The 72089-nt window shown below is 44.7% G+C and overlaps 1 protein-coding gene and 2 non-coding genes across 3 annotated transcripts; 1 reads left to right on the forward strand and 2 right to left on the reverse strand.

Moving 5' to 3' along the window:
• Window positions 1-42300: 42300 nt before the first annotated feature.
• On the reverse strand, window positions 42301-42373 carry TRNAK-CUU (transfer RNA lysine (anticodon CUU)). Its single transcript has one exon. It is a non-coding gene; the product is annotated as a tRNA-Lys (tRNA).
• Window positions 42374-42568: 195 nt separating this feature from the next.
• On the reverse strand, window positions 42569-47046 carry LOC123103535 (protein SAWADEE HOMEODOMAIN HOMOLOG 2). Its single transcript, XM_044525151.1, has 9 exons — window positions 46902-47046; window positions 44994-45082; window positions 44766-44811; window positions 44495-44699; window positions 44339-44408; window positions 43695-43746; window positions 43384-43527; window positions 43127-43246; window positions 42569-42943 (listed from the first exon to the last, which is right to left on the reverse strand). The coding sequence occupies exons 1-9, from the start codon at window positions 46938-46940 to the stop codon at window positions 42896-42898; spliced, it is 813 nt and encodes a 270-aa protein (XP_044381086.1). The 5' UTR covers window positions 46941-47046; the 3' UTR covers window positions 42569-42895.
• Window positions 47047-71672: 24626 nt separating this feature from the next.
• Window positions 71673-71745, forward strand: TRNAF-GAA (transfer RNA phenylalanine (anticodon GAA)). The gene has a single exon. It is a non-coding gene; the product is annotated as a tRNA-Phe (tRNA).
• The last annotated feature ends 344 nt before the right edge of the window (window positions 71746-72089 follow it).

A 72089-nucleotide genomic window follows, 5' to 3' on the forward strand; every position in this document is an offset into this window, starting at 1 on the left:
AGGGCACCATCTAAATCTGTTGAGACGGCACCATATGAACTATGGTTTAGTAAGAAACCTAAGCTGTCGTTTCTTAAAGTTTGGGATTGCAATGCTTATGTGAAAAAGTTTCATCTTGATAAGCTCAAATCCAAGTCGGAGAAGTGCGTCTTCATAGGATACCCAAAAGTAACTGTTGGGTACACCTTCTATCACAGGTCCGAAGGCAAGATATTTGTTGCTGAGAATGGATCCTTTCTAGAGAAGGAGTTTCTCTCGAAAGAAGTGAGTGGGAGGAAAGTAGAACTTGATGAGGTAACTGTACCTGCTCCCTTATTGAAAAGTAGTTCACCACAGAAATCTGTTTCTGTGACTCCTACACCAATTAGTGAGGAAGCTAATGATGATGATCATGTAACTTCAGATCAAGTTACTACCGAACCTCGTAGTTCAACCAGAGTGAGATCCGCACCAGAGTGGTACGGTAATCCTGTTCTGGAGGTCATGTTAATTGACCATGACGAACCTACAAACTATGAGGAAGCGATGATGAGCCCAGATTCCGCAAAATGGTTTGAGGCCATGAAATCTGAGATGGGATCCATGTATGAGAACAAAGTGTGGACTTTGGTTGACTTGCCCGATGATCGGCAAGCCATGGAAAATAAATGGATCTTCAAGATGAAGACGGACGTTGATAGTAGTGTTACTATCTACAAAGCTAGACTTGTCGAAAAAGTTTTTGACAAAGTTCAAGATGTTGACTACGATGAGATTTTCTCACTCGTAGCAATGCTTAAGTTTGTCCGAATCATGTTAGCAAATGCCACATTTTATGAAATCTGGCAAATGGATGTCAAAACTACATTCCTTAATGGATTTCTTAAAGAAGAGTTGTATATGATGCAACCAGAAGGTTTTGTCAATCCTAAAGGTGCTAACAAAATGTGCAAGCTCTAGCGATCCATCTATGGACTGGTGCAAGCATCTCAGAGTTGGAATATACGCTTTGATGAGTTGATAAAAGCATATAGTTTTATACAGACTTGTGGTGAAGCCTGTATTTACAAGAAAGTGAGTGGGAGCACTACAACATTTCTGATAAATATATGTGAATGACATATTGTTGATCAGAAATAATGTAGAATTTTCTGGAAAGCATAAAGGAGTATTTGAAAGGAGTTTTTCAAATAAAGACCTCGGTGAAGCTACTTACATATTGAGCATCAAGATCTATAGAGATAGATCAAGACGCTTGATAAGTTTTTTTCAATGAGTACATACCTTGACAAGATTTTGAAGTGGTTCAAAATGGAATAGTCAAAGAAAGAGTTCTTACCTGTGTTACAAGGTGTGAAATTGAGTAAGACTCAAAGCCCGACCACGGCAAAAGATAGAAAGAGAATGAAAGTTATTCCCTATGCCTCAGCCATAGTTTCTATAAAGTAAGCCATGCTGTGTACCAGATCTATTGTATACCCTACACTGAGTTTAGCAAGGGAGTACAATAGTGATCTAGGAGTAGATCATTGGACATCAGTCAAAATTTACCTTAGTGGAATAAGGATATGTTTCTTGATTATGGAGGTGACAAAAGGTTCATCGTAAAGGGTTACGTCGATACAAATTTTGACACTGATCCAGATGACTCTAAGTCTCAATCTGGATATATTTTGAAAGTGGGAGCAATTAGCTAGAGTAGCTCCGTGCAGAGCATTGTTGACATAGAAATTTGCAAAATAATACGAATCTGAATGTGGCAGACCCGTAGACTAAACTTCTCTCACAAGCAAAACATGATCACACCTTAGTACTCTTTGGGTGTTAATCACATAGCGATGTGAACTAGATTATTGACTCTAGTAAACCCTTTGGGTGTTAATCACATGGTGATGTGAACTATTGGTGTTAAATCATGCCCTAGAGGCAATAAAAAGTTATTATTTATTTCCTTATTCCATGATAAATGTTTATTATTCGTGTTAGAATTGTATTAACCGGAAATATAATACATGTGTGAATACATAGACAAACATAGTGTCACTAGTATGCCTCTACTTGACTAGCTCATTAATCAAAGATGGTTAAGTTTCCTAACCATAGACATGAGTTGTCATTTGATTCACAGGATCACATCATTAGGAGAATGATGTGATTGACTTGACCCATTCCGTTAGCTTAGCACTTGATCGTTTAGTATGTTGCTATTGCTTTCTTCATGACTTATACATGTTCCTATGACTATGAGATTATGCAAATCCCATTTACCGGAGGAACACTTTGTGTGCTACCAAACGTCACAACGTAACTGGGTGATTATAAAGGTGCTCTGCACGTGTCTCCAAAGGTACTTTCTGAGTTGGCGTATTTTGAGATTAGGATTTGTCACTCCGATTGTCAGAGAGGTATCTCTGGGCCCTCTCGGTAATGCACATCACTATAAGCCTTGCAAGCAATGTGACTAATGAGTTAGTTGCGGGATGATACATTACGGAACGAGTAAAGATACTTGCCATTAACGAGATTGAACTAGGCATTGAGATACCGACAATCAAATCTCAGGCAAGTAGCATACCGATGACAAAGGGAACAACGTATGTTGTTATGCGGTTTGACCGATAAAGATCTTCGTAGAATATGTAGGAGCCAATATGAGCATCCAGGTTCTGCTATTGGTTATTGACCGGAGACATGTCTCGGTCATGTATACATAGTTCTCGAACCTGTAGGGTCCGCACAATTAAAGTTCTGTGACGAACGGTTTTATGAGTTTATATGTTTTGATGTACTGAAGGTAGTTAGGAGTCCAGGATATGATCACGGACATGACGAGGAGTCTCGAAATGGTAGAGACATAAAGATTGATATATTGGAAGCCTACATTTGGACATCGGAAGAGTTTCGGGTAAAATCAGGATTTTACCGGAGTACCGGAGGGGTTACCGAAACCCCCCGGGGGCTAATGGGCCTTGTTGGGCCATAAGGGAAAGAGAGAGGGGCCGGCCTAGGGCAGGCAGCGCGCCCCCTCCCTCTGGTCCGAATTGGATTAGGAGAGGGGGGGCATGCCCCCCTTTTCCTTCTCTTTCTTCCCCTTCCTTTCCCCCTCCTAGTAGGAGTAGGAAAGGGAGGAATCCTACTCCTACTAGGAGGAGGATTCCTCCTCCTAGCGCACCAACAAGGGTCGGCCGGCCTCCCCCTTGCTCCTTTATATACAGGGGTAGGGGGCACCTCTAGACACACAAGTTGATCACAAAGATCTCTCCCAGCCGTGTGCGGTGCCCCCCTCCACCATCATCCACCTCGGTCATACTGTAGTGGTGTTTAGGCGAAGCCCTGCTGCGGTAGCTTCATCAACATTGTCACCACGCCGTCGTGCTGACGAAACTCTTCACCAAGCTCTACTGGATCGTGAGTTCGCAGGACGTCACCGAGCTGAACGTGTGCTGAACGCGGAGGTGCCGTACGTTCGGTGCTGAGGATCGGTCGATCGTGAAGACGTACGACTACATCAATCGTGTTGTCATAACGCTTCCTCTTAATGGTCTATGAGGGTACATGGATGACACTCTCCCCTCTCGTTGCTATGCATCACCATGATCTTGCGTGTGCGTAGGATTTTTTTTGAAATTACTACGTTCCCCAACATTACGATCGAAGCAATGGCAATGCGAGATAGTTTAAATTTGGCGAACTTCTAGGGTTTTAACAGGGTAGAAGCAGAGTCAGATTCTTTGAGTGTTATCAACTCTTGCTGAGGACAAGACCAGTGTTGGGATGCAGCAGTGACTGTCTTTGTTGAGTGCATAGATAAGGCTACTTCTATAGGAAAGGTCATCTTTACTCATTGTTTTCGTGAAGCAAACTCGGTTGCTCATGAGCTAGCAAAGTTTAGTTTCTGTAACAAAGTTGAGGCCAGTTGGACTAATGAACCTCCTGAGTTCTTAGCTAGCCAATTGGTGAACTATGTAATTATTATTTGAGTTTAATAAAGCTAGCCATGATGGCCTTTCCTAAACAAACATCTCTGCACTTTTCTAGGATACAAGGGAAGTACTCCCTTTCTAAACCCATCTTATCTTTGGGTCAATTTTACATTGAAAGTCCACAATGTTAATTACCTTGTTTTCTTAATAGCATCTATTTCGCTAATTTTGAGATGGTTCTAGAAAAAACAATTGTGAATCACTTTATCATTATATATTGTTACTTGCTACGGTGGACAAGCGGGGTTACAACTTTTGTAAATTAAATATCACTGCGGATGTTGACTCTATTTTCCTACTTTCTTATGTCATCAGTCATTTATCTCATCTAATATACTGATTTCTAATTTCTCTGCTATTAGATATTGTTACTTACTACGATGGACACATGTGGCTACAACTATTGTGAATTATATGTTACACAACAACTTGACTCCCTTGCAGGGGAACATATAGTGCTCGCATAGCTCTAGCATGCCTCCAGACTATGGTACTACAATATTAATGATACGTCTTCGCCGTATCTACTTTTCCAAATACTTTTGCCCTTGTTTTGGACTCTAACTTGCATGATTTGAATGGAACTAGCCCAGACTGACGCTGTCTTCAGCAGAATTACCATGGTGTTATTTATGTGCAGAAACAAATGTTCTCGGAATGACCTGAAACTTCACGGAGCAACTTTTTGGAAAATATAAAAAATACCTACAAAAGATGAAGGCTAGGGGGACCACCACCTGTCCACGAGGGTGGGGGCGCGCCCCCCTACCTCGTGGGCCCCCTGGAGCTCCTCTGACTCCAACTCCAACTCTATATATTGTGTTTCGGGGAGAAAAAAATAAGAGAGAAGAATTCATCGCGTTTTATGATACGGAGCCGCCGCCAAGCCCTAAAACCTCTCGGGAGGGCTGATCCGGAGTCCGTTCGGGGCTCCGGAGAGGGGAATCCGTCGCCATCGTCATCATCAACCATCCTCCATCACCAATTTCGTGATGCTCACCGCTGTGTGTGAGTAATTCCATCATAGGCTTGCTGGACGGTGATGGGTTGGATGGATCTATCATGTAATCGAGTTAGTTTTGTTAGGGTTTGATCCCTAGTATCCACTATGTTCTGAGATTGATGTTGCTATGACTTTGCTATGCTTAATGCTTGTCACTAGGGCACGAGTGCCATGATTTCAGATCCGAACCTATTATGTTTTCATCAATATATGAGAGTTCTTGATCCTATCTTGCAAGTCTATAGTCACCTATTATGTTTTATGATTCGTTAACCCCGAAGTGACAATAATCGATATACTTACCGGTGATGACCGTAGTTTGAGGAGTTCATGTATTCACTATGTGTTAATGCTTTGTTTCGGTACTCTATTAAAAGGAGGCCTTAATATCCCTTAGTTTCCATAAGGACCCCGCTGCCACGGGAGGGTAGGACAAAAGATGTCATGCAAGTTCTTTTCCATAAGCACGTATGACTATATTCGGAATACATGCCTACATTACATTGATGAACTGGAGCTAGTTCTATGTCACCCTAGGTTATGACTGTTACATGATGAACCGCATCCGGCATAATTCTCCATCACCGATCCATTGCCTACGAGCTTTCCATATATTGTTCTTCGCTTATTTACTTTTTCGTTGCTATTGCTATCATCACTACAAAATACCAAAATCATTACTTTTGTTACTGTTACCTTTTGCTACCGTTACCACTACTATCATATTACTTTGCTACTAAATAATTTGCTGCCGATACTAAGTTTCCAGGTGTGGTTGAATTGACAACTCAGGTGCTAATACTTGAGAATATTCTTTGGCTCCCCTTGTGTCGAATCAATAAATTTGGGTTGAATACTTTACCCTCAAAAACTGTTGCGATCCCGTATACTTGTGGGTTATCAATTAACATCTTCAAAATTTTAAATTTGTTGGAGTTCATTGGGACAATGTGTGATGAGGACATACCACCACGGTTACATACAAACCCCGGCGCTACACATGTTTGATAACCCACAAGTATAGGGGATCACAACAGTTTTCGAGGGTAGAGTATTCCCCAAATTTATTGATTCGACACAAGGGGAGCCAAAGAATATTCTCAAGTATTAGCAGCTAAGTTGTCAATTCAACCACACCTGGAAACTTAATATCTGCAGCAAGGTATTTAGTAGCAAAGTAATATGATCGTAATGGTAACGGTAGCAGTTTTGGTTTTGTAGTAATTGTAACAGTGGCAACGGAAAAGTAAATAAGCGAAGATCAATGTATGAAAAGCTCATAGGCAATGGATCAGTGATTCACCTTCTGTTTTAAGTAAGCTTGCGACACCTAAACCTGCTTCTGTTATTCGTTCTGATATGTCGCATGTTATTGATGATGCCACTTCTGCTATGCATGATACTTATGATGAAACTACTTCTATGCTTGATACTACTGTGCCACTTGGTGAATTTCTTGATGAACAACTTGCTAGGGCTAGAGAGATTGAAAATATTGAATCTGATAATACTAATGAAATTGATGATGAAGATTTGCATGTTATTCATGAGGGTTATGTTTTTGATAAAGAAGCTTCTTTAGCTATTTTAGCTTGCAACGATAGATACGAACTTAAGAGGTTATTAGCTAAATGGAACAAGCAATCTCTAAATGCTAGAATGAAACCTGACCCTGCTTTTGCTACTTCACCTATCTGTGTTACCGATAAGGATTATGAATTCTCTATTGATCCTGATATAATTACTTTGGTTGAATCTGATCCTTTTCATGGCTATGAATCTGAAACTGTTGTGGCACATCTTACTAAATTAAATGATATAGCAACACTATTCACTACTGATGAGAGAACTCGCTACTTTTATATCCTTAAAATATTTCTGTTCTCACTAAAGGGTGATGCTAAGATATGGTTTAATTCTCTTGATCCTGGTTGTGTGCATAGTCCCCAGGATATGATTTATTACTTCTCTGCTAAATATTTCCCTGCTCATAAGAAACAAGCTGCTTTAAGGGATATATATATATATAATTTTGTGCAAATTGAAGAAGAGAGTCTCCCACAAGCTTGGGGGAGGCTTCTCCAATTACTTAATGCTTTGCCTGATCATCCTCTTAAGAAAAATGAAATACTTGATATCTTTTATAATGGACTAACTGATGCCTCCAGAGATTACCTGGATAGTTGTGCTGGTTCTGTTTTCAGGGAAAGAACACCGGATGAAGATGAAATTCTATTGAATAATATGTTGACAAATGAAAATAATTGGACACCTCCGGAGCCAATTCCTGAGCCTATTCTTAAACCCACTCTGAAGAAGAGGGGTATTCTATTTCTCAGTCCTAAAGATATGCAAGAGGCAAAGAAATCTATGAAAGAAAAAGGTATTAAAGCCGAAGATATTAAGAATTTACCTCCCATTGAAGAAATACATGGTCTTAATCTACCGCATGTTGAAGAAACATATGATCTTAATCCTTTACCTATTGAAGAAACTCATGGTCTTGATAACCCGACATAGGTAGTAAAGGTAAATTCTCTCTATAGATATGATAAAGCTGAAATCCCATTTACTAAGTTTGCTAGCCCATGCTTAGATGAGTTTGATAAATTTATGGTTAAGCAAGAAGATTTTAATACTTATTTTGGTAGACAATTGAAATACAATTCAAATATGCTTGAACACTTGGGTGATTATATGGCTAATGTCAAAGGTGAACTTAAACTTATTAGTAAACATTCTTCTATGGTTACCACTCAAGTAGAACAAGTACTTAAAGCTCAAAATGATTTGCTCAATGAATTTAATAGTAAGAATAATGATAATGTTGTTATAGTGGCTACTAGGACTGGCAGAATGACTCAGGAACCTTTGTATCCTGAAGGCCACCCTAAGAGAATTGAGCAAGATTCTCAGAGAAATAATGTAGATGCACCTAGTCCTTCTAAAAGGAAGAAAAAGAAAAATGATAGGACTTTGCATGCTTCTAGTGAACCTATTACGGAAACACCTGAGAATCCAAATGATATTTCTATTTCTGATGCTGAAACTCAATCTGGTAATGAACCTGAAACTAGTGATAATGTTAATGATAATGTTCATGATGATGCTCAACCTAGTAATGATAATGATATAGAAATTGAACCTGCTGTTGATCTTGATAACCCACAATCAAAGAATCAACGTTATGATAAGAAAGACTTTGTTGCTAGGAAACATGGTAAAGAAAGAGAACCATGGGTTCAGAAACCCATGCCTTTTCCTCCCAAACCATCCAAGAAAAAGGATGATGAGGATTTTGAGCGCTTTGCTGAAATGATTAGACCTATCTTTTTGCGTATGCGATTAACTGATATTCTCAAAATGAATCCTTATGCTAAGTATATGAAAGAAATTGTTACAAATAAAAGAAAGATACCGGAAGCTGAAATTTCCACCATGCTTGCTAATTATACCTTTAAGGGTGGAATACCAAAGAAACTTGGAGATCCAGGAGTACCAACTATACCATGCTCCATTAAAAGAAACTATGTTAAAACTGCTTTATGTGATCTTGGAGCCGGTGTTAGTGTTATGCCTCTCTCTTTATATCGTAGACTTGATTTGAATAAGTTGACGCCTACTGAAATATCTTTGCAAATGGCTGATAAATCAACTGCTATACCTGTCGGTATTTGTGAGGATGTGCTTGTTGTAGTTGCAAACGTTACTATTTTAACGGACTTTGATATTCCTGAGGATGATAGTATGTCTATTATTCTTGGAAGACCCTTTTTGAATACTGTAGGAGCTGTTATTGATTGCACTAAAGGAAATGTCACTTTTCATGTTAATGGTAATGAGCATACGGTACACTTTTCGAGGAAACAACCTCAAGTTCATAGTATCAACTCTATTGGAAAAATCCCATCGATTATATTTGGAGGTTTTGAATTTCCTCTTCCTACTGTCAAGAAGAAATATGATATTCTTATTATTGGGGACATGCATATCCCTGTTGAGGTAACATAGTGTTATTCGAAATTTCTCCGGTTCCATGTTATTCGGAATGAGTTCGTTAAGAAGACTTGATCAACCTTGTTAGTGGATTCCTTTTGATGAGCATGAGATGGATGAAACTGGAAGGCACAACCTTATGTACCCTCCTTTTACTTTCTTTTATTTATATTAAATAATATAAAATAGTATTTTTCTGTCTGTTATCTGATTATCCGTGCAATATAAAAATACCCTGAATAAAAGTTCTCCAAATGCCCTGAAATTTAAATATGAATTTTTCTAGAATATTTGAGAATATTTGGCACTGAGAACACATCATGGGGGGTCAACCACCTGCCCACGAGGGTGGAGGGCGCGCCCTACCCCCCTGGGCACGCCCCCTGCCTCATGGGCCCACAGTGGCCCTCCTCCACTTATCCTTTCACCCACACACTCCTTCTTCCTCCCCCAAACATGAATAACCAGCTCAAACCTGAGTCCAAGCTCATTTTGCTGCCATTTTCGATCTCATTGCTCAAAGCACCTCTCACAAAACTGCTTGGGGAGATTGTTCCTTGGTATGTGACTCCTCCATTGGTCCAATTAGTTTTTGTTCTAGTGCTTTATTCATTGCAAATTTTGGCTGCCTAGGTGACCATGTTCTTGAGCTTGCATGTCAAATTTGTATGGTTCCAAGTAGTTTTGATGCATGATATAGGCCCTAGGCACTTGTAGGAGTAGTTGCTATCAATATTATTGAGTTTGGTTTACTTTTATTTTGAAGTTACTAAAAATTTACAAAAATTTTCAGAGGAAGAAAAATTCTTAGTAAAATGTTCCAAGGTGGTTCCTCAAGGAAGCAAGGACCCAGGCTTGCAATGCGTGATGCTGATGAAGAGCCACCAAGAGACGCTCCAGTGCGTCCTTCTGAATGGCCTTCTGAAAATTTTATGGATCGAGCAGGAATTAAAGAAGAATTCAACGCATATTTGCGTAACGCCGATCTTGTCAGCTTTGAGGAAGAGAAGTGCAGCCAGTATCACAATCTCACTAGTACCTTTGTGAGGAGGTTTGAATTTTCATCTTCACGTAATTCTCCAACTGTCCTGTTTGATCTTTATAAAAATTCTTATACTATGGACTTAGAAGATTTTACCACTGCTTGCAAACTTCCACAATGGGGTAGTATAAGGGATCCTCGCAAATCTGAATTTAGAGATTTTTTTGCTAGCATAACTGTGGGAGAATCTAGAGATATAACACAAGCTACCATGGGGAGCATTCACTTTCCTGCTATACATTATTTTGCTCCTTCATAGGTAGATGCATTAATGGTAAAGATGAGGCATGTCACATGTGTGTCCCTGACCTCAATATTCTTAGGAGTGCTGTGTTAGGAGACAAATCTTATAATTTGGGAGCCATTGTTGCACGTAGGTTGCATCTTAATAGATTTAATGGAGATTTCTTTGGAGGAATTTATGCAACCCGTATAGCTAATTTTCTTGGTGTAGCCATACGCGAAGATGATATTGAATTACCACCTGCTTACCTAGACTTTAATGCTATGGTTCACCACCAGTTTGTCGAGAGAAATGAATCACCTCTCCAGTATCGACTAATCTTTGACAGACGCCGTCTTGTCCATATTACTCTCCCTGCTCCTGCCTTCTTTGATCATTAGGCAAAAGGCAAATACGTTATTACCAGAGAGGAGGCAGATGAGTACGAGAGGAGAGAGGAGGCCGCTCGTCGCCACGCTGCAGCTCAGGAGGTGATAGTCACTGCATCTCAGTACGACCCCAACTACTATTATGGATATCCGCCAGGCCAGCCGTGGCCATAGACCAACTTAGGCCAAAAGCCTAAGCTTGGGGGAGTACGTATTTCTCACCGACATTACATTTATGTTCACACACTTATTCAAGATGTCGGTGCTCATACTTTTTCATTGTATCATCCATGCTAGTTTAATTTCCTTTTTATGCTTTCTTCTTGTGTGTTTGATAAACCTTAAGAAAAACCAAAAAAATAGTTGTAGCTTTTAATTAGTTTACTTTCCATGCCTGTAGTAGTAATTAAAAAGAAAACCCAAAAAGATTTACTGTTCTTCTTTTACTTGTTGGGAGCTCTCCCGTGTAAATAGTTTTATTTCTTTTCTTTTCTTTGGGGGTCGATAGGAGAAGACCATAATTAAATTGTTGAAGTGGCTCTTGTATGCATACTTGTTGATCTGACAAAGGAGCCCATATTGCCTTGTCTTCTCCTGTTTATTGAATGCTTGCAGATTCCAGCTTAGTCCAATGCACATGCACTATTATTATTATTCACATCGTTCGGTCGTGCAAGTGAAAGGCAATTATGATGATATATGATGGACTGACTGACATAAGAAAGGCTGGTATGAACTCGACCTCTTTTGTTTTTGTAAATATGATTAGTTCATCGTTCTTGATTCAGCCTATTATGAATAAACCTGTTTTCAATGACAACTAGAGATCATAGTTTCTTGTGCCATGCTTGATTAGCTATGAGTTATAATGGTTTACCTTGCGTGCCAACATGCTATTAAAATGGTTATGATGTGGTATGATAGGGTGGTATCCTCCTCTGAATGATTTAAGTGACTTGACTTGGCGCATGTTCACGCATGTAGTTGAAACAAAATCAACATAGCCTTCACGATATTTATGTTCATGGTGGATTATATCCTACTCATGATTGCATTCAGTGTTGATTAATTTTAATGCATGTTCATGACTGTTGTCACTCTCTAGCTGGTCGCTTCCCAGTCTTTTGCTAGCCTTCATCTGTACTAAGAGGGAATATTGCTTGTGCATCCAATCCCTTAAACCCCAAAGTTATTCCACATGAGTCCACTATACCTACCTATATATGGTATCTACCTACCGTTCCAAGTAAATTTGTATGTGCGAAACTCTAAACCTTCAAATAAATATCATGTTTTGTATGCTTGAATAGCTGATGTATCAACTAGGGTTGTCCGTATCTTCCATGTTAGGCGGGTTATTCTCAAGAGGAGTGGACTCCGCTCCTCACTCACGAGAAAGTGGCTGGTCACCGGGATGCCCAGTCCCATGCTTTATGCAAACTAAATCAAAATAATTGCAAACAAAACACCCCCTAGGACTCTTGTTAGTTCGAGGCACTCATTGTTTCGAGCAAGCCATGGATTGATGCTTGTTGGTGGAAGGAGGAGTATAAACTTTACCATTCTGTTTGGGAACCGCCTATAATGTGTGTAGCATGGAAGATATTGCCATCTCTTGGTTGTTATGTTGATAATGAAAGTATACCGCTCAAAATATTATTCATATCTATTTCAAAACCGAGCTCTGGCACCTCTACAAATCCCTGCTTCCCTCTGCGAAGGGCCTATCTATTTACTTTTATGTTGAGTCATCATCCTCTTATTAAAAAGCACCAGTTGGAGAGCACCGCTGTCATTTGCATGTATTATTGTTAGTTTACATTGAGTATGACTTGACTGGATCTCTTTTACCATGAATTGCAATGTCTAGCCAGTCCTTGATCATACCACATCACAACCATTTTAATAGCATGTTGGCACACAAGGTAAACCATTATAAACTCCTAGCAAATTAAGCATGGCATAAGCAACTATAATCTCTAATTGTCATTGCAAACATGTTTCATTCATAATAGGCTGAATCAGGAACGATGGACTAATCATATTTATAAAAATAAGAGAGGTCGAGTTCATACCAGCTTTTCTCATCTCAATCAGTTCATCATATATCGTCATTATTGCCTTTCACTTGCACGACCGAACGGTGTGGATAATAATAATATTGCACATGCATTGGACTAAGCTGGAATCTGCAAGCATTCAATTCAAGGGAGAAGACAAGGTAATATGGGCTCTTTGTTAGATCAACAATAATGCATAAGAGAGTCACTCAACATTTTCATCGTGGTCTTCTCCTCTCGACCCCCAAAGAAAATAAAAGAAACAAAACTATTTACACGGGAAAGCTCCCAACAAGCAAAAGAAGAATGAGAAATCTTTTTGAGTTTTGTTTTTAATTACTACTACTATAGGCATGGAAAGTAAACTAGCTAAAAGCTACAACTACTTTTTATTTTTCTTAAGGTTTTTCAAACACACAAGAGGAAAGCTTAAAAAACTAGCATGGATGATACAATGAAAAAGTATGAGCACCGACAACTGGCATGAGTGTGTGAACATGAATGTAACATCGGTGAGAAATACATACTCCCCCAAGTTTAGGCTTTTGGCCTAAGTTGGTCTATGCCCATGGATGGCCGAGTGGATATCTGTAACACCCACGATGCGGCTGTATCTCCCACGTGTCGGGGCACGACTTAGAGGCATAACCGCATAGTAGGCATGTTGCAAGAGGGGTAATCTTTACACATCCCATGTACTGGATAAGAAGGGATAAAGAGTTGGCTTACAATCGCCACTTCACACAATACATAAATATAGCATTACATCATCCAGATACAATCAAGGTCTGACTACGGAACCACATAAAGAAGGACAACTCCTAATGCAAAAGATCCCCGATCGCCCCAACTGGTCTCCACTACTAATCGAAAGGAAAACGAAACAACACAACGAACACGATCTTCATCGAGCTCCCATATGAGCTGGGTTGCGTCATCTGCACTGGTATCAACGGCACCTGCAACTGGTTTTGGAAGTAATCTGTGAGTCACGGGGACTCAGCAATCTCACACCCTCGCGATCAAGACTATTTAAGCTTATGGGTCGGAAAAGGTAGTGAGGTGGAGCTGTAGCAAGCACTAGCATATATGGTGGCTAACTTACGTAAATGAGAGCGAGAAGAGGAGCAAAGCACGGTCGTGAACTAGAAGTGATCAAGAAGTGATCCTGAAACTACTTACGTTCAAGCATAACACGAGACCGTGTTCTCCTCCCGGACTCCGCCGAAAAGAGACCATCACGGCTACACATGCGGTTGATTCATTTTAAATTAAATTGTCAGGTTTTCTACAACCGGATATTAACAAATTCCCATCTACCCATAACTGCAGGCACGGCTTTCGAAAGTTCAAAACCCTGCAGGGGTATCCCAACTTAGCCCATCACAAGCTCTCACAGTCAACGAAGGATATTCCTTCTCCCAGGAAGAACCGGTCAGACTCGGAATCCCAGTTACAAGACATTTCGACAATGGTAAAACAAGACCAGCAAAGCCGCCCGAATGTGCCGACAAATCCCGATAGGAGCTGCACATATATCGTTCTCACGGCACACCAGATGAGCAAGACGTCGGGTTGGCATAGACCCTGGTTGCCCAGGGGGCGTCGGACATCGCTCAGGTTGGACCAACACTTAGAGAAGCACTGGCCCGAAGGGGTTAAAATAAAGATGACCTTTGAGTCTGCAGAACCCAAGGGAAGGTGATAGGTTGTTAGTGCAAATGTAAAACCAAGGTTGGGCCTTGCTGGAGGAGTTTTATTCAAAGCGAACTGTCAAGGGGTTCCCATTATAACCCAACCACGTAAGGAACGCAAAATCAAGGAACATAACACCGGTATGACGGAAACTAGGGCGGCAAGAGTGGAACAAAACACCAGGCATAAGGCCGAGCCTTCCACCCTTTACCAAGTATATAGATGCATTAAAGTAAACAAGATATAATAATGATATCCCAACAATAATCATGTTCCAACAAGGAACAAACTTCATCTTCACCTGCAACTAGCAACTCTATAAGAGGGGCTGAGCAAAGCGGTAACATAGCCAAACAACTGTTTGCTAGGAAAGGTGGGTTAGAGGCTTGGCATGGCAATATGGGAGGCATGATAAAGCATGTGGTAGGTATCGCGGCATAGCAATAGAGCGAACAACTAGCAAGCAAAGATAGAAGTGATTTCAAGGGTATGGTCATCTTGCCTGAGATCCCGCAAGGAAGCAGAACGAGTCCATGAAGAAGATAAACGGACGAAGTCGAACGAATCCTCACAAACGCGACGTTATCGGAACTAACCCGAAGAAGTAACACCGGAAAGAAGCAAACAACATAGTAAACAACCACGACATAATCATGGCATGATGCACAACCAAGTATGATGCATGTCCGGTTTAAAGAGGCATGGCATGGCAAAGTGCTCAAACAAAACTACAAGTTAAGTGGAGCTCAATATGCAACGAGTTCATATTGCCGGAGCACCACATCAATTATTTAGTTCTCTCCGGTTTAAGTACTCAACAAAATTAAATGTTGGTTAGCATGGCAAGAGGTGAAGCATATGAAAACTACCTATCTAGGCAAGTTTAAATGAGGCCGGAACAACAAAACAACAAGTCCGGAAACTCCTCATGTGCATATTTTAGGTTTGGCACTGATCTGCCTTAAACACAATTTTTAGAGTTGTTAAACATGCAAAGCAAGTACACCATGTTAAACTAGGCAATTTTCTACCCCATTTACATATAAAGATTAATTAAATCTGAGCTACGGTTAATTAGTTCTAAATTAAAACATTTTAGCATGTTATTTAAGCAAATTAAAGAAAACATCATTTTAAACATGTCAAACATGATTGAAAGTTGGATATTGTGGAACTAGATGAAAAACTAAGCATTTTTCATATATAATGTTTTTACAAAAGATGCATGGTTGGTGAGTTATGATATGCATGGAGCTTAGGGGTTTTTCTGCAAATCTGTAATTCCTGGGAAAAGAACAAATTCACTGATAGAGAAAAAATAAAGCAAGCCGAATCTGCTGGACTGGGCCAACAAAGGAGGAGCTGCAGGGAGCTCACCCATGGGCCAAGGCCCAGTCGCTGGAGCTGCCTGCAGGCTGCGAGAGCGCCAGGTCGAAGGAGAGGAGAAGATGGGCCGGCTTGGTTCGGTGCAGGTTGTAGCTGGGCTTGCAAGCTGCTGGCCCATGCGCTCAACGAGACCATGACGAGGAGAGGCACGGTCAACGCGCACATCGCGCGGGCATTCGTCGACGAGCAGGAGGCGGACGAGGCAGGGATTCGCGGGGAGATTGGCCGGATCTCGTCGTGGGCGCTGAGAAGAACCAGATCCGGCGAGGGGGATCTCAGATCCGGCCGGTGGCGTAGCGAAATGAGGCCGGCGGCGACGAGAACTCCTGCGGCGACGGCGGCGAGCTCCTGGAGACAAAAGGAGACGAGAGCTCGTGAGGCCAGGGAAGAAGAGGGGAAACGGGGCAAGCAGTGACGACGAAGGCGACCTGGCGACAGAGGCGGCCTGGTGAAGGTGCTCACCGGCGGGGAGGCAGCTCCGGCGAGGCAGGGCAGGACCCTCCGTTCCCTCGATCCAGCGGGGTGGAGGAGAGAGCGGCTCGGGCATGCGGGGAGCCTGCGGGCATGGGAGGAGTTCGTCTGGGCCCAGATGGGCTCGGGCGGGCCGCGGATGGGCCTGGCGTGGCAGAGGAAAGGACCGGGGCGACGTGGAGGCTTGGTGCTGGCCACGGTCGGCGCTGGGTGGCGGCGCAGCCAATGGCTACGTGCCAAGTGGCAGGGACGAGGTGGAGTGCGCCGGAAAACAAGGAGGATGGCGGCGGCGGCTGGTTAGGATGGCACGGGAAACGAGGAAGGAGAGGGATGACCAGATTTGGAAGGGGGGTGGTTTAAATAGGCAGGTTTAGGGTTAGGGGGATTAGCTCCGTTTCGGATCCGTTCGATCACCATCGGACGGTACGAAGCGGAGGGGTAGGTAGGTAGGCAGGCTAGATAACGGGTTGTGCAGGAAGCCTTGGGCTGAGAGAAGAGAAGAGAAGGCAGCCCGACAACGGTTTCGGGAGACCGAAAACGTCTAACGAAAAGACCGGCTATACTGTCGCTATAGTTTAACGGTTGGGCTATCAAACGGACTCCGAACGCGATGAAATTTGACAGGCGGTCTTCCTACACTAAAATAAGGCCGCACGCCAACTTTCATCCCAATCCGAGAACATTTTCCGGCCACTTATAAAATACCATTTCGGACGTGCCACGGGCGCGTGCAAGTGTGTCTGGGCTCAGAACGGACAATGGAAGGAACGAGGATACCGGGATGGATGCAAGTTTTGAAAACATGATGATGCAATGCGGATGATGACATGGCAAGATGCAACACACAAGCAAATGACAAGGCAACAACAACGAATAACTGGAAGACACCTGGCGCATCGGTCTCGGGGCGTTACAATATTCGAAGTTGAACCTGGTGTCGTACTGAGATGCGTCTACTACTGCCTGAAGGGCTGCAGCTTGGAGGCGGGCTGCCTCCGTCCTCCTCTCGTACTCGTTCGCCTCCTTCCTGGTTATAACATATCTCCCTTTTGCCTGAAAGTCAAAGAAAGCAGGAGCAGGGAGAGCAACGTGGAAGGTGCGCCGTCTGTCAAAGATTAGTCGGTACTGGAGGAATTGATCGTTCCTCTCAACAAACTGATGACGAACCATAGCATTATAATCTAGATAAGAATGAGCCAATTCAATATCATCCCCACGTATGGGTATACCAAGAAAATCAGCTAAACGGGTTGCATAAATTCCACCGAAGAAATCTCCATTAATACTATTGTTATGCAACCTACGTGCAACAATGGCCCCCAAGTTATATTGTCTACCTCCTAATATAGCACTCTTGAGAACACTAAGATCTGGAACGCATGTGTGATAAGCCTCATCCTTACCATTAATGCATCTACCTATAAAGAGAGCAAAATATTGTATGACAGGAAAATGAATGCTCCCTATAGTAGCTTGTGTTATTTATCTAGATTCCCCCATAGTGATACTAGCAAGAAATTCTTTAAATTCAGATTTGCGAGGTTCACTAGCACTACCCCACTACGGGAGTTTACAAGCAGTATTAAAATCTTCTAAGTCCATAGTATAAGATTTATCATAAAGATCAAATAGGACAGTGTGAGGATTGCGCGAGGATGTAAATTTAAACCTTCTCACAAATTAATCAATTAAGTAGAGGTGTCGGCACTTATCTGCCTCGAAGCTCTCCAGATCAGCGTTACGCACATATGCATCAAATTCTTCCTTGATGCCTGCCCGAACCATGAAATCCTCTGACGGCCATTCACAAGGCCGCACTTGAGCCTCCCTTGGTAGGTCATTGTCCGGCTCGCGTATTGCAGGCCTTGGGACTTGCTTCCTTGAGGAACCACCTTGGTACATTTTCTTAAACATATTTCTTCCTCTGAAAAATTTCTGAAATTTTTAGTGACTCAAAATAAAAATGAACCAAACTCAACAAAATTGATAGCAACTACTCCTACAAGTGCCTAGAGGCTATATCATGCATTAAAACTACTTTTGACCACATAAATTTGACATGCAAGCCCAAGAACAGGGTCACCTAAGCAGCAAAAATTTGCAATAAATAAAGCACTAGAACAAAAACTAATTGGACCATTGGAGGAGTCACATACCGAAGAACAATCCCCCAAAGAAGTTTTGTGAATGAAGCTTTGAGCAAGGAGATCGAAAATGGCAGCAAGATGAGCAAGAACTCGGGTTCGAGCTGGTGGATGATTTTTTTTTGGAGCAAGACGAAGTGTGTGGGTGCAAGGATAAGTGGAGGGGACCCAAGTGGGGTCCACGAGGCAGGGGGCGTGCCCAGGGGGTGGGCGCGCCCTCCACCCTCGTGGGCACATGGTGGGTTCCCCTGGTGTGTTCTCATGCCAATAATTTTTAAATATTCTAGAAAAAATCATATTTCATTTTCAGGGCATTTGGAGAACTTTTATTTTTTGGGGTATTTTTTTATTACAAGGATAATTCAGAAAACGGAGAGAAAAATACTATTTTTACTTTATTTAATATAAATATCAAAAAGTAAAAGGAGGGTATAGAAAGTTGTGCTTTCTAACTTCATCCATCTCATGCTCATCAAAAGGTATCCACTAACAAGGTTGATCAGGTCTTGTTAACAAACTCATTTCGAATAACATGAAACCAGAGAAATTTCAAATAACACTAGGTTACCTCAACGGGGATATGCACATCCCCAACAATAAGAATATCATATTTCTTCTTGACAGTAGGAAGAGGAAATTCAAAACCTCCAATAGTGATTGTTGAAAATTTTCAAATAGAATTGATACTATGGACTTGAGGTTGTTTCCTCGGAAAGTGTATCGTATGCTCATTACCATTAAAATGAAAAGTTACATTGCCTTTGTTGCAATCAATAACAGCCCCTGCAGTATTAAAAAGGGTCTACCAAGGATAATCAACATACTATCGTCCTCGGGAATATCAAGAATAATAAAGTCTGTTAAAATAGTAACGTTTGCAGCCACAACAGGCACATCCTCACAAATACCGACAAGTATAGAAGTTAATTTATCAGTCATTTGCAAAGATATTTCAGTAGGTGTCAACTTATTCAAATCAAGTCTACGATATAAAGAGAGAGGCATAACACTAACACCGACTCCAAGATCACGTAAAGCAGTTTTAACATAGTTTCTTTTAATGGAGCATGGTATAGTTGGTACCCCTGGATCTCCAAGTTTCTTTGGTATTCCATCCTTAAAAGTGTAATTAGCAAGCATGGTGGAAATTTCAGCTTCCAGTATCTTTCTTTTATTAGTAACAATATCTTTCATATACTTAGCATAAGGATTCATTTTAAGCATATCAGTCAAACGCATACGCAAAAAGATAGGTCTAATCATTTTAGCAAAGCGCTCAAAATCCTCATCATCCTTTTTCTTGGATGGTTTAGGAGGAAAAGGCATGGGTTTCTGAACCCATGGTTCTCTTTCTTTACCGTGCTTCCTAGCAACAAAATCTCTCTTATCATAATGTTGATTCTTTGATTGTGGGTTATCAAGATCAATAGCATATTCAATCTCTACATCATTATCATTGCTAGGTTGAGCATCAACATGAACATCATCATTAACATTATCACTAGGTTCATGTTCATTACCAGATTGTGTTGCAGCATCAGAAATAGAAATATCATTGGGATTCTCTGGTGTGTCAACAACGGGTTCACTAGAAGCATGCAAAGTCCTATCATTTTTCTTCCTCTTCTTCTTCTTAGAAGAACTAGGTGCATCAATATTAGTTCTCTGAGAATCTTGCTCAATTCTCTTAGGGTAGCCCTCGGGATACAAAGGTTCCTGAGTCATTTTACCCCCTCTAGTCATAACTCTAACAACATTATCATTTTTCTTATTGTTTAATTCATTGAGCAAATCATTCTGAGCCTTAAGTACTTGTTATACTTGAGTGGTAACCATAGAAGCATGTTTACTAATAAGTTTAAGTTCACCTTTAACACTAGCCATATAATCACTCAAGTGTTCAAGCATATAAGCATTATGTTTCAATTGTGTACCAACATAAGCATTGAAGTCTTCTTGTTTAACCATAAAGTCATCAAACTCATCTAAGCATGGGCTAGCAAACTTAGTAAATGGGATTTCACATTTATCAAATCTATAGAGAGAATTTTCCTCTACTACCTGTGTCGGGTTATCAAGACCATGTATCTCTTCAATAGGTGGTAAATTCTTAACATCTTCAGCTTTAATACCTTTTTTCTTTCATAGATTTCTTTGCCTCTTGCATATCATCAGGACTGAGAAATAGAATACCCCTTTTCTTTGGAGTTGGCTTAGGAGTTGGTTTAGGAAGTGTCCAATCATTTTCATTACTCAACATATTATTCAATAGCAATTCAGCATGATCAACAGTTCTTTCCCTGAAAACACAACCAGCACAACTATCCAGGTGGTCTCTGGAAGCATCGGTTAGTCCATTATAAAAGATATCAAGTATTTCATTTTTCTTGAGAGGATGATCAGGCAAAGCATTAAGTAACTGGAGAAGCCTCCCCCAAGCTTGTGGGAGACTCTCTTCTTCAATTTGCACAAAATTATATATTTCCCTTAAGGCAGCTTGTTTCTTATAAGCGGGGAAATATTTAGCAGAGAAGTAATAAATCATATCTCGGGGACTACGCACACAACCAGGATCAAGAGAATTAAACCATGTCTTAGCATCACCCTTTAATGAGAATGGAAACAACTTAAGGATAAAGTAATAGCGAGTTTTCTCATCATGAGTAAACATGGTGGCTATATCATTTAGTTTAGTAAGATGTGCCACAACAGTTTCAGATTCATAGCCATAAAAAGGATCAGATTCAACCAAAGTAATTAACTCAGGATCGACAGAGAAATCATAATCCTTATCAGTAATAAAGATAGGTGAAGTAGCAAAAGCGGGGTCATATTTCATTCTAGCATTCAAGGATTTTTCTTTAAGCTTAGCTAATAATTTCTTAAGATCAGATCTATCATTGCAAGCTAAGAAGTCTCTAGCAATTTTTTCATCCATAACATAACCCTCAGGAACAACAGGCAATTCATATCTAGGGGAGAATCTTCATCATCACTTTCATCAATATTATCAGTTTCAATAATTTCATTCTCTCTAACCCTAGCAAGTTGTTCATCAAGAAATTCACCTAGTGGCATTGTATTATCAAGCATAGAAGTAGTTTCATCATAAGTATCATGTAAAGCAGAAGTGGCAACATCAATAACATGCGACCTATCAGAATCAATAGCATGTGTAGGTGTTGCAAGTTTACTCAAAACAGAAGGTGAATCAAGTGCATAGCTAGATTTGTCACTCCATATGACGGAGAGGTATCTCTGGGCCCACTCGGTAATGCATCATCATAATGAGCTCAAAGTGACCAAGTGTCTGGTCACGGGATCATGCATTACGGTACGAGTAAAGTGACTTGCCGGTAACGAGATTGAACGAGGTATTGGGATACCGACGATCGAATCCCGGGCAAGTAACGTACCGATTGACAAAGGGAATTGTATACGGGGTTGCTTGAATCCTCGACATCGTGGTTCATCCGATGAGATCATTGAGGAGCATGTGGGAGCCAACATGGGTATCCAGATCCCATTGTTGGTTATTGACCGGAGAGTCATCTCGGTCATGTCTACATGTCTCCCGAACCCGTAGGGTCTACACACTTAAGGTTCGGTGATGCTAGGGTTGTAGAGATATGAGTATGCAGTAACCCGAAAGTTGTTCGAAGTCCCGGATGAGATCCCGGACATCACGAGGAGTTCTGGAATGGTCCGGAGGTGAAGAATTATATATAGGAAGTGCAGTTTTGGCCATCGGGAGAGTTTCGGGGGTCAACAGTATTGTACCGGGACCACCGGAAGGGTCCCGGGGGTCCATCGGGTGGGGCCACCCATCCCGGAGGGCCCCATGGGCTGAAGTGGGGAGGGAACCAGCCCATAGTGGGCTGGTGCGCCCCCCCCCCTTGGGCGCCCCATGCGCCTAGGGTTGGGAACCCTAGGGGAGGGGGCGCCTCCACTTGCCTTGGGGGGCACTCCACCCCCTTGGCCGCCCCCCCCTAGGAGATCCCATCTCCTAGGGCCGGCGCACCCCCTAGGGGGGCTATATAAAGGGGGGAGGGAGGGCAGCCGCACCCCTGAAGCCTTGGCGCCTCCCTCTCCCCTGCTACACCTCTCCCTCTCGTAGAAGCTCGGCGAAGCCCTGCTGCGGTGACTGCTGCATCCACCACCACGCCATCGTGCTGCTGGATCTTCATCAACTTCTCCTTTCCCCTTGCTGGATCAAGAAGGAGGAGACGTCACGCTGACCGTACGTGTGTTGAACGCGGAGGTGCCGTCCGTTCGGCGCTAGGATCTCCGGTGAATTGGATCACGACGAGTACGACTCCCTCATCCCCGTTCTTTGAACGCTTCCGCTCGCGATCTACAAAGGTATGTAGATGCATTCGATCACTCATTGCTAGATGAACTCATAGATGGATCTTGGTGAAAACGTAGGAATTTTTTTTGTTTTCTGCAACGTTCCCCAACAATGGCATCATGAGCTAGGTCTATGCGTAGTTCTCTTTGCACGAGTAGAACACAATTTGTTGTGGGCGTAGATGTTGTCAACTTTCTTGCCGCTACTAGTCTTATTTTCCTTCAGCGGTATTGTGGGATGAAGCGGCCCGGACCAACCTTACACGTACGCTTACGTGAGACCGGTTCCACCGACTAACATGCACTAGTTGCATAAGGTGGCTGGCGGGAGTCTGTCTCTCCCACTTCAGTTGGAGCGGATTCGACGAAAAGGGTCCTTATGAAGGGTAAATAGAAGTTGACAAATCACGTTGTGGCTTTAACGTAGGTAAGAAAACGTTCTTGCTAGAACCCTCTTGCAGCCATGAAAAACTTGCAACAACAATTAGAGGACGTCTAACTTGTTTTTGCAGCAAGTGTTTTGTGATGTGATATGGCCAAAGGTGTGATGAATGATGAATGATATATGTGATGTATGAGATCATGTTCTTGTAATAGGAATCACGACTTGCATGTCGATGAGTATGACAACCGGCAGGAGCCATAGGAGTTGTCTTTATTTTTGTATGACCTGCGTGTCATTGAGAAACGCCATGTAAATTACTTTGCTTTATTGCTAAACGTGTTAGCCATAGTAGTAGAAGTAATAGTTGGCGAGAAACTTCATGGAGACACGATGATGGAGATCATGATGATGGAGATCATGGTGTCATGCTGGTGACAAGATGATCATGGAGCCCCAAGATGGAGATCAAAGGAAGCTATATGATACTGGCCATATCATGTCACTATTATTTGATTGCATGTGATGTTTATCATGTTTTTGCATCTTGTTTACTTAGAACTATGGTAGTAAATAAGATGATCCCTCATAATAATTTCAAGAAAGTCTTCCCCCCTAACTGTGCACCATTGCGACAGTTTGTTGTTTTGAAGCACCACGTGATGATCGGGCATGATAGATTCCAACGTTCACATACAACGGGTGTAAGACAGATTTACACATGCAAACACTTAGGTTGACTTGACGAGCCTAGCATGTACAGACATGGCCTCGGAACACAGAAGACCGAAAGGTCGAGCATGAGTCGTATAGAAGATACGATCAACAGTAAGATGTTCACCGATGTTGACTAGTCCGTCTCATGTGATGATCGGACACGGCCTAGTTAACTCGGATCATGTTATACTTAGATGACTGGAGGGATGTCTATCTGAGTGGGAGTTCATTGAATAATTTGATTAGATGAACTTAATTATCATGAACTTAGTCTAAAATCTTTACAACATGTCTTGTAGATCAAATGGCCAACGTTGTCCTCAACTTCAACGCGTTCCTAGAGAAAACCAAGCTGAAAGACGATGGCAGCAACTATACGGACTGGATCCGGAACCTGAGGATCATCCTCATAGCTGCCAAGAAAGATTATGTCCTACAAGCACCGCTAGGTGAAGCACCTGCTCTCCCTGCAGAACAAGACGTTATGAACGCTTGGCAGACACGTGATGATTACTCCCCCGTTCAGTGTGGCATGCTTTACAGCTTAGAACCGAGGCTCCAAAAGCGTTTTGAGAGACACGGAGCATATGAGATGTTCGAAGAGCTGAAAATGGTTTTTCAAGCTCATGCCCGGGTCGAGAGATATGAAGTCTCCGACAAGTTCTTCAGCTGTAAGATGGAGGAAAACAGTTCTGTCAGTGAGCACATACTCACTATTTCTGGGTTACATAACCGCTTGACTCAGCTGGGAGTTAATCCCCGGATGACGCGGTCATTGACAGAATCCTTCAGTCGCTTCCACCGAGCTACAAGAGCTTTCTGATGAACTTCAATATGCAGGGGATGGAAAAGACCATTCCTGAAGTATTTGCAATGCTGAAATCAGCAGAGGTAGAAGTCAAAAAGGAACATCAAGTGTTGATGGTGAATAAAACCACTAAGTTCAAGAAAAGCAAGGGTAAGAAGAACTTCAAGAAGGACGGCAAGGGAGTTGCCGCGCCCGATAAGCAAGCTGCTGGGAAGAAGCCAAAGAATGGACCCAAGCCCGAGACTGAGTGTTTTTATTGCAAGGGAAGTGGTCACTGGAAGCGGAACTGCCCCAAATACTTAGCGGACAAGAAGGACGGCATCACGAAAGGTATATATGATATACATGTAATTGATGTGTACCTTACCAGTACTCGTAATAGCTCCTGGGTATTTGATACCGGTGCGGTTGCTCACATTTGTAACTCAAAGCAGGTTCTGCGGAATAAGCGGAGACTGGCGAAGGACGAGGTGACGATGCGCGTCGGGAATGGTTCCAAGGTTGATGTGATCGCCGTCGGCACGCTACCTCTACATTTACCTACGAGATTAGTTTTAAACCTCAATAATTGTTATTTAGTGCCAGCTTTGAGCATGAACATTGTATCAGGATCTCGTTTAATACGAGATTGCTACTCATTTAAATCTGAGAATAATGGTTGTTCTATTTATATGAGAGATATGTTTTATGGTCATGCTCCGATGGTGAATGGTTTATTCTTAATGAATCTCGAGCGTAATGCTACACATATTCATAGTGTGAATACCAAAAGATGTAGGGTTGATAATGATAGTGCCACATACTTGTGGCACTGCCGCCTTGGTCACATAGGTGTCAAACGCATGAAGAAGCTCCATGCAGACGGACTTTTAGAGTCTCTTGATTACGAATCATTTGACACATGCGAATCATGCCTCATGGGTAAAATGACCAAGACTCCGTTCTCAGGAACAATGGAGCGAGCAACCAACTTGTTGGAAATCATACATACTGATGTGTGAGGTCCAATGAGTGTTGAGGCTCGTGGTGGCTATCGTTATGTTCTCACCCTCACTGATGACTTGAGTAGATATGGGTATATCTATTTAATGAAACACAAGTCTGAGACCTTTGAAAAGTTCAAGGAATTTCAAAGTGAGGTAGAGAATCAACGTGACAGGAAAATCAAGTTCTTGCGATCCAATCGTGGGGGAGAATATTTGAGTCACGAATTTGGCACACACTTAAGAAAATGTGGAATAGTTTCACAACTCACGCCGCCTGGAACACCTCAGCGTAATGGTGTGTCTGAACGTCGTAATCGCACTCTATTAGATATCGTGCGATCTATGATGTCTCTTTCCGATTTACCGCCATCATTTTGGGGCTATGCTTTAGAGACTGCCGCATTCACTTTAAATAAGGCTCCGTCGAAATCCATTGAGACGACACCGTATGAATTATGGTTTGGGAAGAAACCTAAGCTGTCATTTCTAAAAGTTTGGGGATGCGATGCTTATGTCAAGAAACTTCAACCTGAAAAGCTCGAACCCAAGTCGGAAAAATGCGTCTTCATAGGATACCCTAAAGAAATTGTTGGGTATACCTTCTACCTCAGATCCAAAGGCAAGATCTTTGTTGCCAAGAATGGATCCTTTCTAGAGAAAGAGTTTCTCTCGAAAGAAGTAAGTGGGAGGAAAGTAGAACTTGATGAAGTATTACCTCTTGAACCGGAAAGTGGCGCAACTCAAGAAAATGTGCCTGAGGTGCCTGCACCGACTAGAGAGGAAGTTAATGATGATGATCATGAAACTTCAGATCAAGTTGCTACTGAACTTCATAGATCCACAAGGACACGTTCCGCACCGGAGTGGTATGGCAACCCTGTCTTGAAAATCATGTTGTTAGACAACGGTGAACCTTCGAACTATGAAGAAGCGATGGCGGGCCCGGATTCCGACAAATGGCTGGAAGCCATGAAATCCGAGATAGGATCCATGTATGAAAACGAAGTATGGACTTTGACTGACTTGCCCGATGATTGGCGAGCCATAGAAAATAAATGGATCTTTAAGAAGAAGACAAACGCGGATGGTAATGTGACCATCTATAAAGCTCGGCTTGTCGCCAAGGGTTATCGACAAGTTCAAGGGGTTGACTACGATGAGACTTTCTCACCTGTAGCGAAGCTGAAGTCCGTCCGAATCATGTTAGCAATTGCCGCATTCTATGATTATGAGATATGGCAAATGGACGTCAAAACGGCATTCCTTAATGGTTTCCTTAAGGAAGAATTGTATATGATGTAGCCAGAAGGTTTTGTCGATCCTAAGAATGCTGACAAGGTGTGCAAGCTCCAACGCTCGATTTATGGGCTGGTGCAAGCATCTCGGAGTTGGAACATTCACTTTGATGAGATGATCAAAGCGTTTGGGTTTATGCAGACTTATGGAGAAGCCTGCGTTTACAAGAAAGTGAGTGGGAGCTCTGTAGCATTTCTCATATTATATGTAGATGACATACTTTTGATGGGAAATGATATAGAACTTTTGGACAGCATTAAGGCCTACTTGAATAAAAGTTTTTCAATGAAGGACCTTGGAGAAGCTACTTATATATTAGGCATCAAGATCTATAGAGATAGATCAAGACGCCTCATAGGTCTTTCACAAAGCACATACCTTGATAAGATATTGAAGAAGTTCAATATGGATCAGTCTAAGAAGGGGTTCTTGCCTGTGTTGCAAGGTGTGAAATTGAGCTCAGCTTAATGTCCGACCACGGCAGAAGATATAGAAGAGATGAGTGTCATCCTCTATGCCTCAGCCATAGGGTCTATTATGTATGCCATGATGTGTACCAGGCCTGATGTAAACCTTGCCGTAAACCTTGCCGTAAGTTTGGTAGGAAGGTACCAAAGTAATCCCGGCAAGGAACACTGGACAGCGGTCAAGAATATCCTGAAGTACCTGAAAAGGACTAAGGACATGTTTCTCGTTTATGGAGGTGACGAAGAGCTCGTCGTAAAGGGTTACGTCGATGCTAGCTATGACACAGATCTGGATGACTCTAAGTCACAAACCGGATACGTGTATATGTTGAATGGTGGAGCAGTAAGCTGGTGCAGCTGCAAGCAGAGCGTTGTGGCGGGATCTACATGTGAAGCGGAGTACATGGCAGCCTCAGAGGCAGCGCATGAAGCAATTTGGGTGAAGGAGTTCATCACCGACCTAGGAGTCATACCCAATGCGTCGGGGCCGATCAAACTCTTCTATGACAACACTGGAGCTATTGCACTTGCCAAGGAGCCCAGGTTTCACAAGAAGACCAGGCACATCAAGCGTCGCTTCAACTCCATTCGTGAAAATGTTCAAGATGGAGACATAGATATTTGTAAAGTACATATGGATCTGAATGTCGCAGATCCGTTGACTAAACCTCTCCCTAGGGCAAAACATGATCAACACCAGAACTCTATGGGTGCTCGATTCATCACAATGTAACTAGATTATTGACTCTAGTGCAAGTGGGAGACTATTGGAAATATGCCCTAGAGGCAATAATAAAAGGATTATTATTATATTTCCTTGTTCATGATAATTGTCTTTTATTCATGCTATAATTGTGTTATCCAGAAATCGTAATACATGTGTGAATGCATAGACACCAACATGTCCCTAGTAAGCCTCTAGTTGACTAGCTCGTTGATCAACAGATAGTCAGGGTTTCCTGACTATGGACATTGGATGTCATTGATAACGAGATCACATCATTAGGAGAATGATGTGATGGACAAGACCCAATCCTAAACATAGCACAAGATCGTATAGTTCGTTTGCTAGAGTTTTTCCAATGTCAAGTGTCTTTTCCTTAGACCATGAGATCGTGTAACTCCCGGATACCGTAGGAGTGCTTTGGGTGTACCAAACGTCACAACGTAACTGGGTGACTATAAAGGTATACTACGGGTATCTCCGAAAGTGTCTGTTGGGTTGACACGGATCAAGACTGGGATTTGTCACTCCATATGACAGAGAGGTATCTCTGGGCCCACTCGGTAATGCATCATCATAATGAGCTCAAAGTGATCAAGTGTCTGGTCACGGGATCATGCATTACGGTACGAGTAAAGTGACTTGCCGGTAACGAGATTGAACCAGGTATTGGGATACCGATGATCGAATCTCGGGCAAGTAACATACTGACTGACAAAGGGAATAGTATACGGGGTTGCTTGAATCCTCGACATCATGGTTCATCCGATGAGATCATCGAGGAGCATGTGGGATCCAACATGGGTATCCAGATCCCGCTGTTGGTTATTGACCGGAGAGTCGTCTCGGTCATGTCTACATGTCTCCCGAACCCGTAGGGTCTACACACTTAAGGTTCGGTGACGCTAGGGTTGTAGAGATATGAGTATGCAGTAACCCGAAAGTTGTTCGGAGTTCCGGATGAGATCCTGGACGTCACGAGGAGTTCCGGAATGCTCCGGAGGTGAATAATTATATATAGGAAGTGCAGTTTCGGCCATCGGGAGAGTTTCGGGGGTCAACGGTATTTTACCGGGACCACTAGAAGGGTCCCGGGGGTCCACCGGGTGGGGCCACCCATCCCGGAGGGCCCCATGGGCTGAAGTGGGGAGGGAACCAGCCCATAGTGGGCTGGTGCGCCCCCCCTTGGGCCCCCCATGCGCCCAGGGTTGGGAACCCTAGGGGAGGGGGCGCCTCCACTTGCCTTGGGGGGCACTCCACCCCCTTGGCCGCCGCCCCTCCCCTAGGAGATCCCATCTCCTAGGGCCGGCGCACCCCCTAGGGGGCCTATATAAAGGGGGGGAGGGAGGGCAGCCACACCCCTGAAGCCTTGGCGCCTCCCTCTCCCCTGCTACACCTTGTTGGGGAACGTAGCAATAATTCAAAAAAATTCCTACGTGTCACCAAGATCAATCTATGGAGTCATCTAGCAACAAGGGAGGAGTGGATCTACATACCCTTGTAGATCGCATGCGGAAGCATTCAAGAGAACGGGGTTGATGGAGTCGTACTCGTCGTGATCCAAATCACCGATGATCCTAGCGCCGAACGGACGGCACCTCCGCGTTCAACACATGTACGGAGCAGCGACGTCTCCTCCTTATTGATCCAGCAAGGGGGGAGGAGAGGTTGAGGAAGATGGCTCCAGCAGCAGCACGACGGCGTGGTGGTGATGGAGCTGCAGTACTCCGGCAGGGCTTCGCTAAGCTCTATGGAGGAGGAGGAGGTGTTGGAGAGGGAGAGGGAGGCACCAAGGCGTAGTCTGAGAGGCCCTCCTTCCCCCACTATATATAGGGAGCCTAGGGAGGGGGCGCCGGCCCTAGGAGATGCAATCTCCTAGGGGGGCGGCGGCCAAGGGAGGAGTCCCTCCTCCCCAAGGCACCTAGGGGGTGCCTTCCCCCTTTGGGACTCTTCCCCTAGGGTTTTCCCACCCTAGGCGCATGGGCCCTAGAGGGAAGTGGCGCCCAGCCAACTTTGGGCTGGATCCCTTCCCACTTCAGCCCATGGGGCCCTCCGGGATAGGTGGCCCCACCCGGTGGACCCCCGGGACCCTTCCGGTGGTCCCGGTACAATACCGGTGACCCCGAAACTTGTCCCGATGGCCGAAATAGCACTTCCTATATATAATTCTTTACCTTCGGACCATTCCGGAACTCCTCGTGACGTCCAGGATCTCATCCGGGACTCTGAACAACATTCGGGTTACTGCATATACATATCCCTACAACCCTAGCGTCACTGAACCTTAAGTGTGTAGACCCTATGGGTTCGGGAGACATGCAGACATGACCGAGATGACTCTTCGGTCAATAACCAACAGCGGGATCTGGATACCCATGTTGGCTCCCACATGTTCCACGATGATCTCATCGGATGAACCACGATGTCAAGGACTTAATCAATCCCGTATACAATTCCCTTTGTCTAGCGGTACGATACTTGCCCGAGATTCGATCGTCGGTATCCCGATACCTTGTTCAATCTCGTTACCGGCAAGTCTCTTTACTCGTTCCGTAACACATCATCCCGTGATCAACTCCTTGATCACATTGTGCACATTATGATGATGTCCTACCGAGTGGGCCCAGAGATACCTCTCCGTTTACACGGAGTGACAAATCCCAGTCTCGATTCGTGCCAACCCAACAGACACTTTCGGAGATACCTGTAGTGTACCTTTATAGCCACCCAGTTACGTTGTGACGTTTGGCACACCCAAAGCATTCCTACGGTATCCGGGAGTTGCACAATCTCATGGTCTAAGGAAATGATACTTGACATTAGAAAAGCTTTAGCATACGAACTACATGATCTTGTGCTAGGCTTAGGATTGGGTCTTGTCCATCACATCATTCTCCTAATGATGTGATCCCGTTATCAACGACATCCAATGTCCATGGTCAGGAAACCGTAACCATCTATTGATCAACGAGCTAGTCAACTAGAGGCTTACTAGGGACATGGTGTTGTCAATGTATCGACACATGTATCTGAGTTTCCTATCAATACAATTCTAGCATGGATAATAAACGATTATCATGAACAAGGAAATATAATAATAACTAATTTATTATTGCCTCTAGGGCATATTTCCAACAGTCTCCCACTTGCACTAGAGTCAATAATCCAGTTCACATCGCTATGTGACTAACACTCAAGGTCACATCCCCATGTGACTAACACCCAAAGAGTTTACTAGAGTCAATAATCTAGTTCACATTACCATGTGATTAACACTCGATGAGTTCTGGGTTTGATCATGTTATGCTTGTGAGAGATGTTATAGTCAACGGGTCTGAATCTTTCAGATCCGTATGTACTTCGCAAATTTCTATCTCATCTTGTAGATGCAACTACTACGCTACATTTGGAGCTATTCCAAATAACTGTTCTACTATACGAATCCAGTTTACTACTCAGAATAATCTGGATTAGTGTCAAAGTTTGCATCGGCGTAACCCTTTACGACGAACTCTTTTACCACCTCCATAATCGAGAAAATTCCTTAGTCCACTAGTTACTAAGGATAACTTTGACCGCTGTCTGGTGATCTACTCCTAGATTACCTTTGTACCCTCTTGCCAGATATGTGGCAAGGCACACATCAGGTGCGGTACTCAGCATGGCATACCGTATAGAGCCTATGACAAAAGCATAGGGGACGACCTTCATCCTTCCTCTTTCTTCTGCCGTGGTCGAGCTTTAAGTCTTAACTTCATACCTTACAACTCAGGCAAGAACTCCTTCTTTGACTGATCTATCTTGAACACCTTCGAGATCATGTCAAGGTATGTGCTCATTTGAAAGTACCATTAAGCGTTTTGATCTATCCTTATAGATCTTGATGCTCAATGTTCAAGTAGCTCAATCCAGGCTTTCCATTGAAAAACACTTTCCAAATAACCCTATATGCTTTCCAGAAATTCTACATCATTTCTGATCAACAATATGTCAACAACATACATTCATCAGAAATTCCATAGTGCTCCCACTCACTTCTTTGGAAATACAAGTTTCTCATAAACTTTGTATACACCCAAAATCTTTCATCATCTCATCAAAGCATACATTCCAACTCCGAGATGCTTGCTCCAGTCCCTAGAAGGATTGCTGGAGCTTTGCATACTTATTAGCATCTTTCAGGATTGACAAAACCTTCCGGTTTGTATCACATACAACCTTTCCTAAAAAAACGTCGAGGAAACAATGTTTTGACATCCTATCTGCAAGATTTCATAAATAATGCAGTAATCGCTAATATAATTCCAACAGACTCTTAGCATCGCTACGAGTGAGAAAGTCTCATCGTAGTCAACTCCTTGAACTTGTCGGAAAACATCTTAACGACAAGTCGAGCTTTCTTAATGGTGACATTTACCATCATTGTCCGTCTTCCTTTTAAAATCCATCTGTACTCAACAGCCTCATGACCATCGAGTTGTTCTGTCAAAGTCTACACTTTGTTTCCATACATGGATCCTCTCTCGGATTTTATGGCCTCGAGCCATTTATCGGAATCCGGGCCCACCATCGCTTCTCCATAGCTCGCAGGTTCATTGTTGTCTAGCAACATGACTTCCAAAACAGGATTACGTACCACTCTGAAGTAGTACGCATCCTTGTCATCCCACGAGGTTTGGTAGTGACTTGATCTGAAGTTTCATGATCACTATCATAAGCTTCTACTTCAATTGGTGTAGGTGCCACAGGAACAACTTCTTGTGCCCTGCCACACACTAGTTGAAGAGACGGTTCAATAACCTCATCAAGTCTCCACCATCCTCCCACTCAATTCTTTCGAGAGAAACTTTTCCTCGAGAAAGGACCCGATTCCAGAAACAATCCCTTATTGCTTTCGGATCTGAGACAGGAGGTATACCCAACTGTTTTGGGTGTCCTATGAAGATGCATTTATCCGCTTTGGGTTCGAGCTTATCAGCCTGAAACTTTTTCACATAAGCGTCGCAGCCCCAAACTTCTAAGAAATGACAGCTTAGGTTTCTCTAAACCATAGTTCATACGGTGTCATCTCATCGGAATTACGTGGTGCCCTATTTAAAGTGAATGTGGTTGTCTCTAATGCCTAACCCATAAACTATCGTGGTAATTCGATAAGAGACATCATGGTATGCATCATATCCAATAGGGTGCAGTTATGATGTTCGGACACACCATCACACCATGGTGTTCCAGGCTGTATTAGTTGTGAAACAATTTCCACAATGTCTTAATTCTGTGCCAAACTCGTAATTCAGATATTCATCTCTATGATCATATCATAGATATTTTATCCTCTTGTCACGACGATCTTTCAACTTCACCCTGAAATTACTTGAACCTTTCAATAATTCAGACTCGTGATTCATCAAGTAAATGTACTCAACATCTACTCAAATCATCTGTGAAGTAAGAACATAACGATATCCACTACATGCCTCAGCACTCATTGGACTGCACACATCAAAATGTATTACTTCCAACAAGTTGCTTTCTAGTTCCATTTTACTGAAAACGAGGCTTTCAGTCATCTTGCCCATGTGGTATGATTTGCATGTCTCAAGTGATTCAAAATCAAGTGAGTCCAAACGGTCCATTTGCATGGAGTTTCTTCATGCATATACACCAATAGACATGGTTCGCATGTCTCAAACTTTTCAAAAAACGAGTGAGTCCAAAGATCCATCAACATGGAGCTTCTTCATGCGTTTTATACCGATATGACTTACGTGGCAGTGCCACAAGTAGGTGGTACTATCATTACTATCTTATATCTTTTGGCATGAACATGTGTATCACTACGATCGAGATTCAATAAACCATTCATTTTAGGTGCAAGACCATTGAAGGTATTATTCAAATAAACAGAGTAACCATTATTCTCCTTAAATGAATAACCGTATTGCGATAGACATAATCCAATCATGTCTATGCTCAACGCAAACACCAATCTCGATGGTAGAGGGAGCGTGCGATGCTTGATCATATCAACATTGGAAACACTTCCAACACATATCGTCAGCTCACCTTTAGCTAGTCTCCATTTATTCCATAGCTTTTATTTCGAGCAACCGAACCGGTATCTAATACCCTGGTGCTACTAGGAGTACTAGTAAAGTACACATTAACACAATGTATATCCAATATACTTCTATCGACTTTGTCAGCCTTCTCATCTACCAAGTATCTAGGGTAATTATGCTCCAGTGGATGTTCCCTTTATTACAGAAGCACTTAGTCTCGGGCTTGGGTTCAACTTTGGGTTTCTTCATTAGAGCAGCAGCTGATTTGCCGTTTCATGAAGTATCCCTTCTTGCCCTTGCCCTTCTTGAAACTAGTGGTTTCACCAACCATCAACAATTGATGCTCCTTCTTGATTTCTACTTTTGTGGTGTCAAACATCGCGAATATCTCAAGGATCATCATATATGTCCATGATATATTATAGTTCATCACGAAGCTCTAGCAGCTTGGTGGTAATGACTTCGGAGAACCATCACTCATTCATCTGGAAGATCAACTCCCACTCGATTCAAGCGATTGTTGTACTCAGACAATCTGAGCACAAGTTCAACAATTGAGCTTTTCTCCCTTAGTTTGCAGGCTAAGCAAATCGTCGGAGGTCTTATACCTCTTGACGTGGGCACGAGCCTGAAATCCCAGTTTCAGCCCTCGAAACATCTCATATGTTTCGCGACGTTTCAAAACCGTCTTCGGTGCCTCAACTCTAAGCTGTTTAACTGAACTATCACATAGTTATCAAAATGTGTATGTCAGATGTTCGCAACATCCACAGACAACGTTCGAGGTTCAGCACACTGAGCGGTGCATTAAGGACATAAGCCTTCTATGAAGCAATGAGGACAATCCTCAGTTTACGGACCTAGTCCGCATAATTGCTACTATCAACTTTCAACTAAATTTTCTCTAGGAACATAACTAAACAGTAGAACTGAAGCGCGAGCTACGACATAATTTGCGAAGACCTTTTGACTATGTTTAGGATAATTAAGTTCATCTTATGAACTCCCACTCAGATAGACATCCCTCCAGTCATCTAAGTGATTACATGATCCGAGTCAACTAGGCCGTGTCCGATCATCACGTGAGACGGACTAGTCAACATCGGTGAACATCTTCATGTTGATCGTATCTACCATACGACTCATGCTCGACCTTTCGGTCTCTTGTGTTCCGAGGCCATGTCTGTACATGCTAGGCTAATCAAGTTAATCTAAGTGTTTCGCATGTGTTCCGAGGCCATGTCTGTACATGCTAGGCTCGTCAACACCCGTTGTATTCGAACGTAAGAATCTATACACCCGATCATCACGTGGTTCTTCGAAACAACAAATTGTCGCAACGGTGCACAGTTAGGGGGAATACTTTCTTGAAATTATTATGAGGGATCATCTTATTTACTACCGTCGTTCTAAGTAAACAAGATGCAAAAACATGATAAACATCACATGCAATCAAATAACAGTGACATGATATGGCCAATATCATATAGCTCCTTTGATCTCCATCTTGGGGCTCCATGATCATCTTGTCACCGGCATGACACCATGATCTCCATCATCATGATCTCCATCATCGTGTCTCCATGAAGTTGCTCGCCAACTATTACTTCTACTACTATGGCTACCGGTTAGCAATAAAGTGAAGTAATTACATGACGTTTATGTTGACACGCAGGTCATAAATAAATTAAGACAACTCCTATGGCTCCTGCCGGTTGTCATACTCATCGACATGCAAGTCATGATTCCTATTACAAGAACATGATCATCTCATACATCACATATATCATTCATCACATCCTTTGGCCATATCACATCACATAGCATACCCTGCAAAAACAAGTTAGACGTCCTCTAATTGTTGTTTGCATGTTTTACGTGGCTGCTATGGGTTTCTAGCAAGAACGTTTCTTACCTACGCAAAAACCACAACGTGATATGCCAATTGCTATTTACCCTTCATAAGGACCCTTTTCATCGAATCCGATCCGACTAAAGTGGGAGAGACAGACACCCGCTAGCCACCTTATGCAACTAGTGCATGTTAGTCGGTGGAACCAGTCTCACGTAAGAGTACGTGTAAGGTCGGTCCGGGCCACTTCATCCCACAATGCCGCCGAATCAAGATTGGACTAGTAACGGTAAGCATATTGAACAAAATCAACGCCCACAACTACTTTGTGTTCTACTCGTGCATAGAAACTACGCATAGACCTAGCTCATGATGCCACTGTTGGGGAACGTAGCAATAATTCAAAAAAATTCCTACGTGTCACCAAGATCAATCTATGGAGTCATCTAGCAACAAGGGAGGAGTGGATCTACATACCCTTGTAGATCGCGCGCGGAAGCGTTCAAGAGAACGGGGTTGATGGAGTCGTACTCATCGTGATCCAAATCACCGATGATCCTAGCGCCGAACGGACGGCACCTCCGCGTTCAACACATGTACGGAGCAGCGACGTCTCCTCCTTATTGATCCAGCAAGGGGGGAGGAGAGGTTGAGGAAGATGGCTCCAGCAGCAGCACGACGGCGTGGTGGTGATGGAGCTGCAGTACTCCGGCAGGGCTTCGCTAAGCTCTATGGAGGAGGAGGAGGTGTTGGAGAGGGAGAGGGAGGCACCAAGGCGTAGTCTGAGAGGCCCTCCTTCCCCCACTATATATAGGGAGCCTAGGGAGGGGGCGCCGGCCCTAGGAGATGCAATCTCCTAGGGGGGCGGCGGCCAAGGGAGGAGTCCCTCCTCCCCAAGGCACCTAGGGGGTGCCTTCCCCCTTTGGGACTCTTCCCCTAGGGTTTTCCCACCCTAGGCGCATGGGCCCTAGAGGGAAGTGGCGCCCAGCCAACTTTGGGCTGGATCCCTTCCCACTTCAGCCCATGGGGCCCTCCGGGATAGGTGGCCCCACCCGGTGGACCCCCGGGACCCTTCCGGTGGTCCCGGTACAATACCGGTGACCCCGAAACTTGTCCCGATGGCCGAAATAGCACTTCCTATATATAATTCTTTACCTTCGGACCATTCCGGAACTCCTCGTGACGTCCAGGATCTCATCCGGGACTCTGAACAACATTCGGGTTACTGCATATACATATCCCTACAACCCTAGCGTCACTGAACCTTAAGTGTGTAGACCCTATGGGTTCGGGAGACATGCAGACATGACCGAGATGACTCTTCGGTCAATAACCAACAGCGGGATCTGGATACCCATGTTGGCTCCCACATGTTCCACGATGATCTCATCGGATGAACCACGATGTCAAGGACTTAATCAATCCCGTATACAATTCCCTTTGTCTAGCGGTACGATACTTGCCCGAGATTCGATCGTCGGTATCCCGATACCTTGTTCAATCTCGTTACCGGCAAGTCTCTTTACTCATTCCGTAACACATCATCCTGTGATAAACTCCTTGATCACATTGTGCACATTATGATGATGTCCTACCGAGTGGGCCCAAAGATACCTCTCCGTTTACACGGAGTGACAAATCCCAGTCTCGATTCGTGCCAACCCAACAGACACTTTCGGAGATACCTGTAGTGTACCTTTATAGCCACCCAGTTACGTTGTGACGTTTGGCACACCCAAAGTATTCCTACGGTATCCGGGAGTTGCACAATCTCATGGTCTAAGGAAATGATACTTGACATTAGAAAAGCTTTAGTATACGAACTACATGATCTTGTGCTAGGCTTAGGATTGGGTCTTGTCCATCACATCATTCTCCTAATGATGTGATCCCGTTATCAACGACATCCAATGTCCATGGTCAGGAAACCGTAACCATCTATTGATCAACGAGCTAGTCAACTAGAGGCTTACTAGGGACATTGTGTTGTCTATGTATCCACACATGTATCTGAGTTTCCTATCAATACAATTCTAGCATGGATAATAAACGATTATCATGAACAAGGAAATATAATAATAACTAATTTATTATTGCCTCTAGGGCATATTTCCAACACACCTCTCCCTCTCGCAGAAGCTCGGCGAAGCCCTGCTGCGGTGACTGCTGCATCCACCACCACGCCGTCGTGCTGCTGGATCTTCATCAACCTCTCCTTTCCCCTTGCTGGATCAAGAAGGAGGAGACGTCATGCTGACGGTACGTGTGTTGAACGCGGAGGTGCCGTCCGTTCTGCGGTAGGATCTCCGGTGATTTGGATCACGACGAGTACGACTCCCTCATCCCCGTTCTTTGAACGCTTCCGCTCGCGATCTACAAAGGTATGTAGATGCATTCGATCACTCGTTGCTAGATGAACTCATAGATGGATCTTGGTGAAAACGTAGGAAAATTTTTTGTTTTCTGCAACGTTCCCCAACAAAAATAGTCTTGATAACCCACAAGTATAGGGGATCGCAACAGTTTTCGAGGATAGAGTATTCAACCCAAATTTATTGATTCGACACAAGGGGAGCCAAAGAATATTCTCAAGTATTAGCAGCTGAGTTGTCAATTCAACCACACCTGGAAACTTAATATCTGCAGCAAGGTTAGTAGCAAAGTAATATGATAGTAATGATAACGGTAGCAGTATTGGTTTTGTAGTAATTGTAACAGTGGCAACGAAAAAGTAAATAAGCGAAGATCAATATGTGAAAAGCTCGTAGGCAATGGATCAGTGATGGATAATTATGTTGGATGCGATCAATCATGCAACAGTTATAACATAGGGTGACACAGAACTAGCTCCAGTTCATCAATGTAATGTAGGCATGTATTCTGAATATAGTCATACGTGCTTATGAAAAAGAACTTGCATGACATCTTTTGTCCTACCCTCCCGTGGCAGCGGGGTCCTATTGTAAACTAAGGGATATTAAGGCCTCCTTTTAATAGAGTACCGGACCAAAGCATTAACACATAGTGAATACATGAACTCCTAAAACTACGGTCATCACCGGGAGTGGTCCCGATTATTGTCACTTCGGGGTTACCGGATCATAACACATAGTAGGTGACTATTGACTTGCAAGATAGGATCAAGAACTCACATATAGTCATGAAAACATAATAGGTTCAGATCTGAAATCATGGCACTCGGGCCCTAGTGACAAGCATTAAGCATAGCAAAGTCATAGCAACATCAATCTCACAACAGAGTGAATACTAGGGATCAAACCCTAACAAAACTAACTCAATTACATGATAAATCTCATCTAACCCATCATCATCCAACAAGCCTACGATGGAATTACTCACGCACGGCGGTGAGCATCATGAAATTGGCGATGGAGGAAGGTTGATGATGACGATGACGACGGATTCCCCTCTCCGGAGCCCCGAATGGACTCCAGATCAGCCCTCCCGAGATAGTTTAGGGCTTGGCGGTGGCTTCGTATCATAAAAGGTGATGAATCCTTCTCTCTGATTTTTTTCTCCTCGAAAGTAAATATATGGAGTTGGAGTTGAGGTCGGTGGAGCGTCAGGGGGGCCCACGAGGCAGGGGGCGCGCCCCCACCCTCGTGGACAGGGTGTGGGCCCCCTGACGTGGATCTTTTCGCCAGCATTTTTTATATATTCCAAAAATAATCTCCGTTGATTTTCAAGTCATTCCGAGAACTTTTATTTCTGCATAAAAATAACACCATGGCAATTCTGCTGAAAACAGCGTCAGTCCGGGTTAGTTCCATTCAAATCATGCAAGTTAGAGTCCAAAACAAGGGCAAAAGTGTTTGAAAAAGTAGATACATTGGAGACGTGTCAATGTATCACACTCACCAATTAACCAGGTACTTTTGTTTTCCAAGGTTATTTTTCATTGTTCATGATACAATGATGTTGCTTAAAATAGATATGTTTGAATTGCTCAAGAATATATGACCTAAAATGGACAAGAGGGGTGAGCACTGAAGCATGATTGAGCACGGAGATGAAGGCAAACACACAAGGGACGATGATGAAGCTTCAAGTGGAGATTTTAGGACTTTTAAGCCACCATAACGACCGAGGACATGGAAAAAATATACAAGATAATACTTCATATATTCGTCCATAGCCTTTCATAAGTGTTCGCCACTTTATTATTTTTGGATCGGACCATATAATTTTGAAATGCAAGACCATTGGTGTTTTTTTATAGACTGTATTAGTGGAAGAAATTGACTTAAGGTGGATTCAGCACCCCCTCCCTACAACGGGCCAGCGGAATTCCTCTCTTTCCCTCCATATATACAACCCCTATGGCATCGGTTAGACTCGGGTTTTGTCTAGTTAAAAGTTCAACATAGCTGCAACTTCATGTACTTCATTTGTGTCTTGCCAAGACAGCTTATAAAACTCCAACTTTTATCAACACTTTATCTATATTCCAGGATGGAGCAAGGGGGGCCAAACACAAATTGCCAAGCAGGGGGGGGGGGCACAGCTTGTTAGTTGTTTTACATGAATTTTTAAGGGTGTATACATTTTATTTTTTGCAATCTTGGAGGGGGGCCCAGGGGCATAGCCAGGCCCAGGGTCTGGAGCCTGCTTTCTTTGTTGACTGTAGCTATAGTGCTTCTATACATATAAGGTTGACTCGGGGCGTTGGCTACGGCACTGCCATGTCCTCCCCCCCCCCCCTCGGGCGGCCCCACTAGCTTTGTTACTGTCTATATTCACAATATTCAGATCGCAAATCATATTTCTTGCTTGTTCTTCGATTACTCATAGAAACTAGACCTTCATGAACTGGTTGATCATGCTTCGGTGTGGTCAATAATAACTATAAAGTTTGTTTAGCGGTTGCACAAGGTGACATCATCACACACTATAGTTAGATAGTTAAAGTTGACTCCAACCAAATTGACGCGTGTTTCTCATCAAAAGATCATGACACCCTTGTGCCTCTCAATGTGTATTTACCATGTCACAAAAATTGAAACCTGAATTCCACACATAGGTTGTGTAGTTTTGGACCTCCATTCGATCTTCAAAAGTCCCTTTTAATCACTAATTCAGATTAGAACGCCATTATAAATATAGAAAAGTTAAGTATGGTGAAAGTCTCTTCATGAAAAAATTAGGAATACAATATCCACAAAGAAATTATCTTAAAAAAAAGGACACACCTAAACCTGATAGAAGTACATATTATGGTGTAAGGGGTCTGCATGACAAATTTAGGAATACGATTTGCATGAAGAAATTATCTAATGTAAATATTTTTGATGATTTAGTTTTTCTTTCAAAAAAAGAAATGACACACCTAAACCAGATAGTGATACATATTATGGTGAAAGCAGTTCGCATGACAAGTTTTGAAATGTGATCTCCATGAAGAAATTATCTAATGTAAATACTTTTGATGGTTTAGTTTTTTTCAAAAAGAAATAACATGCCTAAATCAGTTGTACTCTACATATCATGGTGAAAGCAGTTTGCAAAAAAATATCACCCAAATAAGATAGCTGTACGCTCTACTATCCTGATAGAAGTACATATTATGGTGTAAGGGGTCTGCATGACAAATTTAGGAATACGATTTGCATGAAGAAATTATCTAATGTAAATATTTTTGATGATTTAGTTTTTCTTTCAAAAAGAAATGACACACCTAAACCAGATAGTAGTACATATTATGGTGAAAGCAGTTCACATGTCTAGTTTTGAAATGTGATTTCCATGAAGAAATTATGTAATGTAAATACTTCCGATGATTTAGTTTTTTTTTCAAAAAGAAATAACATGCCTAAATCAGTTGTACTCTACATATCATGGTGAAAGCAGTTTGCAAAAAAATATCACCCAAATAAGATAACTGTACGCTCTACTATCCTGATAGAAGTACATATTATGGTGTAAGGGGTCTGCATGACGAATTTAGGAATACGATTTGCATGAAGAAATTATCTAACGTAAATATTTTTGATGATTTAGTTTTTCTTTCAAAAAGAAATGACACACCTAAACCAGATAGTAGTACATATTATGGTGAAAGCAGTTCACATGTCAAGTTTTGAAATGTGATTTCCATGAAGAAATTATGTAATGTAAATACTTCCGATGATTTAGTTTTTTTTTCAAAAAGAAATAACATGCCTAAATCAGTTGTACTCTACATATCATGGTGAAAGCAGTTTGCAAAAAAATATCACCCAAATAAGATAACTGTACGCTTAACTACCCTCTATCTGGAGAGAGTGACAACGCCCACCGTGGGGCTCGAACCCACGACCACAAGGTTAAGAGCCTTGCGCTCTACCAACTGAGCTAGACGGGCTGGTGGACTGCTACCATATCTAGGCATTTATATTCAGAGAGGAATGTAGCATTTCACGGACTGCTCTTCTACCTCAAAGAGCAGAGCAGGAGACCAAATCAGCGGCTATAATCACCAAACTAGATACTGTATGTCTGTATCGAGACTGAACGCTTAAAACCAGGTGTGCAGAAGCAGAAGCAAATCGCCCCAAGAGGTTCAGAACGGCAAACACTGACATAATGACATGGTAATCTGCTCCCAACACATCAGTTAAAATCCAGCTCTCCACCCCGCTTTGGCACCAACTTTCTCGTGTGTGTGCAAAAATTGGCTATCACGGAGCCTACTCATAGCCGTTACAGCAGCTATGTGCCAAAGAGGGGGCTTAACTACTCTCCCGGGTGTTTTACTACTAGACACAGTACATCAATAAAAACAAACAATCAGAGTGCGGCAGTCTCAACTAAGATTCGAGGGCTCCCGTTAGTATGACACAAGCTCGGATAGCAGCAGGAAGCAGATCCATGGTAGCAGAAGCCATCAAAGGTATCTTGGCCGCCTGGAGATTCTCTTGAGGTTCACCATCTCCTGGAAAAGAAAATCGGGAACTGTCTGAAGATCTGGCGAGATTAAGTCTATAGTGCGAGCATTGAAATTCATGGCTCAAAGAAAAGAGCAGTATAAACACCAAGTATGACAAAACAATTGAAGATTTCATGGCTTGGTACGAGATATTCCGAAAGAAACAATGACCGCGCTAGTTGAACATACCTGGCTTTGATCATGATCATATTCAACATGGAAGAGGCATCTGCATCCCCTTATATCATGCTGTTTCCGCTGGACATCCACAACATGTGCATCGAAATGCAGTGCTTCATCATTACTCTCCTGATGTAAAAATTGCGACAAGAACATAAATAACTCGAGAGCTCTACTTAACAGTAAGAAGCCGCGGCAGGATAGAACAAAACACAATGTTCTCAGTTCATACGAAATGCTTCTCGAGGTTAATCATTAGCCACTACCTTGAAACACAGGACAAGATCTCCTTTGACAATGCTTCGGCATTCGGACGACTCCAGCGGAATGGATTGCTGGCGGACAGCCTTCCTGACATTCACCCACTCATCTTCTTCAGCCCCATATCCGATAAACCTCACCCGGACTTCCTAGAACAGCAATGCAGAGAAGATATAACTCTGGAACGAAATTACAAATTGAAATAAAAGAGGATTCCCTACTCAGCTGTCAAACAAATCATGGAAATAACATATAAAAATGCTCTTATATACAACATCAGTTATTTAGCTAAAAAAACATCAGTTATTCTCCTTACAACTTCTCCCAAACTTGTCTTCCTGTGTGCCAAGAAAAGGGCGACGTCATACCTGCATGTCACAATTGAATATGAAAAATTTAGTGTCGCTGCCAAATTTAAGGGAAAAAAAAAGGAAGATGAAAACTTGTAGATAGACATACCCAACCAAAGCATGCTAGCACATTTTTTCTGGCTACATGCACAACGATTAAGATTTCTGCTCCATGGTATAACACTAACAAACATTACACAGAAGTGCAAGCTATCCTAATCAGACAGCTAGAAGAAAGGTATAACATCCAGGTTTACAATTGACAATGGTCACTACATTATTATTAGCATTATTAGGAGAGGTGGAAATAAACTGTTATGGTCAAAGCCTCTCGTGCTCATTAGCTAGAAATTAATTAAAACAAGTAGATATTATGCGGAGTTGATCAATATAATTCACCACTATAGTCATGCTCAATGGCACTCCTAATAAAAGAAACCGAGGTACAACAGGAATTAAGTGCCTTGCTTTCATCTTATGGTCACTTGATTACTCAGAAGACAATAGAATGGGGCAAAGGAAACAAGAATGGAATTGTTGCAAACAAAAGGGAGAAAGGGGAAACGGAAAGAGGAGAGAAAATAGCTCTTGCAAGTAAAAGGATCCTCACCATGCAGAATCCTTTGATGACTTGGCCTCAAACTGCAAGTCTTCAAATTCAGGAACCTTATCTGTAGTCTCTGAAAACAAGCCAGCACATAAGAAATTTAGTAAATGGTTTCAAGCACCAAGCATAAAGTTTCAACGGACAAGTACTCGCGACTACCTTTGGGTAAATCTGGAGAAAGTGCATCCTCATTGTTTGAAATACTTGTATCAAGAGCTAAAGCTTTTTCTTCAGAAGCTGAAGTCTTTATCTCAGAAACTAACGCATCTGGTTCTGAGGCTAAAGGCTTTTCTTCAGAAGTAGTAGGCAAGGAAGCAGGTTTAGGAGTTGATGCAGGGAGCTTATCAAGGAACCATCCTCGAACCTGTTGAAAGAGATGTCATGCAAACACACTCGGTGAAACATGGACAATGTAAAAAGGCATCATCACCTGTGTAGCCTGTAGAGCTCTGCTTCCGACTCGAGCTGGAGAACGACTACACAGAGGAGCAGAAAATGAGACCAAATATCAGAAGTGTCACTTACACTATCATAAATACAGTCAAGCAACAACATGACACGTATGCTTAAAAGGTAACATAATATAACTTCGGTCCTCCAAAAAAGTTCTCTTAGGAATTGCGATTGAAGTATATGTTCCGTATGTTAAGGCACTCACTTAAATTCTTCTACAAGCTTCTGGCAGAAACTATCAACCAAGACTTGCTCTTTTCTGTCTGATGAAACCAACTTCTCCATCCTCGCAATCTGTACCAAGAAATACTTCTAGTTAGCACTAGTTAGCATGGCCAAAACAAGTAGACATAGGTATGAGGCATGACATGGTAAGCAAAAGGCAATTCACCAATTCCCAAAATACAGACACACTAATTGCACTATATCTGTTTGCACATCAAGTCATCAAAACTAGGCCCGAAAACATAAAATAGACATCCAGGTAGTAGCGTTAAGTTACACAACAAACTAAATAATACAATAATGCTCGGACATGTATAAAAGCCATGCCAACTCTCAAAAATAGTATTCAGCATTTAGCCATGAACGCAGCACCCGAGTTAAGGATATAAGCGACATAGCACAATAATAACTCCATCCATAGTAATATTTATATTGTTTAGATGATCCATATCAAACTCTGAAACTAGGTGAACCGATCTATGAAGCACTTCATCTATACCAATATAAAAAGACCCTAAGGAGCAGATCCAACTAATCTCAGCCATCAAACCAGGTCAATTCAACGACCTAGACTGCTCCGATGGGAGCGCTCAACATATTTAGCGTCCAATTAATATCATACCAAATATAGCGCTAATCATATAATTAACACGCAAATAATATCCTACCTAATATCCACGTGCAACTAATATACTGCCTAATATAAGCGTGCATTGCACGTACACACTTACTAGTGATAGTATTATCCCACCCTCGCTCCAAAATGGATAAGCAAGTACAAAACAATAATGCATTTACAATGTTTGCCCGCCTTGTGTCAAATGACTTGAAGTTCTTTCGGAGGAAGCTATTAAGGAACAGATTGAGTGGTTTTCCATCAGGAGTAAACATAATAGTTGTATGCCTATTGCTCTTATACTAGAAGATGAGTGTTCAGAAATATTTTTCAATCGAAATCGAGCTGCAACCGATTGTTTTCACTGGTCCGAAGGTGATGGATCCCCTTACCTCATGAAAGCACCAAATTAAACTTATGCATGAGCAGATGCTCACATCTAGGGGGCAAACGGAAAACAGTAAGTTTTGGTGTCCATTTACAAATAGGCGCAGCTTAACGCATATGCTACATATTGCATACTAACAAACCCTTTAGACTGGAATAACCTCCAACCATTTTAAATTATCACCACAACTAAAGATTAGGTCTCAAATGCTATCTACAAACTGAATAATATAATGCAGTGCTCCAATAATTCCATCCCTACAGTTGCTTGGACTATCAACTGACATTTTGGTCCAACGTTTGGGAATCATCAGCCCCACCAAACAAAACCCTAGTGATTTCCCCCCATCAGATACCATTATTACACGCCAGCACAGAACAATGTGCCGCGGAAGTACACAACGTATTGAAACCAGAGCAGGAGAATCGCGATATCGACAATAATCAGCATCCGCATGCAAGGGGAAAAATGGTCAGTACCCACAACACCGACAAATACGGAAAAAAAGTGTATATTATCAAAATAAGGGCACTGGAGCAACACAAATCCAATAAGATTTCCCCCTTCCAAGAGGAGCTTCCCCTTCACGGAGAGCACCCCCGGATGAAACCTAATAAAAACGAGGGCGAAGGAACATCCGCAGCAGAAACCGCCGCGAACTCAAAACCCAATGGATGGGGCGGCATCGAAACGAGTGGATCGCGTCGGACGGCAAGCGTCCTCTTCCTATCGAACCGGAGGGGAAGCTCCTAACCATATCCGACGCCGCAGATACAGTGAATACCGGGGAGGGGTGGCGCCCGTGAAGCAGCGAAGAGCAGCGGGCCACTGCATCGGGGCAGCGAGGATGGGGGGAGAGGGGGAGGGGGCGAATGGCGCTTTACCTCGGATGGCGAGAAGCGGGTGGTGGATCGCCGCTCCATCGCTGGCCGGCGGCGAGGTCGAGGACGGGCAGGGGGAGGGCAGGGGGGGGGGGGGGAGGCGGCTTCCAGTCCAACAACCAGTGGCACAGGCAATTATGGGGGGAGCTGCCTGTGCTGTCTCCGGATGCGCCGAGCGTGGAAAAAAAGAGGAATAAACCGAGTGAGAGGGGGGGGGGAGGAGAGGGATCAGGGGAAGCAGGAATCCCGGAAAGTGGGTTGCGCCCCACCGAAACGGCGTGGACCCCGCTGTCCAGTAGGGGTTGGGAGTTCGGGCTCGGGTAATGCGGTCCGGTTTCTTCGTTTTCTCTCGCCGAATTTCTCAGATTATTAATCACCGATCAAACCTAAATCGCGGACACACCACCAAGATTTTTCTAATTAAAAAGCCTAGGCCAGCTCACTGACGCATTTCGTCCGTCCGCACCCGTTTGTTTCCGCACGGACAAAAACTCAATCCAATGCGTTGACGCAAATGGATGGGTACATGTTTTCATGTCCGCTTCAACCCATTATTGGTTCTTTTGGTCTGAGTTTGCATCCGCATGGACACGCCACGAATGTCGACGACGTCCTCCCCTTATCCTCCCTTGGACCGCCCTTCTGTGGCACATAGGGCACCCCCCTTCACACACACCCTGGTTTCTTCGTCCTTGCTGCCGCCACTCAACTTCCGGCCTCTTTACCACCACCGCAACCCCCGCCGCCGCATCCACGCGCCCACACTGTCGGCGTTGTGACCGCTTCTTGCAGCGGACGGAGTAGTTCAAGGCCCGCCTTCCGAAGGTCATCGGCAGCCTTCGGCATACCACTGCTACCTCCACGGTCGCCGCCAGAGGATGCAGGGTTCGACAACCGCGACTCATCCACGCCCGCCTCCATCGCTGCCCACATGGTGTTCAGTTGTTTGCTTGGCCCGGCCAAGGCTCGTCCACGCCTGCTGCTGCCTAGTGAGGTACGTTTTCATCACTCCGAAGGATCATGGCGGGTAGCTCGGATGAGTTTTGTAAAATAACACCATATGTTCATCATCGTCCAAAGAATCGTCCGAAGATGATGATGTTGTGGTTGCTACTTTCATCGTCAATGAGCACATTTCAAGGCAGAGACCATTGTTTAGGGGATCGACCCCGGGCCATACTCCTGGGTTGAATCATAACAGAGAAAATGGCCATGTCCTACTCTACAATGATTATTTCAATCTCACAAAACCATTGTTCTCTACCAGGCTTTTCCGGCGACACTTCCGAATTGTGAGACCACTTTCCAACCGTATTCGGGAGGGAGTGATGGGGTATGATGATTACTTCAAATGCAATTATGATGCTCTTGGAAATGTTTGACTCTCCTCTTATCAGAAATGTACTACAACTGTCCAGATGCTTGCATATGGAGTTTCGTCGATTATGAGTGAGTCCACATACCTTGAGTCATTGTACATGTTCTACAAAGTTGTGGTTACAGTGTTTGGCTCGGAGTATTTGAGAGAACCAAATGATGTGGATACAACCTGGTTGTTAGCGGTCAATGAATCGAGAGGCTTTCCGAGGATACTTGTGTAACACCCTCAGTGTCATGCTACAGTAATCCCCTGTTAATGGTGCCAGGTCACCATGCTTACTGAGCTAATTTCACTTGATGAAAAATCAAATTCAAATTCAAATTATAAGGGGAATTCAAAATTTCTCAAACATGAAAACAAAATGTTCATCATGTGCCAAATATTCCACAACTAATATTGGTGGTGAACCAACATTTTTGCAAAGGGTTTAAGTGGCCTAAACTACTTAAAACAGTGACCTAAGCAATAAATTAAATGCCCTTTTTAATTTATAAAATTGGCAACTATTCCAAAAGCCTCCCAACCTTTTTGAGGCAATGCACTTTAATTCTTTGAAATTGTTTTGGCCAGTGGCATAATTTTGCAAAGTCAATTGTGGCTAAAAGAAAATGCAAAAGCTGCTGGGAAAGAAAAGGAAAAACAACAAAAAGAAAAAAAAGGAGAAGTAGAGGGGAGAGAGAGGCCCTCTGCCTCACTCAGGCTTCGGCCCACCCGAGCCAGCTGGACCAACAGGCCGGCCCACACCCCCCTGGGCCGTCGCCCTCCCCCTTCCCCTGTTCAACCGACCGAGGGCGCGCGCCCGTGCGTCGCCGCCGGACCACCTCGCCGTCGACGGGAGGGGATAAGGCCGCCCCGACGCCTCGGCCCCCTCGCCTCCCACTTGCCCACTTGTCCCCTTTCTCTCTCTCTTCTCTCGCCCACGCGCTCGCTCCGCCCCTCCTCTCCTCCAGATCCGCGGCCCAAGCACAGTCGCCGCCGCCCTCCGTCGTTGTCGCGGCCACCGGCGGCCCCGCGCCCGCTGACCTTGACGGTGAGCTCTGCCGTCGTCCTCTCCATCGACCGGTGGCCTCAACTGGAGTTGGGGAGCACCGAAGCGCCGGATCCCTTTCGTCCATGTCTCCGGTCGTCGCCGCCCTTCTTCGTCTCCGGCGCCGTCTCTGCTGCTACTAAGCCTCCGAGGGCCACCATGCGTGCCGCAAGGTGAGCCCCTTTTCCTCCCCCCCCCTCTCTTTTGCTCCCGTACGCGCCCAGAACGGCTGGACCCGCCATGGCCGAGCCGAGCTCCGCCGACGAGCTCGTTGCCGTTGTTGTGACCGTCGACACGCTCGCCTGAGCTCACAGTTGTGCTCCTAGGGTTCCCAAGAGCCCAACGCGCACGCGCATGCTCCCTCCCGTGCCTCCTAGCATCGTCCCCGATGAGCTCCGGAATGCATCGCCGCGGAGCTCGCCGCCGGCGAGGCTCCGGTGACCTTTTGGTCACGGGCTCAAGCCCGTTGGACTCGCCGCACCACGGGGATCCTTCCCAGCCCTTCCTTTTGTTCCGTAGCACGCTGCTTCGCCTTCGCCATCACACGCCCGAAGCTCGTCGCCGCCTTTCCGTCGCCGGTGATGCTCCGGTCATCCCCGACGCCAGTCATCGTCACCATTGTGTGCGCGGTGCCGGGCCGCGCCCTTAGGTCCAAGCCGTAGGTCCGGAGGCCCCCTGTAGCGCGGCTCCGGCCAACTCCGGCGAGGCGCCGCCGTTGCCTTGGTCGCCGGAGTCCTCCCCGGCGCAGCCACCAACATGGATGTGTGGGCCCCATCACCTGAGTCACTGACGCTGGGCCCCACGGGTCCCTGTTGACTGGTTTGACCAGTCAACATGCTGACTGGGCTTCTCTGTGACACTGACGTGCGGGCCCCACCATGTAATTAGATTAACTAAACCGGTTTTATAAATAAAACTAATTAGTTAACCTAACCAGTCACTGACATGTGGGGCCCAGTAGCTAAATAACCCCCAGTTTAGTTTGAAATAAACTCTGTTACGTAAGAGAGGCTGACTGGTGGGACCTATTGGTCAGTTTGACCAGTCAGCGGGTCTGTTGACTTGCTGATGTCAGCATGGCGTCATGCTGACGTCATATTCCTTTTCTATTAATTTAAATAATTTCCGAATATTAATAAAACTTTAAAAATTCATAGAAAATAAACCGTAACTCGGCTGAAAATGTTTTCTATATGTAAGTTGCTCAGAAAAATCCAACGAATCCGAATACGTGGTCCGTTCATCTGTCACATGCCCCTAGCATGCTGAACATGGAACTTTCCCCCTCTTTTCCTTTGTCCGGAATCCACCTAACGTCGGGAATTCACCCTCGGATGTTTCCCCCCTTCATCTGCAACGTGTAGTACCGCGTTAGAGCATGCTTAGCGCTACGTATCGTCATATCATGCTTAGTGTTACCTCTGTTTGCTATGTATTTACTGTTTCTTCCCCCTCTTCTCTCCGGTAGACCCCGAGGCCGCTGATGCCCCGGTGATTGACTACGTCGTCGACAACGACCCCTCCTTGCCAGAGCAACCAGGCAAGCCCCCCCCTTTGATCATCCCGATATCGCCCATTCCATTCTCTCATGCTTGCATTAGATTTTGCTACTGTTATTGTTTGCTCCTATTCTGATGCATAGCCTGCTTTTGTATCTACTGTTGTACCTTACCTGCTTATCCTAAACTGCTTAGTATAGGTTGGTTAGTGATCCATCAGTGACCCCCACCTTGTCCTTGTTGCCCCTGCTTCATCATTGAAGACCCGATCAACGGGATTGAAGACCAGGCCCCGGCACCGCACATCACTTTCCCCTTAGTTGTTCGACACTGCTGGGTTACTATCGAGTGCCGAGGGTGAGACCTCTACAGCACTTCTGATGTTAACCCTGTAGTGTAGCTATTCGGTCGTGGTCATCGAGGGTGATTCCACCTTAACCACTTCCGATATGACTCTGTCGTGCAACCCCTCAAGTGTGAACCTCGGGGGTGATTCCTCTTACGTTCACCTTGATGATTACTTTGAGTGGAATTCACCGGGGGTGATTCCTCGGGTTTTCCCCTTGATGTTTAAACACACAGTTACTATGGTTACTATGAATTTACACTGAACCATGTTACTAAAGACGGGTCGACCCTGAGGGGTGCCCGCGCGAGCATAATTGCGAGTGATGAGGAGTCGGGTTGACCTGGAAGGTGCCCGTAAGATAATTACGAGGCGTGGCCGGGCATTCTTAGCCCTTGCCGCAAGTCCTCGAGACGGGGCAACGGGGTCACATCTTTCGTGAGTCTCTGCTTGTTACCGCGCGTTCCTAATCCACTACGATTTGGATATTTGATCCGAGGGGCCTCTGGCCTGATAGCACTAACCATCACGTGGGCATAGTATGGGCGTTCTGCGTCGTATGCATCAGCCGAAGCTTAATAGACGTCAGCGACTGAGTGGCGCGCGCCGGGTTGGACTGCGTAAGCACCTGCCTTGTTGAAGGAGGTAGCTAGGTCTGCTCACCGGCCGCGTACGCAACGTGCAGGAGTTTCCGGGGAGATGGCCCATGACCCCTGGGGGCATAGGTTTAGTCCGGCGTGCTGACCTCTCTGTTAAGTCTAGGTCGGGTTGCGGCGTATTGTTTGGCCGAGGCCGGGCATGACCCAGGAAAGTGTGTCCGGCCGGAGTTAATCGAGCGTGGTGGGTAAGTTGGTGCACCCCTGCAGGGAAGAAAACATCTATCGATAGCCTGTCCTACGGTAACGGACACTTGGAGTTGTATCCCGATCGATACAACTAGAACTGGATACTTGTGATGAGAATTGGATTGTGATGAGGTGATAATTGGATAGTATGGCTCTGGGATTGCTTTCTCGCAGGGAGTCGAGAAAGGATCTCTGGCCGAGGTTGATAACACTACTACTACTTTACTTTATGCTACTCTACTCCCTCCTGTTTGCTGCAAGATGGTGGTTTCCAGAAGATGCTAGTCTTCGATAGGACTAGGCCTTCTCTCTATTCTGGCATTTCTGCAGCCCAGTCCACATATACAGCCTTCCTTTGATAATGTTGCATATGTAGTGTAGATCCTTGCTTGCGAGTACTTTGGATGAGTACTCACGGTTGCTTTGCTCCCCCTTTTCCCTCTTTCTTTCTTCTTTCTGGTTGTTGCAACCAGATGGTGGAGTCCAGGAGCCAGATGCCACCTCTGACGACGGCTACTACACCGAGGGCGTCATCTACCACGTGATGGAGACCGTCGATGACCAGGAGTAGTTAGGAGGCTCCCAGGCAGGAGGCCTTGCCTTTTCGATCGATGTTACTTTTATGCTAGCCTTCTTAAGGCAAACTTGTCTAACTTATGTCTGTACTCAGATATTGTTGCTTCCGCTGACTCTTGTGTTTTCGAGCTTATGTATTCGAGCCCTCGAGGCCCCTGGCTTGTAATATAAAGCTTGTATTATTTTAATTTGTGTCTAGAGTTGTGTTGTGATATCTTCCCGTGAGTCCTTGATCTTGATCGTACACATTTGCGTGTATGATTAGTGTACGATTGAATCGAGGGCGTCACAAGTTGGTATCAGAGCCGACTGCCTGTAGGTAGCCCCCTTTCCAACTCCTTGGCCGAAGTCGAGTCTAGTCACTACAAAAACTTTTACTAACATGGCTGTGTGGCTTACAGGCCCACGTTGCCATTGGGAGGTATTAGGATCTTTTATTTCTCGTCTATGCTCTGGGACTCTGATCTCTCTTCTATTCGGGTTAAACATTTTACTAACTCTGACATTAGGTTCTTGTACCCGCTTCCTCCCGGAGAGCCCCAACATTACCAATGATCGCTTGCTTTGCCAGAAGATTTTGCAGATACTCCTCGATGTTTCTCGAGACCCTGTGCCCACTGCCTTGCAGTTCCTGACCACCGGTAATCCCCTTGAATAACATCCTTGCCGCTTGTACCTTCATCCCTAGTTGCTCCTGATATTACAAGATGCCCCGAAATTCTCTATTGTTTCGAGAATCCTTTGAGCTTACTGCCTTGCAGTTCTTGCCCCATGAATACCCCCCTTCGAATAATTCCTTGCACTCACCGAGGATCAGTTCATCCTCAGTTGTTCGTGTGATTCACAAAATACTTCGAAATACTATTTGATCTTCCGAAAATCCTCTACAACCTGTTGCTCTTGGAATTCTTGCATACTTGCTTTCTGGTTAATTCTATTTGTCTAGCGATATTCGTTAAAATCCTTTGGGATTAACATTCTGATCCTGTTGATTCAGCATGTGTGAGAATGCACACGATCATCAATTAATTCTTGGAAATCTTCTTTCTGGCTCAGGCATTGTTTCGAATATGAGTTGGTTCTTGCCCAATCAAGATTTGATCGGGTGCACCTCTAAGTCTATTCAACTTACTCATCTTTTGATCAGAGCCTCTGCTTCTGATCCTTCGTCTTGAAATCATAATTCCTGTGCACCCAAGCATCGAATCATTCAGACGTTTATATAAGCCGATGCCTTTGCATCCCCTTCTTCATCTGATTGATTACCGATACTCACATCAACTTTGTCGTGAATCGCCAGATCCATTGCTGGGTTGTTATCCGATAGTCCTTCACATCCAAAATCTTATCAGTATTTTCCCTGATGCATAATACCTTCAGTATATTGTATCATCTCCTTTGACTTCGATACTTTGCTTTCGAACTCGTATCTTTTGCTTGGTTGATGGTTGTATAGATTCGTAAAAATGCCCCGATGGGTTGAACTTATGCCGTCCGTAATCCGAGTGAACCCGAGAGTTCTCACGAGTCTTACTCTTCTGGTACTTCGCCAGATAAATCCTCTGCACTGCATTTTCTTTGAAAAACGAGGAGTGAATGAAAGGTTATGCATTGAAGAAGTGGGAGTTGACCTTGAACCCTTGTGTTCATGCCCATGGACCCGATGTAGAACTTACCGTGGAAGCTGCTCGCAAATATGATTACCCCTTTTTATAAGTTCATCTTGTATCGGTGGTTTGATCATTCGTAACCGTGGTTCCGACCATAGTTTCTCCTTAACTCCATTTCCCGGACAAGTTAAAATACTTGTCTTCTGCAGATCATTTCATATGTCTAACCTCTATTTTTGATCTACCTCAAGTATTGCCCCTTGTTATCTCAAGTATATTGTGTCATTGCACTACCACTTGTGAATTCTCATTGGAATGATACTCCATCACATCATTCCTAGCTTGATCGGTTATATCATTATCATGCTAAATTTTAACTGTGCTACCAGGTCCTTTCCGGAGCACAATTTTCGACGACGAGCTAAGCTTATGTCGATCTTCCTCATCATACCATTTTGCCATGAACAGCAAGCTTGCTTTCGAGTTTGTGTCGTACTCGTGATTCAATTAACCTTACACTTCATCATTTATTTTGCTTAATGTCGTCGTTGATCGATTACATCTTCATGAAACCTCTCGACAAATGTGTCATGATCATCATCATCATTCCAAACTTTTCTAGGATATCAACCGAATTCATGATGAGTAATAACATCCTTACCCCCCTCGATGAATTGTTGCTAAGCCCGTGGGCCCCATCCTCATCTTTTCCTTGTTAAAATTGTATGGCTTATTTTATAAGTTGTTCCGATGGATCCTTTGTGTATCCGAAGTCTGACATTTCCCCGATGGCCATGTCAACACTATCCCGAAGCATGTGTGTGGTACTCCGATCATCAACAAGAACATTGGGAGCACAATGCTAACTGTTCTTGATCAATTATCCAAACACCGTTGTATGGGTAAACCTCATAAATTCCTTGCCCCTTTGTCTAAATGGCTTAATACTTGAAGCCCTCTCATGCTCTGCCTTTCCTTGGGAAAGTTATACTCTAACACTTGGGTATAAACATCTTTCCTTTTCATTAGTCTGGTTATCATAATAATCACATTTTCCTTTCCATTGTTTTGTTTCACCTTTCTTGTCATCTAACTTGTCTAAGCAGAGATAAATCTGTTGGGGAACGCTGCAGAAAATTAAATTTTTTCCTACGGTTTCACCAAGATCCATCTATGAGTTCATCTAAGCAACGAGTCAAGGGAGAGAGTTTGCATCTACATACCACTTGTAGATCGCGTGCGGAAGCTTGCAAGGTGATGATGTAGTCGTACTCGACGTGATTTGAATCACCGATGACCAAGTGCTGAACGGACAGCACCTCCGCGTTCAACACACGTACGGGACGGGAGACGTCTCCTCCTTCTTGATCCAGCAAGGGGAAAGAGAGGTTGAGGAAGACAGCTCCACCGGCAGCACGACGGCGTGGTGATGGTAGAGAGGCAGTACTCCGACAGGGCTTCGCCAAGCACACAACGGAGGAGGAGAGGTGTTGGGGAGGGGAGGGTTGCGCCTTGGAGGATGGTGCGGCTGCCCTCCCCTCACCCCTCTATTTATAGGGGGAAGGGAGAAGGGGGCCGGCCCCCTAGAACCCATGTAGGGGGGGGGGTGCGGCGGCCTAGGGGAGAGGGGAGAGGGTGGCTTGCCCCCCAAGCCAAGGGGGGCGCCCCCTCTAGGGTTCCCCCCTCAACCCTAGGCGCATGGGCCCAAGGGAGGGGGTGCGGCCAGCCCACCAGGGGCTGGCTCCCTGCCCCACGCAGCCCATGTGGCCCCCCGGGAGGGGTGGCCCCTCCCGGTGGACCCCCAGAACCCTTCCGGTGGCCACGGTACAATACCGGTATGACCCCGAAACTTCCCGGTGTCTGTTTGACAACTTCCCATATATAAATCTTTACCTCCGGACCCTTCCGGATCTCCTCGTGACGTCCAGGATCCCATCCGGGACTCCGAACAACATTCGGTAGTCACATACTAGTCTTCCTAATAACCCTAGCGTCACCGAACCTTAAGTGTGTAGACCCTACGGGTTCGGGAGACATGCAGACATGACCGAGACGCTCTCAGTCAATAACCAACAGCGGGATCTGGATACCCATGATGGCTCCCACATGCTCCTCGATGTTGTCATCGGATGAACCACGATGTCGAGGATTCAATCAAACCCTGTATGCAATTCCCTTTGTCAATCGGTACGTTACTTGCCCGAGACTCGATCGTCGGTATCCCAATACCTTGTTCAGTCTTGTTACCGGCAAGTCACTTTACTCGTACCGTAATGCATGATCCCGTGTCCAACACTTTGGTCACATTGAGCTCATTATGATGATGCATTACCGAGTGGGCCCAGAGATACCTCTCCGTCATACGGAGTGACAAATCCCAGTCTCGATCCGTGTCAACCCAACAGCTACTTTCGGAGATACCTGTAATGCACCTTTATAGTCACCCAGTTACGTTGTGACGTTTGATACACCCAAGGCACTCTTACGGTATCCGGGAGTTACACGATCTCATGGTCAAAGGAAGAGATACTTGACACTGGCAAAGCTCTAGCAAAACGAACTACACGATCTTTTATGCTATGCTTAGGATTGGGTCTTGTCCATCACATCATTCTCCTAATGATGTGATCCCGTTATCAACGACATCCAATGTCCATAGTCAGGAAACCATGACTATCTGTTGATCACAACGAGCTGGTCAACTAGAGGCTCACCAGGGACATATTGTGGTCTAAGTATTCACACGTGTATTACGATTTCCGGATAATACAGTTATAGCATGAATAAAAGATATTTATCATGAACATTGAAATATAATAATACTTTTATTATTGCCTCTAGGGCATATTTCCAACAGTCTCCCACTTGCACTAGAGTCACCAATCTAGTTACATTGTGATGAATCGAACACCCATAGAGTTCTGGTGTTGATCATGTTTTGCACGCGAGAGAGGTTTAGTCAGCGGATATGCGACATTCAGATCCGTGTGCACTTTGCAAATCTCTATGTCTCCATCTTGAACATTTTCACGGATGGAGTTGAAATGACGCTTGATGTGCCTGGTCTTCTTGTGAAACCTGGGCTCCTTGGCGAGGGCAATAGCTCCAGTGTTGTCACAGAAGAGTTTGATCGGCCCCGACGCATTGGGTATGACTCCTAGGTCGGTGATGAACTCCTTCACCCAAATCGCTTCATGCGCTGCCTCCGAGGCTGCCATGTACTCCGCTTCACATGTAGATCCCGCCACGACGCTCTGCTTGCAGCTGCACCAGCTTACTGCTCCACCATTCAACATATACACGTATCCGGTTTGTGACTTAGAGTCATCCAGATCTGAGTCGAAGCTAGCGTCGACGTAACCCTTTACGACGAGCTCTTCGTCTCTTCCATAAACGAGAAACATGTCCTTCGTCCTTTTCAGGTACTTCAGGATATTCTTGACCGCTGTCCAGTGTTCCTTGCCGGGATTACTTTGGTATCTTGCTACCAAACTTACAGCAAGGTTTACATCGGGTCTGGTACACAACATGGCATACATAATAGATCCTATGGCTGAAGCATAGGGGATGACACTCATCTCTTCTTTATCTTTTGCTGTGGTCGGTGACCGAGCCGAGCTCAATCTCACACCTTGTAACATAGGCAAGAACCCCTTCTTGGACTGATCCATTTTGAACCTCTTCAAAATCTTATCAAGGTATGTGCTTTGTGAAAGACCTATGAGGCGTCTCGATCTATCTCTATAGATCTTGATGCCTAATATATAAGCAGCTTCTCCAAGGTCCTTCATTGAAAAACACTTATTCAAGTAGGCCTTAATGCTGTCCAGAAATTCTATATTATTTCCCATCAAGAGTATGTCATCTACATATAATATGAGAAATGCTACAGAGCTCCCACTCACTTTCTTGTAAACGCAGGCTTCTCCATAAGTCTGCATAAACCCAAACGCTTTGATCATCTCATCAAAGCGAATGTTCCAACTCCGAGATGCTTGCACCAGTCCATAAATGGATCGCTGGAGCTTGCATACTTTGTTAGCGTTCCGAGGATCGACAAAACCTTCTGGCTGCATCATATACAGTTCTTCCTTAAGATGCCCGTTAAGGAATGCTGTTTTGACGTCCATCTGCCATATCTCATAATCATAGTATGCGGCAATTGCTAACATGATTCGGACGGACTTCAGCTTCGCTACGGGAGAGAAAGTCTCGTCGTAGTCAATCCCTTGAACTTGTCGATAACCCTTAGCGACAAGTCGAGCCTTATAGATTGTAACATTACCATCCGCGTCCGTCTTCTTCTTAAAGATCCATTTGTTTTCTATCGCTCGCCGATCATCGGGCAAGTCTGTCAAAGTCCATACTTTGTTTTCATACATGGATTCTATCTCGGATTTCATGGCTTCAAGCCATTTGTTGGAATCTGGGCCCGCCATCGCTTCTTCATAGTTCGAAGGTTCATTGTTGTCTAACAACATGATTTCCAGGACAGGGTTGCCGTACCACTCTGGTGCGGAACGTGTCCTTGTGGACCTACGAAGTTCAGCAGTAACTTGATCCGAAGTACCTTGATCATCATCATTGTTTTCCTCTTCAGTTGGTGTGGGCATCACAGGAAAGGTTTCCTGCGCTGCGCCACTTTCCCGCTCAAGAGGTAGTACTTCATCGAGTTCTACTTTCCTCCCACTTACTTCTTTCGAGAGGAACTCTTTTTCCAGAAAGCATCCGTTCTTGGCAACAAAGATCTTGCCTTCGGATCTTAAGTAGAAGGTATACCCTACAGTTTCCTTAGGGTATCCTATGAATACGCATTTTTCCGACTTGGGTTCGAGCTTTTCAGGTTGAAGTTTCTTGACATAAGCATCGCATCCCCAAACTTTTAGAAACGACAGCTTAGGTTTCTTTCCAAACCATAATTCATACGGTGTCGTCTCAACGGATTTAGACGGTGCCCTATTTAAAGTGAATGTAGCTGTCTCTAGAGCGTATCCCCAAAATGATAGCGGTAAATCGGTAAGAGACATCATAGACCGCACCATATCCAATAGGGTGCGATTACGACGTTCGGACACACCGTTTCGCTGAGGTGTTCCAGGCGGCGTGAGCTGTGAAACGATTCCACATTTCCTTAAGTGTGTACCAAATTCGTGACTTAAGTATTCTCCTCCACGATCTGATCGTAAGAATTTTATCTTTCGATCACGTTGATTCTCTACCTCATTCTGAAATTCCTTGAACTTTTCAAAGGTCTCAGACTTGTGTTTCATTAAGTAGACACACCCATATCTACTCAAGTCATCTGTGAGAGTGAGAACATAACGATATCCTCCGCGAGCCTCAACGCTCATTGGACCGCACACATCGGTATGTATGATTTCCAACAAGTTGGTTGCTCGCTCCATTGTTCCGGAGAACGGAGTCTTGGTCATTTTGCCCAAAAGGCATGGTTCGCACGTGTTAAATGATTCATAATCAAGAGACTCTAAAAGTCCATCGGCATGGAGCTTCTTCATGCGCTTGACACCAATGTGACCAAGGCGGCAGTGCCACAAGTATGTGGGACTATCGTTATCAACTTTAAATCTTTTGGCATCTACACTATGAACATGTGTTATATTACGCTCGAGATTCATTAAGAATAAACCATTGACCATCGGAGCATGACCATAAAACATATCTCTCATATAAATCGAACAACCATTATTCTCAGACTTAAATGAGTAGCCATCTCGTATTAGACGAGATCCAGATACAATGTTCATGCTCAAACTTGGCACTAAATAACAATTATTAAGGTTCAAAACTAATCCCGTAGGTAAATGTAGAGGCAGCGTGCCGACGGCGATCACATCGACTCTGGAACCATTCCCGACGCGCATCGTCACCTCGTCCTTCGCCAGTCTCCGTTTATTCCGCAGCTCCTGCTGTGAGTTACAAATATGAGCAACGGCACCGGTATCAAATACCCAGGAGTTACTACGAGTACTGGTAAGGTACACATCAATCACATGTATATCAAATATACCTTTGGTGTTGCCGGCCTTCTTATCCGCTAAGTATTTGGGGCAGTTCCGCTTCCAGTGACCCTTCCCCTTGCAATAAAAGCACTCAGTCTCAGGCTTGGGTCCATTCTTTGACTTCTTCCCGGTAACTGGCTTACCAGGCGTGGCAACATCTTTGCCGTCCTTCTTGAAGTTCTTCTTACCCTTGCCCTTCTTGAACTTAGTGGTCTCATTGACCATCAACACTTGATGTTCTTTCTTGATTTCAGCCTCTGCTGACTTCAGCATCGAAAACACTTCAGGAATGGTCTTTTCCATCCCCTGCATGTTGTAGTTCATCACAAAGCTCTTGTAGCTTGGTGGGAGCGACTGGAGGATTCTGTCAATGACCGCCTCATCTGGGAGGTTAATGTTCAGCTGGGTCATACGGTTGTGCAACCCAGACATCTTCAGGATGTGCTCACTGACAGAACTGTTTTCCTCCATCTTACAACTATAGAACTTGTCGGAGACATCATATCTCTCGACCCGGGCATGAGCTTGAAAAACTAGTTTCAGCTCTTCAAACATCTCATATGCTCCGTGGTGCTCAAAACGCTTTTGGAGCCCCGGTTCTAAGCTGTAAAGCATGCCGCACTGAACGAGGGAGTAATCATCAGCACGAGACTGCCAAGCATTCATAATGTCTTGGTTCTCTGGGACGGGAGCGTCACCTAGCGGTCCTTCTAGGACATATTGTTTCCTGGCAGCTATGAGGATGATCCTCAGGTTCCGGACCCAGTCCGTATAGTTGCTGCCATCATCTTTCAGCTTGGTTTTCTCTAGGAACGCGTTGAAGTTCATGTTGACATTAGCGTTGGCCATTGATCTACAAGACATATTTGCAAAGGTTTTAGACTAAGTTCATGATAATAAAGTTCTAAACAAATTATGAACTCCCACTTAGATTAGACATCCCTCTAGTCATCTAAGTGTTACACGATCCGAGTCGAATAGCCCATGTCCGATCATCACGTGAGACGGACTAGTCATCGTCGGTGAACATTCTCATGTTGATCGTATCTTCCATACGATTCGTGTTCGACCTTTCGGTCTCCGTGTTCCGAGGCCATGTCTGCACATGCTAGGCTCATCAAGTTAACCCTAAGTGTTTTCGCTGTGTAAAACTGTCTTACACCCGTTGTATGTGAACGTAAGAATCCATCACACCCGATCATCACGTGGTGCTTAGAAGCGACGAACTGTAGCAACGGTGCACAGTTAGGGGAGAACACTTCTTGAAATTTTAGTAAGGGATCATCTTATTTACTACCGTCGTCCTAAGTAAACAAGATGCATAAACATAATAAACATCACATGCAATTATATAGTTGTGACATGATATGGCCAATATCATATAGCTCCATTGATCTTCATCTTCGGGGCTCCATGATCATCTTGTCACCGGCTTGACACCATGATCTCCATCATCATGATCTCCATCATCATGATCTCCATCATCGTGTCTTCATGAAGTTGTCACGCCAACGACTACTTCTACTTCTATGACTAACGTTTAGCAATAAAGTAAAGTAGTTTACATGGCGTTATTCAATGACACGCAGGTCATACAAAAAAATAAAGACAACTCCTATGGCTCCTGCCGGTTGTCATACTCATCGACATGCAAGTCGTGAATCCTATTACAAAGAACATGATCTCATACATCACAATTCATCATTCATCACAACTTCTGGCCATATCACATCACATGATCAATCGCTGCAAAAACAAGTTAGACGTCCTCTAATTGTTGTTGCATCTTTTACGTGGCTGCAATTGGGTTCTAGCAAGAACGTTTTCTTACCTACGAATCACCACAACGTGATTTTGTCAACTTCTATTTACCCTTCATAAGGGCCCTGTTCATCGATTCCGCTCCAACTAAAGTGGGAGAGACAGACACCCGCCAGCCACCTTATGCAACTAGTGCATGTCAGTCGGTGGAACCGGTCTCACGTAAGCGTGCGTGTAAGGTTGGTCCAGGCCGCTTCATCCCACAATACCGTTGAGCAAAAAAAGACTAGAAGAGGCAAGTAAGATGACAAAATCCACGCCCACAACAAAATTGTGTTCTACTCGTGCAAAGAGAACTACGCATAGACCTAGCTCATGATGCCACTGTTGGGGAACGTTGCAGAAAATTAAAAATTTTCCTATGGTTTCACCAAGATCCATCTATGAGTTCATCTAAGCAACGAGTCAAGGGAGAGAGTTTGCATCTACATACCACTTGTAGATCGCGTGCGGAAGCTTGCAAGGTGATGATGTAGTCGTACTCGACGTGATTCGAATCACCGATGACCAAGTGCTGAACGGACAGCACCTCCGCGTTCAACACACGTACGGGACGGGAGACGTCTCCTCCTTCTTGATCCAGCAAGGGGAAAGGAGAGGTTGAGGAAGACAGCTCCACCGGCAGCACGACGGCGTGGTGATGGTAGAGAGGCAGTACTCCGACAGGGCTTCGCCAAGCACACAACGGAGGAGGAGAGGTGTTGGGGAGGGGAGGGCTGCGCCTTGGAGGGTGGTGCGGCTGCCCTCACCTCACCCCTCTATTTATAGGGGGAAGGGAGAAGGGGGCCGCCCCCCTAGAACCCATCTAGGGGGGGTGCGGCGGCCTAGGGGAGAGGGGAGAGGGTGGCTTGCCCCCCAAGCCAAGGGGGGGCGCCCCCTCTAGGGTTCCCCCCTCAACCCTAGGCGCATGGGCCCAAGGGAGGGGGTGCGGCCAGCCCACCAGGGGCTGGCTCCCTACCCCACGCAGCCCATGTGGCCCCCTGGGAGGGGTGGCCCCTCCCGGTGGACCCCCGGAACCCTTCCGGTGGCCCCGGTACAATACCAGTATGACCCCGAAACTTCCCGGTGTCTGTTTGACAACTTCCCATATATAAATCTTTACCTCCGGACCCTTCCGGATCTCCTCGTGACGTCCAGGATCCCATACGGGACTCCGAACAACATTCGGTAGTCACATACTAGTCTTCCTAATAACCCTAGCGTCACCGAACCTTAAGTGTGTAGACCCTACGGGTTCGGGAGACATGCAGACATGACCGAGACGCTCTCAGTCAATAACCAATAGCGGGATCTGGATACCCATGATGGCTCCCACATGCTCCTCGATGTTGTCATCGGATGAACCACGATGTCGAGGATTCGATCAAACCCTGTATGCAATTCCCTTTGTCAATCGGTACGTTACTTGCCCGAGACTCGATCGTCGGTATCCCAATACCTTGTTCAGTCTTGTTACCGGCAAGTCACTTTACTCGTACCGTAATGCATGATCCCGTGTCCAACACTTTGGTCACATTGAGCTCATTATGATGATGCATTACCGAGTGGGCCCAGAGATACCTCTCCGTCATACGGAGTGACAAATCCCAGTCTCGATCCGTGTCAACCCAACAGCTACTTTCGGAGATACCTGTAATGCACCTTTATAGTCACCCAGTTACGTTGTGACGTTTGATACACCCAAGGCACTCTTACGGTATCCGGGAGTTACACGATCTCATGGTCGAAGGAAGAGATACTTGACACTGGCAAAGCTCTAGCAAAACGAACTACACGATCTTTTATGCTATGCTTAGGATTGGGTCTTGTCCATCACATCATTCTCCTAATGATGTGATCCCGTTATCAACGACATCCAATGTCCATAGTCAGGAAACCATGACTATCTGTTGATCACAACGAGCTGGTCAACTAGAGGCTCACCAGGGACATATTGTGGTCTAAGTATTCACACGTGTATTACGATTTCCGGATAATACAGTTATAGCATGAATAAAAGATATTTATCATGAACATTGAAATATAATAATACTTTTATTATTGCCTCTAGGGCATATTTTCAACAAAATCCCTGCTTAAGTAAGCACCTCGGTGTACAACTCTGTCAGTAAGACCCTGTTACTACTGTTGATGACATTCCGGTAACCACCGATGGACGAGAACTTTGCTTATTGGTCCGCCTCGTATTACGAGCAGGAAAATGGTTCTCTTCGTCCCTCGCCCTTGGTACCAACGCTGTTGCCAACATAATTGGCAGGCTATCCTCTGACCTGCCTTGCTATCATGGCCGTGCAAAATTTTAGCGCCTTCCTGCTTTTAACCCACACGGTGGGCCCATAACCCACAGTTCCACACGATCGAAACCTGACTCTCCTGTATATCTTTGATTCCGAAACATTCTTGCATTTGGCTTCGTATCATGTCACGAGCCACCCCCCCCCCCCGAGGGATGATCTATTCCCGATGCTCTGAACCCCTTCTCACACTCTGTTCAGGTATCGGTCGATTGTCCATCCGCGTGAAACTTCTTATTGTACCTTCATATTTTGCTCTCAACGTTATTCTTAAATTTCAACTCGAGAGATACTTCTGTCACATTACCTCCATTGTTCACCAGACAATTAAACCCATAAGGGTCAGTTCTCCCGGAATTACTCTTTTCTTCCCCACTTAAATCTCGGGACGAGATTTCTTGTAGTGGAGGAGATTTGTAACACCCTCAGTGTCATGCTACAGTAATCCCCTGTTAATGGTGCCAGGTCACCATGCTTACTGAGCTAATTATCACTTGATGAAAAATCAAAGTCAAATTCAAATTCAAATTATAAGGGGAATTCAAAATTTCTCAAACATGAAAACAAAATGTTCATCATGTGCCAAATATTCCACAAATAATATTGGTGGTGAACCAACATTTTTGCAAAGGGTTTAAGTGGCCTAAACTACTTAAAACAGTGACCTAAGCAATAAATTAAATGCCCTTTTTAATTTATAAAATTGGCAACTATTCCAAAAGCCTCCCAACCTATTTAAGGCAATGCACTTTAATTCTTTGAAATTGTTTTGGCCAGTGGCATAATTTTGCAAAGTCAATTGTGGCTAAAAGAAAATGCAAAAGCTGCTGGGAAAGAAAAGGAAAAACAACAAAAAGAAAAAAAAAAGGAGAAGTAGAGGGGAGAGAGAGGCCCTCTGCCTCACTCAGGCTTCGGCCCACCCGAGCCAGCTGGCCCAACAGGCCGGCCCACACCCCCCTGGGCCGCCGCTCTCCCCCTTCCCCTGTTCAACCGACCGAGGGCGCGCGCCCGCGCGTCGCCGCCGGACCACCTCGCCGTCGACGGGAGGGGATAAGGCCGCCCCGACGCCTCGGCCCCCTCGCCTCCCACTTGCCCACTTGTCCCCTTTCTCTCTCTCTTCTCTCGCCCACGCGCTCGCTCCGCCCCTCCTCTCCTCCAGATCCGCGGCCCAAGCACAGTCGCCGCCGCCCTCCGTCGTTGTCGCGGCCACCAGCGGCCCCGCGCCCGCTGACCTTGACGGTGAGCTCTGCCGTCGTCCTCTCCATCGACCGGTGGCCTCAGCTGGAGTTGGGGAGCACCGAAGCGCCGGATCCCTTTCGTCCACGTCTCCGGTCGTCGCCGCCCTTCTTCGTCTCCGGCGCCGTCTCTGCTGCTACTAAGCCTCCGAGGGCCACCGTGCGTGCCGCAAGGTGAGCCCCTTTTCCTCCCCCCCTCTCTTTTGCTCCCGTACACGCCCAGAACGACTGGACCCGCCATGGCCGAGCCGAGCTCCGCCGACGAGCTCGTTGCCGTTGTTGTGACCGTCGACACGCTCGCCTGAGCTCACAGTTGTGCTCCTAGGGTTCCCAAGAGCCCAACGCGCACGCGCACGCTCCCTCCCGTGCCTCCTAGCATCGTCCCCGATGAGCTCCGGAATGCATCGCCGCGGAGCTCACCGCCGGCGAGGCTCCGGTGACCTTTTGGTCACGGGCTCAAGCCCATTGGACTCGCCGCACCACGGGGATCCTCCCCAGCCCTTCCTTTCGTTCCGTAGCACGCTGCTTCGCCTTCGCCATCACACGCCTGAAGCTCGTCGCCGCCTTTCCGTCGCCGGCGATGCTCCGGTCGTCCCCGACGCCAGTCATCGTCACCATTGTGTGCGCGGTGCCGGGCCGCGCCCTTAGGTCCAAGCCGTAGGTCCGGAGGCCCCCTGTAGCGCGGCTCCGGCCAACTCCGGCGAGGCGCCGCCGTCGCCTTGGTCGCCGGAGCCCTCCCCGGCGCAGCCACCAACATGGATGCGTGGGCCCCATCACCTGAGTCACTGACGCTGGGCCCCACGGGTCCCTGTTGACTGGTTTGACCAGTCAACATGCTGACTGGGCTTCTCTGTGACACTGACGTGCGGGCCCCACCACGTAATTAGATTAACTAAACCGGTTTTATAAATAAAACTAATTAGTTAACCTAACCAGTCACTGACATGTGGGGCCCAGTAGCTAAATAACCCCCAGTTTAGTATGAAATAAACTCTGTTACGTAAGAGAGGCTGACTGGTGGGACCTATTGGTCAGTTTGACCAGTCAGCGGGTCTGTTGACTTGCTGATGTCAGCATGGCGTCATGCTGACATCATATTCCTTTTCTGTTAATTTAAATAATTTCCGAATATTAATAAAACTTTAAAAATTCATAGAAAATAAACCGTAACTCGGATGAAAATGTTTTCTATATGTAAGTTGCTCAGAAAAATCCAACGAATCCGAATACGTGGTCCCTTCATCTGTCACATGCCCCTACCATGCTAAACATGGAACTTTCCCCCTCTTTTCCTTTGTCCGGAATCCACCTAACGTCGGGAATTCACCCTCGGATGTTTCCCCCCTTCGTTTGCAACGTGTAGTACCGCGTTAGAGCACGCTTAGCGCTACGTATCGTCATATCATGCTTAGTGTTACCTCTGTTTGCTATGTATTTACTGTTTCTTCCCCCTCTTCTCTCCGGTAGACCCTGAGGCCGCTGATGCCCCGGTGATTGACTACGTCGTCGACAATGACCCCTCCTTGCCAGAGCAACCAGGCAAGCCCCCCCCCCCTTTGATCATCCCGATATCGCCCATTCCATTCTGTCATGCTTGCATTAGATTTTGCTACTGTTATTGTTTGCTCCTATTCTGATGCATAGCCTGCTTTTGTATCTACTGCTGTACCTTACCTGCTTATCCTAAACTGCTTAGTATAGGTTGGTTAGTGATCCATCAGTGACCCCCACCTTGTCCTTGTTGCCCCTGCTTCATCATTGAAGACCCGATCAACGGGATTGAAGACCAGGCCCCGGCACCGCACATCACTTTCCCCTTAGTTGTTCGACACTGCTGGGTTACTATCGAGTGCCGAGGGTGAGACCTCTACAACACTTCTGATGTTAACCCTGTAGTGTAGCTATTCGGTCGTGGTCATCGAGGGTGATTCCACCTTAACCACTTCCGATATGACTCTGTCGTGCAACCCCTCAAGTGTGAACCTCGGGGGTGATTCCTCTTACGTTCACCTTGATGATTACTTTGAGTGGAATTCACCGGGGGTGATTCCTCGGGTTTTCCCCTTGATGTTTAAACACACAGTTACTATGGTTACTATGACTTTACACTGAACCATGTTACTAAAGACGGGTCGGCCCTGAGGGGTGCCCGCGCGAGCATAATTGCGAGTGATGAGGAGTCGGGTTGACCTGGAAGGTGCCCGTGAGATAATTACGAGGCGTGGCCGGGCATTCTTAGCCCTTGCCGCAAGTCCTCGAGACGGGGCAACGGGGTCACATCTTTCGTGAGTCTCTGCTTGTTACCGCGCGTTCCTAATCCACTACGATTTGGATATTTGATCCGAGTGGCCTCTGGCCTGATAGCACTAACCATCACGTGGGCATAGTATGGGCGTTCTGCGTCGTATGCATCAGCCGAAGCTTAATAGACGTCAGCGACTGAGTGGCGCGCGCCGGGTTGGACTGCGTAAGCGCCTGCCTTGTTGAAGGAGGTAGCTAGGTCTGCTCACCGGCCGCGTACGCAACGTGCAGGAGTTTCCGGGGAGATGGCCCATGACCCCTGGGGGCATAGGTTTAGTCCGGCGTGCTGACCTCTCTGTTAAGTCTAGGTCGGGTTGCGGCGTATTGTTTGGCCGAGGCCGGGCATGACCCAGGAAAGTGTGTCCGGCCGGAGTTAATCGAGCGTGGTGGGTAAGTTGGTGCACCCCTGCAGGGAAGAAAACATCTATCGATAGCCTGTCCTACGGTAACGGACACTTGGAGTTGTATCCCGATCGATACAACTAGAACTGGATACTTGTGATGAGAATTGGATTGTGATGAGGTGATAATTGGATAGTATGGCTCTGGGATTGCTTTCTCGCAGGGAGTCGAGAAAGGATCTCTGGCCGAGGTTGATAACACTACTACCACTTTACTTTATGCTACTCTACTCCCTCCTGTTTGCTGCAAGATGGTGGTTTCCAGAAGATGCTAGTCTTCGATAGGACTAGGCCTTCTCTCTATTCTGGCATTTCTGCAGCCCAGTCCACATATACAGCCTTCCTTTGATAATGTTGCATATGTAGTGTAGATCCTTGCTTGCGAGTACTTTGGATGAGTACTCACGGTTGCTTTGCTCCCCCTTTTCCCCCTTTCTTTCTTCTTTCTGGTTGTTGCAACCAGATGGTGGAGTCCAGGAGCCAGATGCCACCTCTGACGACGGCTACTACACCAAGGGCGTCTTCTACCACGTGACGGAGACCGTCGATGACCAGGAGTAGTTAGGAGGCTCCCAGGCAGGAGGCCTTGCCTTTTCGATCGATGTTGCTTTTATGCTAGCCTTCTTAAGGCAAACTTGTCTAACTTATGTCTGTACTCAGATATTGTTGCTTCCGCTGACTCTTGTGTTTTCGAGCTTATGTATTCGAGCCCTCGAGGCCCCTGGCTTGTAATATAAAGTTTGTATTATTTTAATTTGTGTCTAGAGTTGTGTTGTGATATCTTCCCGTGAGTCCTTGATCTTGATCGTACACATTTGCGTGTATGATTAGTGTACGATTGAATCGAGGGCGTCACAACTTGGAAGTATAGATTGTATGAACTGGGAGTGGAAGAACTATCTATTTGCTTGGCGTGGAAAAGATAAGGGACATGTTGAAACTTGCACGGTCATATTTTAAGTTGTGGCGACACAACATCTATGAATTTGACACTTTTTTGGCATGGCAGGTTCTCACAATCTCGGGGTTTGCGAGGCTTTCAAAAGATAATTCCCCAAAAGTCAACTTTAAGATCGATGACCACCAGTACAAAAAGGGATAATATCTAGCTGATGGTATCTATTCTCAATGGAGAGAAGAAGGCAAGTTTCCCCAAAACAAGAGTGTGTTAGGAAGGACGTGAAGTGTGGTTTTGGTGTGCTCCTCTCGATGAGCTATTGTTCGGCACCCTGTTAGAACATGAAGCATCCAGACTATGTGAGATGTGAAGACTGCTTGTGTGATCATACACATCATGATCGTAGAGGATGAGCGTGATGACATCATATATAACTAGGGGGGTTACGAGGGTGAAAACGTTGAGCATGAGACTGAAGTGACAACTCACGTTCAACTTCGACATGACTTGGTTGAGCATATGTGGAATCACATGAGAAACCAATAGTTGTATCTACTTTTTTCTTTCAATGTATTATAGTGATCTAAAAGGTACTTATATTATTTATAGAGAGAGTATTATTACAATTTTAAGTTAATTTGGTTGTAAACTATGTGATTTTTATTTATTTCGTTGTAAACTACGTGACTCTATTTGTTTAATAATTTGTAATGTTTCATTCAGTTGTTATTTGGTTGTGAATGACAATTTGAGTAAAAAATGAATGGGTGGACCAAATGAGTCACCCCGTTGGATGCACTACCCTCCTGGCAACCCAAACGGACAAACAATTGATAAAATATGCATTCATGTGGGTCGGGAGTTAGAGTTGGCCTTAGTACTCAGCACCACCCAAAGAAAGGACATTTTCTCTTTTCTTACAGGAAGTGAAACGAGATCAGAACCAATTTCGATGTGGCTGCCTACGGCCAAAAGAGCGGTGACGCCTTGGTTGCTTCCCCAAATCAAACTGTTGCAGGTCGCTCTTTCTTTTTAGCTCTGGTGCTTTCCGCAATAGCCGCTTCTGCTAGGAACCGGAGGAGGGCGAAGGTTGGCTGCCGACACACGATCAAACGGGATGGAAGGGGCAATTTTTTCGAACTTTATTAATACTCAATCATTATGGATGCATTACTTTGGACTCACGATCTAAGAGACCACAAAATCTCTTGTAAAGATCTTTTTCTAGTATTGATCTTTGCAAGACAAAAAACTACCAAGACTACAGTTGAATTGAAGCAGCAATATTGCGACTCGTCCAGCACAAACTTGATTGTCGATGAAGTGGTTTTCTAAATCTCTTGAACCGTTCATCCAAAAAGATGGGATGTTGTGAGCTATGGACGTCAGGAGGATCCTCTAGAAATCTTGACCATAACACCAAGAAAAGAACCAAACCAACAGAAACAACATGGCACATAAATTCATCAAATTTGAAAAATCGAATCCGTAAGGACGATACCTCTGTGGATCCATGACACTGCCACAGAGAACCGGAGTAAATTTATTCGTAAAACACCACGACTATCATTAGATGTTGACGAAGTCTTCAAGAACGAAGGCGCCCACCTCTAAACACCAAGATGGCAACCAGAGGCAAGTGGACAAGAAATTTGTCCATGATGGCGGCTAGGGCAAACTCTTTGGCAAATGTGATTTGGAAGTATGTGTTTACTTGCATATTCCACTGTCATCCCTGGTGTCCGGTCTTGGGAGACACTCACACCTTGGGGCTATGTGGTTGCCATCGTGCAATCGACTCTTCTTGTGGTGGTAGCATGAAGCGACATCGATATTTAGGAGCTTTCTTTTGTACACATAGGCTGGCTTAGAATTGGGTAAACATGAAATTTGTAAGATGCCTTGATATATATTTAATCCTCAGCATCTTGACATACTTTTTCAGTCTACACATAAGTTATCTTTATGATCTCCAGTTTCGGGAACGTTTGACAACCCCAAGTAACCATTCAGTAGGGAGTTCTATGGTATTTTCATGATCTAAGAACGTATGTAAATGTAAAAATATGATAATACCGACAACTTCTAAGGCAAAACCTCGGTAAACCTACTGTGTGCTCGTCCTAACTCCTTGATCGCTCATCGTTCGCCCCTGCCAACAAATAGTCGTCCTCCGACGCCACTGTTGCACCAAACCCCGATAGGTAGGGTAATACTCCCTTCGTTCCTAAATATTTGTCTTTCTAGACATTTCAAATGAACTACCACATAAGGATGTATGTAGACATATTTTAGAGTGTAGATTCACTCATTTTGCTTCGTATGTAGTCATTTGTTGAAATATCTAGAAAGACAAATATTTAGGAACGGAGGGAGTATAAGGCAATTTTCAGGCCCTTCAAAACGTTTAGTATAGTTAAGCATCTGTTTTCCTCGGGAGAAAAACAGTGGTGTAATGCGGCTGTCAAAACTTTTGGAGCTATAAGTTTTATAATTATTCTGAGATGAAAATTTCACACAGCGGGGATAGCTCAGTTGGGAGAGCGTCAGACTGAAGATCTGAAGGTCGCGTGTTCGATCCACGCTCACCGCAAAATGCCCTAACAATTTTTGCTTAGGGCCTAATTAAACCGGCTTCTTATGAAGATTTGGACATGATAATGTTCAGCAACAGTATGCTTGATTTGCAAAAGATCGTCGCGAGATGAGCTACAGTCAAACTCAAACCTCCATCTGCTATGTTCCTACTGAGCACACGAATTTAACAGCGCAATAACTTTTGCTTCAGATAATGGCCAACATAATACACACAGGGATCATGAGCCTCTTTCTGAATGATACACTCAGGGAGTACTATCTTTCGCTTTCTTCCCTGTTATCTTTCAGGCAAACAGACTTTCAGGTTTCCAAGCCAATACGCATATTCCGGCATCCGGC

Source organism: Triticum aestivum, chromosome 5A, assembly GCF_018294505.1.
Source record: "Triticum aestivum cultivar Chinese Spring chromosome 5A, IWGSC CS RefSeq v2.1, whole genome shotgun sequence".
Taxonomy (NCBI): Eukaryota; Viridiplantae; Streptophyta; class Magnoliopsida; order Poales; family Poaceae; genus Triticum; species Triticum aestivum.

Coding starts and splice junctions, on each gene's coding strand:
- LOC123103535 (XM_044525151.1), bottom strand. CDS start 46,940: ATGGAGCGGCGATCCACCACCCGCTTCTCGCCATCCGAG. Junction 44,812..44,993: donor AAGCTTGTAGAAGAATTTAA/GTGAGTGCCTTA, acceptor TCCTCTGTGTAG/TCGTTCTCCAGCTCGAGTCG. Junction 44,700..44,765: donor GAGCTCTACAGGCTACACAG/GTGATGATGCCT, acceptor CTCTTTCAACAG/GTTCGAGGATGGTTCCTTGA.